The 72,089-nt window shown below is 42.0% G+C and overlaps 2 protein-coding genes across 2 annotated transcripts in view; one reads left to right on the top strand and one right to left on the bottom strand.

Annotated features, from left to right (window-relative positions):
- CDHR1 (cadherin related family member 1) overlaps window positions 1-31,188 on the top strand; it is a 267,836-nt gene extending 236,648 nt beyond the window's left edge. Inside the window, exons 15-17 of the mRNA XM_063958865.1 lie at window positions 21,430-21,658; window positions 22,728-22,982; window positions 28,458-31,188. Coding sequence (XP_063814935.1) covers window positions 21,430-21,658; window positions 22,728-22,982; window positions 28,458-29,012 — 1,039 coding nt within the window. The 3' untranslated portion in view covers window positions 29,013-31,188. The remainder of the gene's footprint in view (window positions 1-21,429; window positions 21,659-22,727; window positions 22,983-28,457) is intronic.
- Window positions 31,189-39,173: 7,985 nt separating this feature from the next.
- On the bottom strand, window positions 39,174-44,067 carry LRIT2 (leucine rich repeat, Ig-like and transmembrane domains 2). Its single transcript, XM_063963458.1, has 2 exons — window positions 43,286-44,067; window positions 39,174-40,092 (listed from the first exon to the last, which is right to left on the bottom strand). Exons 1-2 carry the CDS (start codon window positions 44,052-44,054, stop codon window positions 39,272-39,274), a joined length of 1,590 nt encoding a protein of 529 aa, XP_063819528.1. The 5' UTR covers window positions 44,055-44,067; the 3' UTR covers window positions 39,174-39,271.
- Window positions 44,068-72,089: the final 28,022 nt, after the last annotated feature.

Genomic DNA, 72,089 nt, shown 5'->3' with positions numbered 1-72,089 from the left:
GTGGGTGCTACTTCCAGCACTTGCAGGGGGCGTGCAAATGGTGGAAGGCGCCACCTCTTCCCGGCCAGTGTTGGGAAGGTCAGGCATTGCAACCGACACAATTGGACTCTCCTTGGGGATTTGTGATTTAGAAGAACGCACAGTTCTTTGCTGTGCTTTTGCCAGCTTAAGTCTTTTAATTTTTCTAGCGGGAGGATGAGTGCTTCCATACTCATGTGAAGGTGAACCACTAGCCATGAACATAGGCCAGGGCCTCAGCAGTTCCTTGCCACTCCGTGTCGTAAATGGCATATTGGCAAGTTTACGCTTCTCCTCAAATGCTTTTAATTTAGATTTTTGGGTCATTTTACTGAACATTTGTTTTTTGGATTTTACATGCTCTCTACTATGACATTGTGCATTGGCCTTGGCAGACGATGTTGATGGCATTTCATCGTCTCGGCCATGACTTGTGGCAGCAGCTTCAGCATGAGGTGGAAGTGGATCTTGACCTTTCCCTATTTTACCCTCCACATTTTTGTTCTCTATTTTTTAATGTGTGGAATTATATGCCAGTAATATATCAATAGCAATGGCCTACTGTACTGTACTATATATGTATACTGCTGGTCACCAAAATGCTGCACTGTCCTACTATATACTGCTCACAATAATGCAGCACAGAGATAGTATACTTGACACAGCTGCAAGATACAACAATGGCCTACTGTACTGTACTGTACTATATATGTGTACTGCTGGTCACCAAAATGCTGCACTGTCCTTCTATATACTGCTCACAATAATGCAGCACAGATATAGTATACTTTACACAGAGCTGCAAGATACAGCAATGGCCTACTGTACTGTACTATATATGTGTACTGCTGGTCACCAAAATGCTGCACTGTCCGACTATATACTGCTCACAATAATGCAGGACAGAGATAGTATACTTGACACAGAGATGCAAGATACAGCAATGGCCTACTGTACTGTACTATATATGTATACTGCTGGTCACCAAAATGCTGCACTGTCCTACTATATACTGCTCACAATAATGCAGCACAGAGATAGTATACTTGACACAGAGCTGCAAGATACAGCAATGTCCTACTGTACTGTACTATATATGTGTACTGCTGGTCACCAAAATGCTGCACTGTCCTACTATATACTGCTCACAATAATGCAGCACAGAGATAGTATACTTGACACAGAGCTGCAAGATACAACTATGGCCTACTGGACTGTACTACATATGTATATTGCTGGTCACCGAAATGCTGCACTGTCCTACTATATACTGCTCACAATAATGCAGCACAGAGATAGTATACTTGACACAGAGCTGCAAATACAGCAATCGCCTACTGTACTGTACTATATATGTGTACTGCTGGTCACTAAAATGCTGCACTGTCCTACTATATACTGCTCATAATAATGCAGCACAGAGATAGTATACTTGACACAGAGCTGCAAGATACAGCAATGGCCTACTGTACTATATATGTGTACTGCTGGTCACCAAAATGCTGCACTGTCCTACTATATACTGCTCATAATAATGCAGCACAGAGATAGTATACTTGACACAGAGATGCAAGATACAGCAATGGCCTACTGTACTGTACTATATATGTGTACTGCTGGTCACCAAAATGCTGCACTGTCCTACTATATACTGCTCACAATAATGCAGCACAGAGATAGTATACTTGACACAGAGCTGCAAGATACAGCAATAGCCTACTGTACTGTACTATATATGTATACTGCTGGTCACTAAAATGCTGCACTGTCCTACTATATACTGCTCACAATAATGCAGCACAGAGATAGTATACTTGACACAGAGCACAAAGCAGCACACTGAGCACAGATATTTGTAGCACACTGAGCACAGATATGGAGCGATTTCAGGCAGAGAACGTAGATATTTTCAGCACACTGAGCACAGATATTTGCAGCACGCTGAGCACAGATTACTGAGCTTATCAGGGAGAGAACGCAGCCACGTCCTTTCCGTTCAATCTTCAATGCACAAGTGAAAATGGCTGCGACTTGCGGCTCTATATATAGAATACAAATCTCGTGAGAATCCGACAGCGGGATAATGACGTTCGGGCGCGTTCGGGTTAACCGAGCAAGGCGGGAAGATCCAAGGCTGCCTCGGAACCGTGTAAAATAGGTGAAGTTCGGAGGGGTTCGGATCTCGGAGAACCGAACCCGCTCATCTCTACTCATAATAGGACGGACATACTGTATGCAAACATGCGTAAAATCACATTTGCACATGTGCTGTATGCTAAAAACATGACATTTGCATCTGTGGACAGAGAACAGTCCAACTCAGAATCGGGCGCTAAATGTTTATCTTAGTATTTATACTAAGTATTCACTTCTATGTTATAATAATCATCTCTTTTATGTTTTTAGATTTTTTGCAAAACCATGTATAGTATGTCAATGAAATACTGTACATAAATTTTTTCTATAACCGAATGGAAAAGTAAAACTGAAGATTTGTACATGTACATATCATTTTTGACCTAATGTTATGTTTATTTTGTTGGAAATGTGTTGGTTTAGCAGAGTTGTGTATGCACCAGGGGATATGTAATTAATCCAGGCAACTAGTCCAGTGACGCTTTACCAGGTTGTGTGGTTTTATTGAATGGGAGATATGTACAGCCATACTCACTGTTACACTAGATGTCACGAGCATGAAGTGGAGCAAGGTTATGCAGCTCACCAGTCGGTGATTGTCTCAGGTACTGTGTTAACAGTGCAAGTGCTAAAAAAACAAAGCAACACCATCGTCCGGCTGCATGACCCATGAGGTCGTGCAAGTCGACTGCCACAGATCCAACAAAGAGGCCAGGAAATCTCCATCTTCTGACGGAGATATTAGCTTTGTCCCTCTCCCATAACAGAGGCAACACGCTTACATTATGGGAAGCAGCAGCCCCTTACCAGGGGCATACACAAGATTTCTAGAGGGGGGTTTCCATATGCAATTCAAAATCTCATGTTCTGCGGACCATTGGAGCAATTGCGGGAGTCTGGTGGGAGTGGTAGAAGAACCTATACAGACCCTGAACATATACATTATATACACATTATAGTATTAATAATTAACACTATAGATAGTCTGTAGTATAGGCTGTATAAAACATATTTAACTAACAGAAATAACATAAGTGGTCAGGAAAAGGTTAAACATCCTATGATAGATAAATAAATAAATAAATAAATAAATACACAACTATAATAGAACCAATAGGAGACAGAACTGCACTTTCTAAACACACGTTCTCCCACCTCATGGTAAGGTGTCTGTCTTTTCTTTCTGGCAGCTGCTCTCTGGTCCAGTGCACTGCCTGAGCACTCATATCCATACACACAGCAAACTTTGTAGAAAAAGCTGCAACCACAGCAGCCCTACTCTGTCCCTTAAACTGCATGTTGTGGTAGCAGCTCTAGCAATCATATTATACACCAGTGCTATTACGGTCATAATTTGAGCCATCGGCCGAGCAAAGGGAGTTTCCGGGTAACTGGAAACCCCCACTGCGTTTGCCTATGTTTCCCGCCCCCAAAAGGTAGCAGACTGTCAACAGTCTGCAGCCGATCTGTTGCCGACGTCGCAGTAGATGCGCAATGTACTGATCATCAGTACCTTACGCTATGTGCCACATCTCTGTCCATAACGGAATTAGGCCCATAATGCCGTTTTCAGTTCATTAAAAAAAATATTTAACAGTCGTGTGGGTTTTTTTCATTTAATATTTTTTATTAATTAGTATAATTGAAAGAGATCCACCATGGCCCTAACTGTGTGGAGTTTGTATATTCTCCCTGTGCTTTTGTGGGTTCCTCCGAGTACTCTGGTTTCCTCCTGCAGTTCAAAAATATACTGGTAACTTAATTGGATCCCAACAAAAAATTAAGCGTAGTGTGTGTGTGCGCCCGCATTTGATAGTGAATACAGGCCCTCATTCAGGTTTGATTGCATATATCTGAAATTCGCCAATTTGCATTTGCGCAGAGTTCGCAACGTGTGTGCGTGGACCTTCGCAGTGCGATCACATCCTTGAAGGATGTTATCGCTCTGTGATTAAGAGCTGCGGCCATCGGCATGCTCAGGACAATGGGGGTCAGGACCATTTTCGGGGTGGCAGTGTGATGTCACGCGCAGCAGCTCAGAGGAAAAAGATGGCAGTGGTGCGCCTGCCCACACAGCCATGCTGTGTATGCAAGAGGCATCTTTAAATTCCAGTTCAGTGATGTGATCACAATTAGATTGAGATCGCAATGCTGGGCGGATTTTTGCATGCTGGAGGACGCCCAGCGTTGCGATCTATTTTGCAGAATCTGCTACTGATACTGAATCACTGTTGCACTACTAAACAGGACTTGATTCATCACCTGAGACAGATATAGGTGTGCATTTACATTTTATTAATTGATTGTCTTTTATGATATTAAATATTTAAATCTTTCATACACGTTGTGCTCTCTGTTATTACAAAACTTCTGACACACAGCGCGGCCACTTTTGTTCTTGATACTGAATCAGGTCCATAGATTGTAAGCCGTACTGGGGCAGGGACTAATGTGAAGTGCCCAATATTCTCTGTAAAGTGCTGCAATATAAATATCTGGTAACAAATAATATTGGTGGAGCTGGATGACAAATTTATAGAGTATCCGGTTAATTTATTTATTTTCAGAATTTCCATTCTTTTCAAATTACCATTAATTTCAAGGTTGTAGCTATATTTACTGAAGCTCTGGACACTATAGAAATGAATGGGAAATTCTCTGTGCTATTCTCTGTGATTTTTATGCAATTGTGTCCAGTGCATATAACCTCAGGTGTACCACATGTCACTGACATGGCAAATGCAGGCACAAGAATATGGAAACACACACACACACACACACACACACACACACACACACACACACACACGGGAATGCAATACATTTACAGATGCACAAAAAGTATTACATTTACAAACAATGTGAACATTACACTTTTTGAAAGTATTCACCAGAGGAATCTATGCTACTGTAAGATTTCTTCTACACGCTGGATGAAGGTGACTCAAAGCGAATCCCATGTATCTTGCGCTTGATTTGTGGTAAGTTCTAGAGATGAGCGGATTCGGTTTTACTCGGATTTACTCGGTTCTCAAAACGGCATTTTATTGGCTCACGGATGTCACGTGTTTTGAATAGCCAATAAGATGCCGTTTTGAGAACCGAGTAAATCCGAGTAAAACCGAATTCGCTCCTCTCTAGCACTGGTAACACAAATAAGTCACAGGGAGCGAGGTCTGGATGATATAATGGATGACCAAGCTCCTGCATGCTTTTTCTTGGACGGCGGAAGTTCTTTGCTGGTACCTAGAAATGGCTTCTTTGGTGTGCAGTGCTGCTTATATACAATTCTGTGCCTTGACATTTCACAAGAACTTTAGTCAGAGATCACAGTTCACAATCAGAAACATATTGCACGCCCCTTGTACACACACACACACACACACACACACACACACACACACACACATATATATATATAAACACACATATATATGTGTATATATATATATATATATATATATGCAATAAAAAATAAAAAATAGCGCCACTTGTGGTAAGTTAGCCTTCACAAATATGTACAATGTATGTCCAAAAATACACTCCCTTGGTACAAAGGGTGTCAGCAGGCCCCTAAATAAGAACAGCAGTGGTAAGCTGCTGTAAAAAGTGTTATAGAAACCAAGAATATGGGCACAAGCGACCAATGGTGTCTATAGCAAAGGAACGTAAAAAGATTTTTCATATATAAAAAAAATGCATATTTATTTTACATGATTAAAAAACAATAATACACTATAGTTTAAGAAAAAATGCTCAAGCATAAGAATTCATATAAAATGGACAAAATTATGATTAAAAAGAAAAATAAATATAAAAGTACAAGGTACACATCGATTTGTAGTATATGTGTATAAAGTGCTTATCTTAGGTACAGGAGGTTGGTCTGGGAAAGATCATGGAATGTCCAACGCGTTTCGTCCTTCAGGACTTCATCCTGAAGGACGAAACGCGTTGTACATTCCATGATCTTTCCCAGACCAACCTCCTGTACCTAAGATAAGCACTTTATACACATATACTACAAATCGATGTGTACCTTGTACTTTTATATTTATTTTTCTTTTTAATCATAATTTTGTCCATTTTATATGAATTCTTATGCTTGAGCATTTTTTCTTAAACTATAGTGTATTATTGTTTTTTAATCATGTAAAATAAATATGCATTTTTTTTATATATGAAAAATCTTTTTACGTTCCTTTACTATAGACACCATTGGTCGCTTGTGCCCATATTCTTGGTTTCTATATATATATATATATATATATATATATGTGTGTATATTTACATATATATATATATGTACAAGGAGTGTGCAATAAGTTTCTGGAAGTTAAGGGCATAGGTACAGTATAAACCCCTTGGCAACGTATTCTTCCAATGTGCCTCTTCTACATTAGTGAAATAATTTTGACCACCAATAAATACATTGTGGTGTAAGGGCGTGATTCAGAGATGGATGCTGCTACAGTTGCATATGGGATTTTGTTGGCTTGCTGATATCAGCAAGTGAAGCTGCTATCCAGAAATTAAAAGTGACGCCCACCGGAGCTATCACAACTCATTCACAATTGCGTACACATTCGCGGTCTATAGGCACGAACAAGGAACATTGGACTTAAGGGTAGCCCTATAGATACACAGACTGGACATGGCCATGAAGGCAGATACACGCCCTGCAAATGGTCACTTTCTGTCAACCACTTTGCAATGAAATCCTCATTGCAAGTAGGATCGCAGCGGCACCTTGACACATGCAGATTTCAATCACAGCTCATGCACAATCTGCTGATAATCGCTCTGTTGCGAGGAATATAAACATTGCATTGATCTCTGAATCATGCCCTTAATCTCCAATATGGGGGTTATTCAGGGATGAAAGCAGATGGCTTTATACACAGCCAGATTTGCTTCATCTCCGCACATGCTGGTGGCCACCCAGCACAGGGCAAGCACACCCAGAACGTGTGTAGCCGCCCTCCGATGTGTCGGCAGTTAGATTGTGGATACATCGATATAAGGTTGACCCCTGGCGGAACAGCCTGGCTGGGCTGTCAAGCAGTCAGCGGCCATTTGTGACTTCACGCAGCCACTCCAAAAATGTTCCTGACATGCCCCTGTTCAGTTCGCGCCCGTCCCCCAATGCCACGAAGGCCCCCTTCTCTGACAGCCATCGCTGTAAATCACACTGCGGCCGCATCCTTCCTAGATGCGGCCGCAATGTGTAAGGTTGCGCTCAAACATTGGTCAGCGCACGTGCGCAGACCAAATGGACCCGGCGGCTTTGTCCATCTCTCAATTAGGCCCCATATCCAGTAACATAGCCAAAAAATCAGCTCATGCCTATGATATGCTGCCCACTATATAGAGATAGAGCAAAGTAATTTTGCAGTCAATAGTATGCCACACATCAGAGGAAAATGCACTTACTGTAGTTCAAATATAGCAAGCTAAATAAAACTAAGCTGCTTACAGATCTGTAACAAGATAACATGGATTCTCTGCAATCCTTAGCTATGGCAAAGTCTCCATCTGTAGCCTTAGTATAGCTTATGAGTAGCGCCATACAGAATCATAATGCCTGAGTAAAATTGACAAATGTTTTTATTGTTTTTCTTTTATCAGATAACAGAGTTAAAAAACAAAAGTTTTTGATCATTATATTTTTAATGTAATCTAGAAAGTGTTAATGGACAACTCAGGGAAAGGGGATAATAAAGTGGAATCTTCACCTGCCCCATCCACTCACCACATCTCAACACCCAGCACGTGAATAAGCAACCAAATAAATAAATAAATACAAATAAAATCTGTGATTCACCATTAATGGTTTTTCTAATAAATTACAAAAATGTGACACTCTTCACCATCTCTTTGCCTGGTAAGGTGTACATTATCAGTCATCAGTACCTTATCAGGCATCAGTAGCTTATCAGTCATCAGTACCTTATCAGTTATCAGTACATTATCAGGCATCAGTACCTTATCAGTCATCAGTACCTTATCAGGCATCAGTAGCTTATCAGTCATCTGTACATTATCAGGCATCAGTACCTTATCAATACATTATCAGTCATCAGTACCTTATCAGTCAACAGTACATTATCAGTCATCAGTACCTTATCAGAATTCAGTACCTTATCAGTCATCAGTACCTTATCAGTCATCAGTACATTATCAGGCATCAGCACCTTATCAGTCATCAGTACCTTATCAGTAATTAGTATATTATCAGGCATCAGTACCTTATCAGTCATCAGTACCTTATCAGTCATTAGTACCTTATCAGTAATTAGTATATTATCAGGCATCAGTACCTTATCAGTCATCAGTACCTTATCAGTCATTAGTACCTTATCAGTCATTAGTATATTATCAGGCATCAGTACCTTATCAGTCATTAGTACAATATCAGTCATGAAGGATGTAAAGTACAATAGTATCATATTCTGATTAGTTTCATTCATTAATCGTGACTAATTGGAAATGTAACGCCCTACAGTACATTTGCTTTAGAGGACATTGTAAGTACTATGTGTATAGGTATAATAAAGTTCCTAGATGTGCCTGAAGATTTCCTGGTCATTTTTAGCCAGTTCTCTCTTATGTTATTATGCAATTTACTTTAACAGTTATCTTAGATGTAAAAATGTTATTATACTATCTTTTTAGCTTATGAAACATGCAGCATGCCAGATAATGTATAATTTATAAATTGTATCCCCTTTTATATCCTGCTCTGCTGTTACATGTAGCATCATTTAGTGCAGGGGTGGGGAGACTTTGGCCCTCCAGCTGTTGTTACACTACACATCCCAGCATGCCTTGCAATAGTTTTAGCATGGCCAAATAGCAAAACTGTAGCAGGGCATGCTGGGATGTGTAGTTCAACAACAGCTGGAGGGCCACAGGTTCCCCACCCCTGTTTTAGTGGATGAAATGTAAGTGAACTGGATTCAGTATGATTGAACTGGATTCAGTATGATTTCCCAACTGTTGGGATCCCAGCGTTTAGGTGGCCGACGCCAAAATCCTGACAGTCAAAACTCCGACAGCATCTCCACTGCTGTTGGGATTCCGACGTCAGTATTTTGACCACTGGGATCCGGAAATGTAACTGCATACCAGTGAACTGACCTTTGTTACTTGCTGTAAGCAATGGGTATCTTAGATTTTAGTATTATATATCACATTTTATTTTCAAGACAGTCTATGATACAAATGAAGTGTTACTGTAAGTTAGTATGGTAGTATTTTTGCCTTAGATAATTCTTCTGTACATGCTTAGTTCTGTACTTTATTTTGCAGCCGATGTTTGATAATCCATGGCAAATTAAATGTAGACCACCCTAACTCCACATATCTTTTTTTCGTGGCTGATCATTCATTACAGCTTTCAACATCCTTTAGTGCCCCCTAGAGACTACTTTAGATTTGACATCATTATTAGAACACCTAAAAATTCCATTAATCAATGTTTACTATTCTGTACAGCAGATATCCAACTCCAGTTCATATACATACAGCAAGCATCTTGTTTTTCAAGTTTATTGGTAAATACAGTAGACACATCATCATTATAAGCTTCTGTATTACTTTTGTCAAGGTAGTATTTGCCATATTGAATTCAGTTTGACAAATGTATTGGTTTGGATATAATCATTAAGGGAAATATGAGCTAATTATATTATAATTATTTGATATAGGGAAAAACTGATACAAGTAAACAAGAGCATATTTTCCATGCTTATTTCCTTGTTTAATGCTTTTAGTGCATCCCCATACACTATATTCAGCTAGTTCTTATTAGAACAAAAGCAAATATGTCCCATTATTTTTTGCCACAGAAACACAATATGCATTACAGTACCTCTTAGTTGCATATCACCTGTGTGCCCTAACCCTTTGAATATAAGTTGTGTGTCCTGCACCCTGTTGGGGGTTTCCAGTATGATTGGAATATTTTTAAAAGAGTCTGTCTTTATTTCTAAATATTTATTTGTTTAACTATTTAATTAATTGTTTCATTATTTAAACAAAGGAAAATCCGGGTATGGGGACAGGGGCACCTAGAGGTTTGTGTGTGGGGGGTAATAATTATCTGGCCTGTTGGAGGGCCAGGGTGCTCAGGCCAGCTGCTTAGGAAGGCAAGTGTCCCCATTTGCCTTCCAGAGACTTCCATAGGCCTCGGTATCTGTGGCTATGTCTCAGTGACCTGTGAGCGGCAGAGTATGCTAATAATTGGTATGAGAGCCAAGCAACATCATGTAATCCATAACACAGCAGCTGCATCTGTACATATACATGCATCCTGTTTGATGTATATGTGCAAATATCAAACAGGATGCAAAATTAGCTCTGTTGGCTTTGTCGTGCTCGGAAATAACTGTATAGACTGTCAGACTTCAAAGGTCAAATCGGAGATGTACAGTAACTACACTTTTTGGTGCACTGTGCAAAAAAGAGAATCCCCCCCCCCCTCCTCCCATTTTTCCAAAAGGGAATAAGGTGTATGCCGCATGCCTCGTGGGAAAGAGGCATGAAAAAATTGATCCCAGAGAAAACCCATGCTCCGATGCCCCTTCACACATTTTGTTGTACACATATATTACACATATATTTCATTAGTAATTAATGGCAGCAAAGATAAGCATGGCTACAGATAGAGCCATGCTAATCACCTAGGCGCACCTATCGCAGTGTCTGGGCCACACGCGCATCCATGATGTGCATGCACACCATTCACTGTAATGGGAGTGTTGCCTAGTCACACCGGGAGTGACTATGGATGAGCTGTACATCTGTAGCTCAATGAAAAGAGTGTGACTGCAATGCCGGAAACAATGGGTTTGAATCCTGGGTACAGATGGGTCCTCCGTTATCTTGGCTGTTTCTGTGCCTAGACAGAGGTTTAGTCAAGCATAGGTAATAGCTTAGGTTGCTGAGTTTAATCACAGACAGGCGCATTGAGGCACGATTACATACTCAGCATGCAATACACATCTCCACCACTGGGTGGGTAATGCTATACTAATCCAGTACTTTAGATCGAATAGCGGTGGATTGATCTACAGTACCAGCTCTGGCAAATGGTCAGTGACAACTGTAATGTTAATATACAGTTCTGTACTGCATACTGTACACACAGACGGTGACCAATGGTCAGACAGAGAGAGTAAAAAATTTTTTGTACAGATGCAAACGAATGTGTTAAAACACTTGTCAATTGCAGTGTTACTGCATGTGAGCGTCCAAGTCCCGTAGACAAAGCAATAGAGTAAAAATTAAAATAGTGTATGCAGATGCAACTGTGTGAAAAGAATAATGTAGTTCATTGACTTTAAAGTATGTACAGTGCACTAAATACCGTGTTTTTCAATATGAGCGTCCAAGTCCCCTAACGGCATAAATGAACACCAATGGAAAGGAATCGCTGCTTGCAGTACTTTTACAAATGAACTTGTGTATCTTCCATGCAGCGATTTGTGCAAGCGGTGAAGGCTTCTGCCTCCCACGCTTAGAGTCCCAGGTTCGATACCCAAAGTGCCAATGTGTTGTTTTTTTTCCCCTGACATTCACTGTATTATTTTTTTTCTTTGCAATCCATTGTAATACATTCAATGGAAGGGTGCACACAGGTTTCACATAAATCAGGGTAAATCTGCAGGAGCGTCTGATTCCACTATCTAAAATTAGAGATCAGCGGGTTTGGATTTACTCGGTTCTTAACGCCAGAATTATCGCAAGTTCTTTTTTTCTGGATTTTTCTTATTAGCTAACCAAAACACGTGATATCTGTGAGCCAATAATGAGATTCGGGTAAATCCGAGTAAAACCGAGCTCGCTCATCTCTATCTAAAATACAGAGTGATAATGAACACCCGTAGACATAACAATAAATATAAATTAGTGTATTCTGATGCAACTAACTGTTCGAGCAACACAGTACTGTAGATCATTAGCGTTAGAGAATCTGTGTTGTACTTTATGAGAAGGGATCACTGCCACTGTACCATTTGTACCATCTATCAAAGCAACTGCAGTTCTCTATCTGATTTTCATATACAGTACAGTATTGTGTTGTACATTTATTGTAACCTGACCTCCCTCCCTGTCTACTGTGTGAACTGTGCAGGCTCCCAGGGGGGAAGGGGGAAGTGGGATGGGGGTAGGGGGAGGTGGTGGCTTAATACCGTGTTTGCAATATGAGTGTCCAAGTCCCAGATGAAGCTAAAATGCAAAATGTATGTAGGACCTAGCCTGGGCATCCTACATGTCTACAAATATATTTAGATATTAAAATTTTATATGCTCATATGTCCAGGATTCATTGAGGCAGTAAATGTGTACAGCCGAAATATAATGGTATAACCGCACCCGCAATAAGAAGCTACTATTATTATAAACATCGGAGCAGTGCATTCATACATGTGTCTGCCATTAGAAGGAGCTGCTTTTAACCATAGGTGGGGTGACAATTAGAATCCCACAGTAGTGATTGTTGTTATACTACATTACTCAACACGATTCACCATACTGACTTATAGTATGTACTGCACAATTAAATTACAGTAAAGAGGCAGCACTCATAGCTAATATTGTAACTAGTACATCTGTGTGTTTGTTCATTATTACAAGAAGCAAATTGTCCTACACTGCTTAGTGCACTGACAAGCACTAGACACTATATTACTAAACTGTAATAAGGAGTAGTTTATACAGTCAATATTATGACCATACATCTTTGTGTGTGCCTATTATTACAATAAGCTACCTTTAACCTCTGGCGGGGTGACAATTTGGTAGTGGTTGCGATTATAGCATATTACCCCTAACTGAATATTGTACTGAGCTACATTACGTATTACACTATCAAACTACAGCAGTGTCCACAGCTGTTATTACAGTGACACATCTAGTGGAGTTACAATTATAATCCATCGTTTGCCATTACGGCACTTTGCACTATACTGTGGATCATATTAATCCACAAGATACATTGCATTATTAAACTACAGTAGTTTCCATAGATCATATCATAGTTACACACACACACACACACACACACACAGACACACACACACACATATACAGTATATATATATATGCTATCATAATTAGGCTGCTCTCAGTCTCTGACGGGGTGATAATTGGGACCCATCAGCGGTAACCGCGGTCACAGTATATTGTTCTACTATTTGCACTGTATTAATCCATACCACATACTACAGTGGTAAATCATAATAAAGAGCAGCGCTCATAGTCATTATCATAGCAGTATATTCATTTGGGATCCTATAATTATTATAAGCCGCTCCTCTGGCGGTGGGACAACTGCAACCCAGTGGTTATGATTGCTATCATAACACATTGTCTTACATAATGTACTGCATCTTTTAATTAGGATATATACTAAGAATGATGTATTAAAATTATAGGAGTCCCAAGAAGGATTACTATTTGACAAGTCAACTCAGGGGCGCAGATTGTTTCTCAGCAAGAAGTAGAAATCATCATTGTAGCAGCATATTTATGTGTATAGGGCTTAAACTATAATTACTGTTTTTGGATGGGACTGCTACTAAAGCACATTGTCTCACACTGTGCAATATATTATTAAACCAGCATATATCTTAACTATTATCCCTATATACATGTAATTGGGATACACTGTGGTTTACTACCTTTGAGGAATTTAAACTACTGACAGGATACATCGCTATCAGCGGAGATTGGTAATAACCCGATCATATGATAACATCGTGTGTCTCTGTGGATACCTGCATCTTCTACCACCCAGTAATTGGATTCAACAGATTCTTCTATATCCATAATATCTAAATTTGTAATCTCAATAACATAGTAATAAAGGATTTAACAGGCAACCTGCCAAGATTCCTGTATGAGCAATATAGCAACATTAGTTGCCTTGTAGTATAGTAACAGTAATGAATATTGAAACACGATTATAACAGTTACTATATACACAGACACAAGAAAGTAAACATAATAAAGACGCTCAGTTTAAAAAAAAAAAACTTTATCCATTTTTCCCTCTAGTATTCACATTGTCTTTTTTTCTTTACAACACCTTATTGTGTGTTTTTAACAAATTTCGCGTTAAAGTTTTTTCCTTCATGAGGCAATACAAACCACTTTTAATTGATATATTAAATGTTATATTTTAAATCAGTCAGTGCACATAAAGGTGGCTACACATGGTGAGATTCGGGCTAACCCCGATTCTCATTATGCGACAGGGACTAAGTCGGTATCGCAAGCACATAATGAATGTGCTTGCGATACTGACTATGTGCGATTTTGGCTAAGTGTTCATTTTGACCATCTTTTCTATGAGATAGTCAAAATTGACTTGCTTGCACAGTCTATCTATGCTTGCGATGGCGACCGCGTGGTACCGTGTATCAGCATTGCATCGGGATCGCAAGGTGACTTTCACCTTGCGATCTGCACTAACTTTTCTTACAATTTTGACTATATAGTCAAAATCATAAGAAAATATCTCACCGTGAAAAGATCCTTTTCACAGATCCTTTTCTTTCATCCTTTTTGTCTCTTCCATGATAACATGATCTGTGATAGCACTCCCACATTTTGATATATGATTATATTTATCAGCATTTGGGGTTTCCTTTAAACAAAAAGGAATCCTCTATGAGTTAATACTTTATTTCCTATGCAATGGATTTTCTCTGTCCCCATTTTCCCTCTTTTTGTATAACTTTTTTTGTAATCTATTGTAATATACCTCCACATTCAACAGAAGTGTGCACACAGGTTTTACATAAATCAGGGTAAATCTGCAGGAGTGACTCATTCCGCTATCTAAAATACACAGTGGCAATGAGGTCCCGTAGACATAACAGTTAATATAAATTAGTGTATTCTGATGCAACTAACTGTTCGAGCAACACAGTACTGTAGATTCTCAGTGTTAGCAGTACTGTAGATTGTCAGAGTTAGAGAATCTGTGTTGTACTTTATGAGAAGGGATCACTGCTACTGTACCATTTGCACATCTATGAAAGTGACTGCAGTTCTCTGATTTTCATATACAGTACAGTATTGTGTTGTACATTTATTGTAACCTGACCTACCTCCCTGTCTACTGTATGAACTGTGCAGGCTCCCTGGGGGGGAAGGGAGTAGTGGGATGGGGGTAGGGGGAGGTGGCGATTTAATAACGTGTGTTGCAATATGAGCGTCCAAGTCCCTCAATGGCATAAAGGAGAGGTGAAAGGGTAAGAGGGGAGGTGGGGATTAACCAGCGGAGTTCAGAGATGCTGTCGAAAATATTAATTGTATGTTGGGACCCAATAAAAGAAACCAATAAATCAATAAATAAAAATAGTGTGTACAGACACAAATGAATGTGCTAAAGCAATGGTCCATTGATGTTCAGTTTATGTGAGCTATTAAATAAAAATTCAATTAAAATGGGCTTAAAGCTTAATATCTCTGGTTCTGAGGGTCCAATCTGCTAGCTAATGGAGGATACCAACCGCACGTTTCTGTGACCACTACAAGGCTCATGGCAAGCATCAGAACCCATGGTGGGTCTGAATTAACTGGCCCATTATAGTCTATGGGAAAATGGGTCCACTTTGCATCCTGATATCTCTGGTTCTGGGTGTCCCAGAGACTCGGGACCAGTACCATTCAAAAGAGGAGACTCTTGGCTTTCGGAGCAGACTACTAGTTTATGTGACACTGCAAAGGGAAACGGCAAGCAACCGTGTGTTGGGACCCCTCCACTGAATGCAGGGTTTCTAGCTAGATAGAAAATAGGGGTTCACTACGGCTGGCCGGCGGTCGGGCTCCCGGCGACCAGCATCCCGGCGCCGGAAGCCCGACCGCCGGCTTACCGACAGCGTGGTGAGCGCAAATGAGCCCCTTGCGGGCTCGCTGCGCTCGCCACGCTACGGGCACGGTGGCGCGCTACGCGCGCCACACTATTTTATTCTCCCTCTATGGGGGTCGTGGACCCCCACGAGGGAAAATAAGTGTCGGTATGCCGGCTGTCGGGCTCCCGGCGCCGGTATACTGAGCGCCGGGAGCCCGACCGCCGGCATACAGAAGACCACCCAGAAAATAGTACTGTACAGAAATGCTAAGCATGGTGATTTGGCATCCAGGAACTTAGGGAGGAGCTTTTTTCTCTCTCCATTATACTTATAAAGATAACACTTGCCGCTGTACTTGCTTGCTTCTCCAAGTACCAGCAAGCAGGGAAGGCTTGCTGGGACTTGTAGTTCTAAAACAAAAGACAATATTCTATTTTTTAAACTTGAAAAGGCTATCAGCCCTGCACCCACCGCCCTGGGGTGCGGGGGCCAGGGATGACTAGTTGGGGGGGGTAACGCTGCAGGGAGCAGTATAAAAGTGTCTCCCATCTGTGGCATTATCTCTCTGGCTAGTGGAGCCCGGTGGTGGTTTTCAAAATATGGGGGACCCCTATGTTTTTTGTCCCCCGTATTTTTGGAACCAGGTCCAGGCCAAGAGCCCGGTGCTGGTTGTCTAAATACTGGGGAACCCCAGTCAATTTTACCCCGGTATTTAAACTACCAGGATTGACTCAAAGAGCCCGAGGCTGGTTATGCTTAGTAGGGAGGACCCCACACAATTTTTTATCCATTTTTAACTATTTCTAACCCTTTTACACATAACAGCATGCACGGATCTCACTGATCCGTGCATGACAATCCAAACACGCCTGCAAAAAGCAGTTCTATTTGAAAGCTCCATATTTTTATGAATTGTATGCTTTCCCAGCAGTGTTTGGCTATTGTCTGCAGTGATTGAGAATACAAATTCTTAGTAAATTCCTGAGTTGTATAAAATAACTGATGGTCTTTCCATTCGTACAGTATTTGTGTGGTCAGCAGTGTTTCTCAAGTGTTATCTTTCTAAGTATAATGGGGAGAGATAAAAGCTCCTCCCTTAGTTCCTGAATGCCAAATCATTGTGCTTAGCATCTCTGTATAGTATTTTGCATTTGAGTACTAAATAGCACAAACAGCTTGCAACGTACTCTGCTCTAAAGGCTACAGCAGCAAGTGTTATCTTTATAAGTATAATGTAGAGAGATAAAAGCTCCTCCATAAATTCCTGGATGCCAAATTACTGTACTTAGCGTCTCTGTACAGTATTTTACATTTGAGTACTGAATAACACGAAAAGCTTGTAACGTACAGTGGCAATTGTTATCTTTCTAAGTATAATGTAGAGAGATGAAAGCTCCTCCCTAAATTCCTGTATGCCAAATCACTGTGCTTAGTTTCTCTGTACAGTGTTTTGCATTTGACTTCTAAATAGCACAAACAGCTTGTAACGTACTCTGCTCTAAAGGCTACAGTGGCAAGTGTTATCTTTATAAGTATAATAGGGAGAGATAAAAGCTCCTCCCTAAATTCCTGGATGCCAAATCACCATCATTAGTATCTCTGTACAGTATTTTCTATTTGAGTACTAAATAGCATGAACAGCTTGTAACGTACTCTGCTGTAATGGCTACAGCGGCAAGTGTTATCTTTATAAGTATAATGGGGAGAGATACAAGCTCCTCCCTATGTTCCTGGATGCCAAATTACCATGATTAGCGTCTCTGTACAGAACTATTTGCTATCTAGCCAGAAACCCGGCATCCCATGCAAGCTGGGCGGATAACTGGAGGGGACCCGACACACGGTTGCTTGCCATTTTCCTTTTCGGTGTAACATAAACTAGTTGTTGCTCTGCCCCGAAAGCCAAGAGTCTCCTCTTTTGTATGGTACCAGTCCCGAGTCTCTGGGACACCCAGAACTAGAGATATCAGGACACAAAATGGACCCATTTTCCCATAGACTGTAATGGGACCATTAATTTAGACCAACCATGGGTTCCAACGCATGCCATGAGGCTTGTAGAGGTCACTGAAACTTGGGGTGGGTATCTTCTGGTAGCTAATCGTTTCCCCTTCCATTCCAACCCTATTCTGAGCAGATGGGTCCCTTAGAACCGGATATACTGTTATATACTGTATGACATACTGTAGCATATTGTAGTGTAATGAGACGCACCAGTAAAGTAGTTCTTACGCTGTAGTACAGTATTGCATTTTAATAGGGACCACACACATGCGCATTGGTGATTTTAAAAGGCAACATCTAGTGGATGATCACAGGTATTACAATCAAAGGTAACGCCAAATGCTCTGTGCGCCTCCCTACGACTAGGTGCACCTCATTGCGCCCAGGCACACTGCGTATGCCCAATTGTGACAAACGCCTCAGCCAGCCAAGATAACGGAGGATCCATCTGTCTGTCAGCATCTTGAAATGTAATAAAGGAAAGTGTGACTGAATAACAAAGAGCTCTCAAGTTAAGTTCATAAATGTTGTATAGGTATTATCGATGGAAGGGGTGGGGGGTAGGAGACAGGGGCGGTCAAGAGTTGCTAGGCTTCAAAAAGGGGGGAAGCTGTAAGTGATAGCAATTTAAACAGATAATTGACAAGTGCTGCCAACAGCGCCCCCTACTCTGCAGCACTATGTGCGGTGGCACACTCCGCACACCTGTGGATCAAATAACATAACATATCCTTAATTATGGAGCAATCTCCATCATTCCCTTCATGTTGGCAATCTGTATGAGCTACTTCTGACAAACAATGCATCTATATAGCAATGTGTGCAGTTTGTAACTTCAATAGACTGTCTACCCATAGGAGAAAAGTAAGAGTGAATAAACATGCACTCTGTTTCTCTCACAAGAACATGCACCACACTGCTATTCATTGGTGACTTACATTTGGTTTCTCACTCAAGACTTGAAAAAAGCTGTTAATTGGATTAGAGTGGGTGTGGGCTGTCTACGCAGCTGGAATGCTGATTATCGAAGATGACAGCTGCTCTGCTTTCATACATGGAGGAGAGCAGATAATTGTGGCAATTTATTCTGATTTTCTCACTTTTTAAAAGGTGGCAGGACTTAATATAGTGCTGCTGCTTTTTCTTTCTTTTTTTTTTACTTTAGCATTGAACTTTGTGTTAATGTAATTTAGTGTGTTTAGGAAATTAGCAATGAGCATGAGTCAGTGTATTCGCCATAAGTCACATTTAACATCCCGTAAACTACAAAATCCAGGATGTCCTTTTTGTCTCCCTAAATTAAGTTCCTGTCATCTGGTTTCAGCTCTCCATATGCTTCACTCTTCCTCTTGCCCTCTCCCTGAATGGAAAAGATGTTGCCTAATTGAAAAAGACAGGATCCATAGGAGCGAGAGTGCTGCAAATATTGCTGGACTCTTCATGCGTCTGCTGACCTACAGTCAGGGGCGTAACTATAACTTTGAGGGCCCCATAGCAAAATCTTGAAAGGGCCCCCATGCCATAGTCACTACAATGCCCCTTAGGGGAGCAGGGGATAGAGAGTCAGGAGAGTGAGGGAGAGATCCCGAGGGTGTCAGGGGGAGAGAAAGAGAGAGAGAGGAGCATAAAAGAGTGGGATAGAGGGGTCAGAGAGAGACAGAAAAAAGGGTGAGAGGAGGAGAGAGAATGTATTAGGGAGAGAGAGAGAGAGAGAGAGAGAGAGGGTGTCAGAGAGAGAGAAAGAGAGAGAGAGAGGATAAATAAAGTGCTGGTGCTTGGAGCCTGCCAGGTAGGGCTCCCCCCCATGCAGCAGCAGGGGGTGCTATCGGTGGCAGACATTCTCCTGTGGTCGGGGTTGAACAGGGAGTGGTGGGCCTCAGAGGCAGCCCATGACTGGGTGCAGGGGGAGCAGCAGGCCCTGGAATCAGCTGGGCCCCACAGCAGCTGCACCACCTGCACCAACGGTTGTTATACCATTGCTTACAGTAGCTTTGTTTCAGACAGTCACACATTATCCACCAACAGCAAGCTTCCTGCAGGAAAACCCCCTAGAAGACTAAAGACCACTGTAAAGCCTTAATACAGAATCCCAAGAAATTGAGATTCCATTAAAATTTGACCCAAAACTGAATTTTAAGTTTTGGTGGCCTATTACTTATCAGTCTTATCAGTCCTTTAAATCAGCTTTTTAAGAGCTCAGTCTCATTATGTAACTTAGCTTCATTGTCTCTATAAAAGGATTTCCTTATTCCTTCCTGGCAGTCTACATGCTCCCTCTCAGACAGTTTTCACAAACTGACACTGCGCATTTTATATGCTCAGTGTCAGAGAAGGAAGCTCTATATAATTGTTTGTTTCACCATTAGGTGGTAGCAGCCACCACATTCAGCTGCTACTGAACAGTGTATTGCAGTCAATCTATTCTCTGCACAAAAAGGAAGCCTGTTTCTGACAGATCTCTTGCACCCAGCATAGGGCAGGAGCAATTGCTGACAGTAATGACGACTGTTGCTGGGACTGGCATAATATCAGTGGGCAGTACACAAATGATTGCATTAGCATACGGTAGCAAATCTGGCTTCTGCAACTTCACGCAGAATAAGTCAACTGCGTCTGAATCAGAATAAGCCCCAATATGATTAATCCAAAAGTGCCAATATAGGCTCAGAATACGGTGACTTTGCTCTTTTATGTCTATAATGTACTTTTGTATGCACTATATGTCCTTACGTTTGATTGTCTGTATGTATGCTCTTTGGGGGTCATTTCGTCCCGATTGCTCGCAGCGATCGGGTCAGAACTGCGCATGCGCCGCCACCGCAGTGCACCAGCGCATGCCAGACAGCCGAAGGCTGTCGTTCCCTAGTGATCGCTTCTGCCTGATTGACAGGCAGAGGTGGTCGCTGGGCGGGAGGGAGTGGCACAGCGGCTTTTGGCCGCCGTTTTGGGGGCGCAGTATGGCTAACGCAGGCATCTCCAGACCGTGCAGGGGGCGGCCCGCAGCGGCTGTGTGACGTCATGCGCAGCCGCTGCGACCAGGGGCAGCGATGAGCAACTCCCGGTCAGCCACAGGAGCTGCGCTGGCCGGGAGTTACTCAACAAGTACAAAAGCATTGCCGCTGTGCGATGCTCTTGTACTTGTGTGGGGGGGCCGGACAGACATGTGGGGTGGGCTAGCCCTGTGCTGGGCGTCCCCCCGCATGTCTGGGAACATGATCGTAGCTGTGCTAAATTTAGCACAGCTACGATCAACTCGGAATGACCCCCTTTGTACAGTGTTGTTGAACCCTAGTGGTGACTTTATAAATGAATAATAATAATAGATTCAATACCATGTTGCTGCTTTTCTGATACACATGACATATTGATTTAGCAAATATATTTTGTTTGTTTTGTCCCACAGATTTCTAATTCATCCCTCAACTGGGATAATTTATACACAGCCTTGGGCTACCCTGGATGCTGAGGAGACCTCCAAGTATAATTTCTATGTCAAAGCTGAGGACACTGAAGGGAAGTACAGTTTAGCCGAAGTGTTTGTTACTGTGTTAGACATCAATGACCACTGCCCGGAGTTCAATGAGAACATTCAAGAGCGGACCATGGTGATTGGCACCCCTGTAAAAATAGAGGTATGACTTCCTTTATTCATTTTGTCAAGAAAATGTGCCCTTATTTTATATTTACTACAATCAGTGTTGGGTTGCAATTGTATGACTTATGGACTACATCATATTTTCCCTAAAAAGTTGCCATTTAAGATTAAGAAAGTAATTAAAACAGTTACAGGGTTTTTTACAGCTATATTAAGATGGCCATACACTTTAAGATTATCTGTCCAATCACCCAGCTAGTTATATGGTTGGAACCAAAGTGTTGCAATGTATGGGAGCACATTTTCCAGTGTTTGGTAGTGAATAGTCGATTGTCATTTGCTTCCATACATTACCAAATTTTTGTTCCAACCATGCAACTAGTCTTAATCTGGCCCTACACCAGAACATCTTTCCTCCAACCATCCAACTACTATGTGTCTGACAATGTAGCCCATTTCACCTGTGACACTTCCCATTACACACCCAAGAGACTGACACATTTTGCGTTCACTTCAGGCCACATCCCAGTCACCACCCAGGAATGCCCAACCAACTTTCGTCCAACCATCCAACTAGTTGTGTCTGAGAATGTAGCCCCTTTCACTGACACACCTGTGACACTTCCCATTACACACCCAAGAGACTGACACATTTTGCGTTCACTGCAGGCCACATCCCAGTCACCACCCAGGAATGCCCAACACTCTGCCTCTCAAATTTTGATACCACTAGTTGGATGGTTGGAGGAAAGTTGGTCTGGTGTATGGCCAGCTTTAAGGTATATGGCCACCTTTAGTCCATGTTAGAAAATTAGTGAAGTAGGAGTTTTTCATGCTTGAGATCCCATACTGCAATGCAGTTGAAAGTTGAAAAATCAAATATCAAAAACACATTTTTGTTGTTCAATATAAACATAGATCAAGACTAAGAAACACATATAAAATCACTTTTTGGACTTTGAGTCTGAACTCTTCTTTAAATAAACTTTTTCTAATATTATTCAATAGACTTTCCTTCACCAGTGTTAGAGACTGCCACCATTTTGGACAAGTTATTTTGTTTAATTGAAGGTAAAAAACAACAACAACATATTACAACTTTTTAGGCAACAGACCAAGATGCTGAAGAACCAAACAATATTGTGAACTATTCCATCATGCAAGCTGATCCAGACAATGTATTTGAAATAGACCAAAGCACTGGAGAGATCAAACTTAAGTCATATATCCGATCGCTGGATGTAATTCATAACATTACCCGCAACCAAAACTGCAAGTGGTCTGTGGTTGTACAGGCGAAAGACAGAGGCTCTCCATCATTCAGTACCACTGCTGTGGTCAAGATTGATGTTACAGAAGAGGTAAGATTATCATCTCAGTATGTTTGATATACTGAGTATTAATATTTTCTATTCTTTAATGGATGCTACAATTTGTTTAAGCATTTAATATGGCTGGGTAATTCATAGTTTTAATAGAAAATACATATATTTTTCTGATCTACATTCACATTTATGCACCTTTCTAAGTGTAGCACCATGTGTCTAGTCAATGTTTTTTCAATTGATTTTGGTCTAATTATTTTAATTGATCTATAACAAAATATCCCAATAGCCTTGGAACAGGATCTTTCCTGGAGCTCCTATGAGAGGTGTGTCTTCAATGATGACTGGGAGCTACTCTATTTATTCAGACTCTACAAAAGACTATGGTAGTGGGACAGTGGTACTGTAAAATCCATGAGAAAATATTATCAATATTTTATTTTAGAACCAACTGTATCACACTGCTGTCAATAAAATATATAACCATACCGGCTGCAGCATCATCAAACATCAGCATGTTTCACAAACCTTGAGAGAAACTTTACTTCCCACTATAAACGGCTTAGCCCTGTACAGTGTGGATAGAAATAAGATACCTAAAGATGGGCACAACTTCTGCCAGCAACAAATGTACTCCCCAGCCAGTCACACAATCCAGAATCCCATGCTTTCCCCTAATTGTAACTCTTATACCCCTCAGTTTTACAAAGCTGTTGTCCTCTGCATATTGGTATTATGTTCTTTTTGAAAGTAGTGCCATTGTTCAGGCTTAGATGAAAGTTACTGGTTCCCATCTGGAACAATTTGGAACCAACAAAGCTGAGTTGGTCAGTTTGTATTGCAGGGAGAGGCAATGCTACAGACATATGGAAAACAATGGCCAGATAGTACCAGAGACTAGGGAGGACTCATTTATTTATATAGTTTACCGTTCTGTTTGTGTGTTCAGAGAAGCCGGACTCCACTTTTCCTTTGTGTCATGCAGTAGAGTACGGAGGGTGGCTATAACATTTCAAACCTCTACAACTTAAAAAACAATTTAACACTTTTGTTTACTACTCCTATGAGTATTGAAATATCATGTTGTATGTCCATGAATCATGCAAATTGGGTAATGGACAGGTTTAGCCATCATTAATGGTGCTTGATATCCTCTTTTTGTCACACAAGTCATTTGCTATACTTGGCTACGTTACTTTGTCACTTTAACAATGATGACAGGCAAAATTGTCTTTTTATGACTGTATATTTTTTGGGTGTGTATAGTAGACATGATGTAGATGTATGTAGTAATCTTAGCTGTGGAATCAGTCAGTGCTTCTTTTGAGCCCCTGATTTCAAACTATACAATACTTTATTTTCTACACTGAATTCACATTGCACCATTCATCCACAGTAAGAACAGAGTCAACCAACTCTGAAATACCTCTATTAAAAAATAAAATGCCAAGTTACTTGTTTTTCTATAAAACTTTGTTAAAGCATGTACAAGGCATGGTTTTGCCTTGTATATGGTTTCCGCTTTTAAAAAACATCCAGTTTCAGCTGGGAACCTGCACCTACGGCCAACTCAGACTTCATTACATCTGGCCCCCTGTGTTTCTACAAGAGTCTTGCAAAGCAGCTGGATCTAATAAAATAATACCCCTTTCTCCATATACAGTATGCATCAGCCATAGGTAACGTAAACACTCATTTGCTTGCATGGCTGGTTACTCCCTGGGCCTGATTCAGTGGTGAACGCAAACTGCACTCTATTTCGATGCCCACATAGTTCAGTGATTATTTGCTTTGGATTATGCAAGCAAAATTCTAAAGACTCCTACGGCACCTGTGTTACCATGAGTGTAAGCGCAAAGCCACTACTGCGTATGGGACAAGTGGTATCAAAATTTGAGAAGCAGAGTGTTGGACATTCCTGGGTGGTGACTGGGATGTGGCCTGAAGTGAACGCAAAATGTGTCTCTTGGCTGTATAATGGGAAGTGTCACAGGTGTGTCAGTGAAAGCGGCTACATTCTCAGACACATACAGTAGTCTCTTCCACAAAGACCATAATCAGATGGAAAAACAGTGCCTGCCATAGGGCAGGTGTCAATGGGGCACCAATGGTTGTCTGTCTAGAACCACTGGCAATATTAAAGCGTGCCGGGGCACTAATAGTGGGCATCTCAGCTTGCACACTAGTACACAAGGAGAAAGATTAAACTATAATTTGTATTTTAATCGCATCCAGCAAACAGTACCAAGGATATGTTTCCCCTTCCATCTCTAATTCTGGTCACACATTTTAAATTTACCCCAAATGCAACATGATTCTGGAAAGGTGCAAAATTGCAACTGTTTAGATATACTCCAAATTCTAAATCAGGCTCCATATATAAATGAAAGAATCTTCTTTTGAAAGAGGTTAGTGTGGTCTGTTCCTTGTCATATTTTACATTGGTTGTGGTGGGCCATGGAGAAATCAGAGCAAACCTAGAATTAGAAATCATGTGCAGCTGTCCATTAGCTCTTTATTACACAGGCTAAGGATGATGAGCTACAGTATGTAATTTATAGAAGGCTGATGTCTCACTACATTTAAGGTGACCAGAGGTGAATTTCCTATTAGGCACGTGCCTAGGGGCGGCACTTTTTGGGGGGCGGCACTTAGATGCTTGTGTTGCTACTGTCAGCCCAAAAAGTACCAGAAACTGAAAAATATTCCCACTGTACTGTACGATATGCCATCTTGAATGGAGTGGAGTGTAAATGGGTAGGACTCTGCCCCTGTAAGCTGTCCTACTTAGTAAATATGTATACATAATAATAAAAAAAAAACATATTTTTTTTATTCTATTAAATTGGCTCTCATCAAATGAGGGCTTGGAACCAATCAATTTAAATAATAAAATGAGGCGGGGCGAGGGGGAGCTGTTATTATACTGCCTAGGGGTGCCCTCACCCCTAAATTTGCACCTGAAGGTGAAACTATACCATTAAGCAGTGGGTGGCATATTAAGTGTAGAGTAAAATTAGTAGTAATGTAGCTTTATTTTTATTTACACACAGAATGCACATGCGCTGCGCAATAAATGTTATATATTGATGATCAAGTAGATTTTGTTTTTAAACAGTTACAGTGTTTTAGGTGAATACAGTAGCTGAAGCCATGGAACTAAGGAGAAGTTACTCTAATTAATTTTGCTTCCAGAATGAGATGCAGAGCCGCATTAAAGATTCGGTGGTGAGGGCAGGGGGGGGGGGGGGACCCAGGGCACATACAACAGGGGGCCCTAAAGTCTTCCCCACTAATGTAACCAATTTGCTTGAAAACCATCTATCTATCTATCTATCTATCTACATATAATAAATACACACATCTATTATAAATAGATACTCCATTTGCTTTTAACTGATTAAAAAAAATCACTGCTGTCTTACTTTTTTTCTGTGATGATGATGACAATGATGCTAGCAGCACTGTGCAGTGCACACTCTGAAGTGCCTGCCTGCTGTAGTACGCTCCTCTCCCGACATTGAACATATATGCTCCCGCCGCCAACCCTCCTTCCTTCCCTGCAGCTACACGGCGGCTGCGCTGGGCCGGCAGACAGTCAGTGTGACCACACTGGAGCCTGCGCAGGAGCTTTATATCCATCCTGCAACCGGCGCTTGCACTGTGATGCCATCACAGTATGATGGCTGTTAATGGCTGCAGCACTGCAGATCGGTAATTAAAATCCAATCTGCGGCAAGTGGCGGGGAGCCCTTGCAGAGCGGGGTCTCAGGGTTACTTACCCCCTCTGCTTCCCAGTTAATCCAGCTCTGATGAGCTGGCAAGGCTAAGGGGGATTTTATCTCAAATGCAATGTACAGTATTCACTCCATGGTGCTTTGGTGTCCAGAGTCGGTATCTGCTAATTCTTCACTTTATTTCAGTACATGTTTTCTGGTTGTTTGAGAAAAATGTTTGCACTAAAGTTTCATTAGGTTCATCATGCATAGAATTAATTTCCGAGGGAAAAAATTTGATTACCCAACAATCAAATTTAGCCTAAACAAAATACTATTTTTAAGATCACTATGGCCAGTCACTTCACATAACCAGTTTCCATAAACTACATACTAATTTGGTGTTGGTGGGTAAAGTTCCCAAATGTGATTAATCACTTTTCTGAATGATTTGGTTGGTCAAACTGTTGATCATTTTCAGTTATTTGTCATCTATTCTTAGATTGTTCCATAATTTTAATGTCAATTATTAAATCGATAAGTGTGTTCTCAAATCTACATGAAGTCAAATGCAAGAACAATAATGTACCAGCCATGACATATTTCTGGAACTTCTCAGCAATGTAAGAAACAATCTATATGTCTTTTAGAATTTTTCAGACACCTTATGCAAAATCTAATTTTCATATAATTAAAATACTGTAGCTTCAAATGGGACGTTTTTTAATCTTGCTAGACACACTGAAATACATAGAAGTTTTCATCAGCTAAACAGAAATAGGTCAACAGATCTAAGAGCAGAGTATGAAAGAGGGTTGATTAGAATATGTTTAGATGGCAAGATGGGACTGCTTCTCTTGGTCCCCGTCACTCATGACTGTTCCTGTATTTCCATTACTTTAGCCATGAGATTTGTGTTCGCATGTTTATACCTTGCATGTCTGTTGCCTTCTGTGTTCTTTCCTCATCCAGTTTTTCATCCCCCACATTACCTGTGTTTGCCATTTCCAGATCAGAACAAGGGTAAAATCCTATGTTTTGGGTCTCAGGAAGCGACCATGGACAATATTTGGAATTTGCATGAGTACAGTCCTTTCCAGCATTTCTATAACTATAGTGATTTCCACCATCATGTACTGGAAAAGTGTGAAAAGATCCAAAGTTCATCCTAGAGGCAGGGTCAAAAAAATAATAAGGAGACCACCAAAGCAGGCCTTTCATTAACTGAACCAGTGCTTATACAGGTGCCCCCTCCATGCCAAATGACTCCAGTTTGTGTAAACTTCCATTCAGGCATCAAACACTTTAAGCCCTCTTGTCTGTAAAAGAGTACAAGGAAAACAGATGTAAACTTAGTGAAATAGTAGACAAAATCCATGCATGCATTACCTATACAGTTACATTAACGACCTTAGGTTTCCTATAATACTCTGGAAAGGCAGTGGTGCTTCTATGATTGTAATAATCATGTTTTTAGTTATTATACATGATAGTCTTGACTCTTGAGTAGGATATTTGTGAATCTAAAAACATGACCATATACAGTTCTAGGTCATTGTACTAAAGATAAAAATAAAAAAACACTGAACATTACAATAAAAAATGGAATGTTTGTAGTCAGTGGTATAAAAGATGCAAGGTATTCTAGAACTGCTAAACTACGGTATGTGCTAATTGCAAACATTCAGATGTATTATAGATATTTCAGAAAAGTAGAATTACCTAGTTATAAATATAAGGCAGTTTTATTTTGGGGAGAATCTAAGTCACATGTTATCTTTGTACTCTTTTACAGACTCTTCTTCACAAGGGGCCTGTGGCTGCCTTTTTGATGCAAAGTAAAGATAACCCCATGAAAGCCTTAGGGGTGCTAGCTGGTGTCATGGCAATTATGGTGGTCATAACAATCTTAATATCCACTGCAATGTTCTGGCGTAACAAAAAGTCTAACAAAGTTGTTCCACTGAGGAGAATAATTAGAAGGAGAAGAACGGATCACCCACCCAGAATGATTAGGACAGAGTGGTTGAAGTTCAAGAAGTCCACAGGTTCTGCTGATAAGTTCTCCATGCACGATATGGAAGGTGGTCCTCAAAATGAGAATGGCAATAACAACAGTCAGTGTATCCTTTTTCCACCCAATGCTCCCTGCCCACCTCCACCACCACGCCTAATACCAAGAGCCAGTAAGACAGAATGGAGAGTGCCCACCATCTCTGGGTCCCTGACACCCAGGATTATTGATCAGCAAATGAAAGAGAAAGTTCCAAGTGCAAGCGCTGCCCTTGTATCTGAACTGAAGCAGATGTTGGAGAAGAAAAATGCCAGTAGCTCAATATCTTTTTACTAGTATGTCCACCAAGAGGAAATCTCTTTGCACATCTATTCATTGAGTTTGACCATGGTTCTGTGTGAATCTGAAATCATCGGTGTACATAACATGTAAAGATTTTTTTTTCTTGAAATGCAAAATGGAGATGGATGTGCATTGCTTAAATATGCTATAAGATGCACAATTCTTTATAGGCATCTCTCATACTCAGTGCTTCAGCTTGCTGTGTGTTTCAGTTCTGAACCTATTATAGAAAGTAGAGATGTGTGCGGACCTCATTGTTTTGGTTTTGGTTCTAATTCATCATCATGTTTTGGTTTTAGAAAAACAACCCTCAAGTGTTATAATTCGGATTTAGATCACGGTTCGATTTAAAATCAATAAAAAAAATGAATTGATAAAATTGATGAAAATTTATAAAAACAGCTAAAATCCTGTAATTTTTGCAATCTAAAACCCAAAATTAGAATTTAAAATCCGAATTCTGAACTATGGGAAGATTTGAACCAGCACTCGGTTTGAATTGGATCTCCTCGGGGTATCTGGACCTGTTTTTGGTTCGGTTCTGATCCACAAAATTTGGGAAGATTTGGATTTCTGGATAACTGAACCATACATCTCTAATAGGAAGGGTACTTGTATTTGCTGCTGGCTGCCAAAAGTGCACACAGTTTTTATTGAATAAATTCAGGAATACAAATACTAAAACTTTACAACTTATAATTTATTTAATTTTGTTTTATGTAAAATGCTAAATAAGCGGGGCATTCTGCTAGGTATAAGATTTTGAATCTATGTACATTTATTTATTAAGAGGTAAAACGGTGTGGGCTGAGTTTTTATAGTATATATAAAAATATATATAGTATATTCTGTCTTCTAAACTCCTCACTTATGTACTATGGATAGGTACGATGTTGTTGCTAATAGGTGTTCCAGATAATTAGTAACATATCAATATGATAATTTGTGCCCAGTTTATTTAGATAATAGACTGGAGCAGGGTCATTTTTACACTACTGCATGCACCACGTGATCTCTTTCAGTGACTGTGGGTCTATTTACTAAGCCTTGGATGGAGATAAAGTTGCTGGAGTTAACGTACCAGCCAATCAGCTCCTAACTGCCATGCCACAGGTTGTGTTTAAAGATGACAGTTAGGAGCCAGTTGGTTGTACTTTATCTCCAGTGACTTTATCCCCATCCAAGGCTTAGTAAATAGACCCCTATGTTAGGTGCACAGGGCTAAAGGTACTGGAAATAGAAGGGAAAGCTGGCTGGATGGAAGGAAATTTCTCTGCTGCTCTTAGTACACAGAGGGGAAGTTCTCACCTTGAGCAGGGAAAATTAAACTGCCCAGGTGGTAAAGGCCTTAACGTGGCAAAACAAAAAGTAATAACTGGATATATTTATACCACTCTCTCCCTGTGCAGACGTGCAAGTGTACATTTCAGTGGAATCATGTCACACAATAAAGCTAAGCTGGCTTTCATGGAAGTTGCAAGATATAGTGAGTGCCGCACCTGGTCTACAGTACAGGGCATGTGGGTAAAATTGCAGAGTCTGTCCTCTGTTCTCAACATTCACATGTCATACTGATTTAACAGTAATACCCTACTGTTATGGTCTAGGCCATCTTTCTGGCCATGGGCTGTAGAGAGGAGATGGTAGAATAATGTATACCAGGGATATTCTATGTGCACCCCTACAGCTGTGTTGGAACTACATATACCAGTATACCCTGCCACTATTTTGCTATTATTAGGGAATGCTAAAACTGTGACAGGGATTGCTGGGATTTGTAGTTCTACAACAGCTGGAGTGCCACATCTTTAATACCCCTGGTTTAAAGGGTAAACATAACCATTTTCTACTATGTAAGTATTTCTATTTTTGGCACACTGTGTGATTCATGATGACCCCTCTACTTCACTGTGTTCTCTACAGGAACCTATAGAAACAGATTCTGATTACCTGGATATGAATTTTAATTAGAGACGTGTTACAGATGTGTTAGTGATAACTTTGTCATGTATCATTTTTTTTTTTTTACAAAGAAAACTCAATAAAGATTCTGAAACCAATTAAGATTCTTTTTTTTTTCTCTCAAACGACAAGCTAAAATAGTGATTTGTGAGTGACTATTTGTAAATGTAAATTATTGTGTACCCTACAATGTACAAACTGGAAATAATAAAATATGCTAACTGGAAAACATTCTGTGGCGTCGCTCACCCATACCTAGTAACAGCCCTGACTAAACTCACATATAATATGTAAGATGTCATTTTGTGGCACAGAATTTTGGTTACCCATGGACCAAAAGTCTCTGTGTACCTTATAGTTTCATTTTTATGTTTTGGTGCAAGCAGATTTGTTTTTTTGGAGCAAATTAAAATGAAGTGCAGATTTATAGGCTGGTATGTTTGAGTGCGGATGTAGCAAACATTACATTGCTATTTAACGTATCACAGTACATGACATTCACCTAAATGAAATGTGATGCAATAAATGCCAATTTGAGGTTTGCTGCATATTTATAATTTATATTTAGCACTCATGAAAAATATTAGAATACTAACTGCTTATGACACAGCTTCCATCTTCCATAGTTTTTGTTTCTCACTGCAGTATATAATGTTATTGATGAGAGAATTCATTTAGTGCACAAATGCTATTTATTTATTTGTAATAAAAATATGTATAAATATAGCAAAAACACATTTTGAAATTTATAGAGGGTACATGAAAAGACATTTATGTACAAATGTAAGACTATATTATTCACATAATCACTGGCTTATTTGGCCTAAAGCAGGCCTGGCCAACCTGTGGCTCTCCAGCTCTTATGAAACTACAAGTCCTAGGATGCTTTACCAGCTGATCATTGGGAGAGTATGCTGGGACTTGTAGTTTCACATTAGGTAGAGAGCCACAGACTGGCCAGGTCCGGTCTAAAGGATTGAAATTAATGGCAATTCTAAACCTCTAGACTCCCAGATTACAGACAATCTGCAGGTCAATGTACTGCTAAGCATAGTACATCAGAAACAATTCTGCCCACTCAACTGTTCAAGACAAGGTGCTCCCACACTCATACATAGCCTACAGTATTTACATTTATTATTGAGCATATGCCTTTTCTACAATTCCAACTTATAACTTCTTTGTGCATTTTTTCACCATTTTCCATTATTTTGTGAAGATTTGTTAAATAATAACTTACTGTAGCATAAAAAGCTAAAGATAGAAAGTTTTTTCTATCCAAAGGAAACAAACAAGTCTTTCTAGATCAGAATATAAAAGTATTTTGGTGAAAAGAAAAAAATATCCATGACTACAAAATAAATTATATAAAAGCAGTATGATAGTACTGTTTCTGTAAATCAGTAAAAAAAATTAGGGTTTTGGAATTTTTTATTTCCATTTGTCTAGCTTGAGGCTGTTTGCCTAATTTACAAGTGAAAAAGTTTCACACAAAAATAGTGTTTATCCCCATACGCAGATATAACAGTAACATATGTGTCTGACTTACACATGTGACACACACATGTCCCATGTTTTAAACCATATATTATATGGGCAACAAATACAATTGCTATTATGCTTAAATTAAACTGCAAACATTTATCCAATACAAGAGAGACCCCAGTCACACATATGTGACAACAACAGGAAAGTAGATTTAACTCAATCATGAAAGCATAATATATGACCGAGCAATGAAAAAAGCACCAATGACTGTCAGACGTATAGGCATCTTTCACCCAGTCATGATATTGTGTGAGCACGCCCTTATGGGGCCCATACATCAGTGAAGTATCAGGACAATTCCCTGTTTTCCCAATGCCTGGGTTGGGGTATAGGGGAATTCTTTGATTCGACAATTCTGCCCAATAAATGAATGGGATCGGTAAGTGAAGGATGTTATTTATACATGCAGTTTGGGGCCGATTCCCCAATGACTAGCCCATCATCGATGTCAATCTGTATTTTTCATTGGCAAACATCAGATCTGATCAATGGCATCAGAGCACACAATCGGTCTATAGATGTATGGGCCCCATTACTATACTCGACCTACATCAGAACACCTCCATTCCACCCATACAGGCCGCCATACAGTGACATAATACTCATACAAATCTGTATGCGCACATATGTATGCACTCACTCATCTACACATGCGCAGTGGCAGATCACGCATGATATTCTACGCCGGCTGGTGTACTGCTTACTGTGAATGAGCCCCTGTGTGTTCACCTCTTGCAATGGAGCCACTATAGTGCTTACAATCATTATTTGCATTTTTCTCTATCGTCCTAGTGGATGCTGGGGTTCCTGAAAGGACCATGGGGAATAGCGGCTCCGCAGGAGACAGGGCACAAAAAGTAAAGCTTTAGGATCAGGTGGTGTGCACTGGCTCCTCCCCCTATGACCCTCCTCCAAGCCTCAGTTAGATTTTTGTGCCCGGCCGAGAAGGGTGCAATCTAGGTGGCTCTCCTAAAGAGCTGCTTAGAAAAGTTTAGCTTAGGTTTTTTATTTTACAGTGAGTCCTGCTGGCAACAGGATCACTGCAACGAGGGACTTAGGGGAGAAGAAGTGAACTCACCTGCGTGCAGGATGGATTGGCTTCTTGGCTACTGGACATTAGCTCCAGAGGGACGATCACAGGTACAGCCTGGATGGTCACCGGAGCCTCGCCGCCGGCCCCCTTGCAGATGCTGAAACGAGAAGAGGTCCAGAATCGGCGGCAGAAGACTCCTCAGTCTTCTTAAGGTAGCGCACAGCACTGCAGCTGTGCGCCATTTTCCTCTCAGCACACTTCACACGGCAGTCACTGAGGGTGCAGGGCGCTGGGAGGGGGGCGCCCTGGGAGGCAAATGAAAACCTTTTTTGGCTAAAAATACCTCACATATAGCCTCCGGGGGCTATATGGAGATATTTAACCCCTGCCAGAATCCGTTAAGAGCGGGAGACGAGGCCGCCGAAAAAGGGGCGGGGCCTATCTCCTCAGCACACAGCGCCATTTTCCCTCACAGAAAGGCTGGAGGGAAGGCTCCCAGGCTCTCCCCTGCACTGCACTACAGAAACAGGGTTAAAACAGAGAGGGGGGGCACTAATTTGGCGTTAGAAATATATAAAAAAGATGCTATAAGGGAAAACACTTATATAAGGTTGTCCCTATATAATTATAGCGTTTTTGGTGTGTGCTGGCAAACTCTCCCTCTGTCTCTCCAAAGGGCTAGTGGGTCCTGTCCTCTATCAGAGCATTCCCTGTGTGTGTGCTGTGTGTCGGTACGTGTGTGTCGACATGTATGAGGACGATGTTGGTGAGGAGGCGGAGCAATTGCCTGTAATGGTGATGTCACTCTCTAGGGAGTCGACACCGGAATGGATGGCTTATTTAGGGAATTACGTGATAATGTCAACACGCGCCAAGGTCGGTTGACGTCATGAGACGGCCGACAAGCAATTAGTACCGGTCCAGACGTCTCAAAAACACCGTCAGGGGTTTTAAAACGCCCGTTTACTTTAGTCGGTCGACACAGACACAGACAGGGACACTGAATCCAGTGTCGACGGTGAATAAACAAACGTATTCCTTATTAAGGCCACACGTTAAGGGCAATGAAGGAGGTGTTACATATTTCTGATACTACAAGTACCACAAAAGAGGGTATTATGTGGGATGTGAAAAAACTACCGTAGTTTTTCCTGAATCAGATAAATTAAATGAAGTGTGTGATGATGCGTGGGTTCCCCCCGATAGAAAATATGGGCGGCATACCCTTTCCCGCCAGAAGTTAGGGCGCGTTGGGAAACACCCCTTAGGGTGGATAAGGCGCTCACACGCTTATCAGAACAAGTGGCGGTACCGTCTATAGATAGGGCCGTCCTCAAGGAGCCAGCTGACAGGAGGCTGGAAAAATATCATAAAAAGTATATACACACATACTGGTGTTATACTGCGACCAGCGATCGCCTCAGCCTGGATGTGCAGAGCTGGGGTGGCTTGGTCGGATTCCCTGACTAAAAATATTGATACCCTTGACAGGGACAGTATTTTATTGACTATAGAGCATTTAAAGGATGTATTTCTATATATGCGAGATGCACAGAGGGATATTTGCACTCTGGCATCAAGAGTAAGTGCGATGTCCATATCTGCCAGAAGATGTTTATGGACACGACAGTGGTCAGGTGATGCAGATTCCAAACGGCACAAAGGTGTATTGCCGTATAAAGGAAGAGGAGTTATTTGGGGTCGGTCCATCGGACCTGGTGGCCACGGCAACTGCTGGAAAATCCACCGTTTTTACCCTAAGTCACATCTCTGCAGAAAAAGACACCGTCTTTTCAGCTTCAGTCCTTTCGTCCCTATAAGAGTCATATCTGCCCAGGGATAGAGGAAAGGGAAGAAGACTGCAGCAGGCAGCCCATTCCCAGGAACAGAAGCGTTCCACCGCTTCTGACAAGCTCTCAGCATGACGCTGAGACCGTACAGGACCCCTGGATCCTACAAGTAGTATCCCAGGGGTACAGTTTGGAATGTCGAGACGTTTCCCCTGCGCAGGCTCCTGAAGTCTGCTTTACCAAGGTCTCCCTCCGACAAGGAGGCAGTATGGGAAAAAATTCACGAGCTGTATTCCCAGCAGGTGATAATTAAATTACCCCTCCTACAACAAGAAAAGGGGTATTATTCCACACTATATTGTGGTACTGAAGCCAGAAGGCTAGGTGAGACCTATTCTAAATCTAAAAAAATTTGAACACTTACAAAGGTTCAAATCAAGATGGAGTCACTCAGAGCAGTGATAACGAACCGGGAAGAAGGGGACTATCTGGTGTCCCGAGACATCAGGGATGCTTACCTCCATGTCCCAAATTTGCCCTTATCACTAAGGGTACCTCAGGTTCGTGGTACAGAACTGTCACTATCAGTTTCAGACGCTGCCGTTTGGATTGCCTACGGCACCCCGGGTCTTTACCAAGGTAATGGCCGAAATGATGGTTCTTCTTCGAAGAAAAGGCGTCTTAATTATCCCTTACTTGGACGATCTCCTGATAAGGGCAAAGTCCAGGGAACAGTTGGAGGTCGGAGTAGCACTATCTCGGATACTGTTACAACAGCAGGGGTGGATTCTAAATATTCCAAAATCGCAGCTGATCCCGACAACAAGTCTCCTGTGCTTAGGGATGATTCTGGACACAGTCCAGAAAAAGGTGTTTCTCCCGGAAGAGAAAGCCAGGGAGTTATCCGAGCTAGTCAGGAACCTCCTAAAATCAGTGCATCATTGCACAAGGGCCATGGTAAAAAAATGGTGACTTCCTTCGAAGCAATTCCAGTCGGCAGATTTCATGCAAGAACTTTTCAGTGGGATCTGCTGGACAAATGGTCCGGATCGCATCTTCAGATGCATCAGCGGATAACCCTATATCCAAGGACAAGGGTGTCTCTCCTGTGGTGGTTAGAGAGTGCTCATCTTCTAGAGGGCCGCAGATTCGGCATTCAGTTTTGGATGTTGGTGACCACGGAGGCCAGCCCGAGAGGCTGGGGAGCAGTCACACAAGGAAAAAATTTCCAGGGAGTGTGATCAAGTCTGGAGATTTTTCTCCACATAAATATAGCTAAGGGTAAATTTATAATGCTCTAAGCTTAGCAAGACCTCTGCTTCAAGGTCAGCCGGTATTGATCCAGTGGGATAAAACATCACGGCAGTCGCCCACGTAAATAGACAGGGCGGCACAAGAAGCAGGAGGGCAGTGGCAAAAACTGCAAGGACTTTTCGCTGGGCGGAAAATCATGTGATAGCACTGTCAGCAGTGTTTCATTCCGGGAATGGAAACTGGGAAGCAGACTTCCTCAGTAGGCACGACCTCCACCCGGCAGAGTGGGAACTTCATGGGGAAGTTTTCCACATAATTGTAAACCGTTGGGAATTACCAAAGGTGGACATGATGGCGTCCCGTCTGAACAAAAAACGGGACAGGTATTGCGCCAGGTTAAGAGACCCTCAGGCAATAGCTGTGGACGTTCTGGTAACACCGTGGGTGTACCAGTCGGTGTATGTGTTCCATCCTCTGCTTTTCATACCTAAGGTACTGAGAATTATAAGACGTAGAGGAGTAAGAACTATACTCATGGCTCCGGATTGGCCAAGAAGGACTTGGTACCCGGAACTTCAAGAGATGCTCACAGAGGACTTATGGCCTCTGCCGCTAAGAAGGGACTTGTTTCAGCAAGTACCATGTCTGTTCCAAGACTTACCGCAGCTGCGTTTGACGGCATGGCGGTGGAACGCCGGATCCTAAGGGAAAAGGCATTCAGGAAGAGGTCATTCCTACCCTGGTCAAAGCCAGAAAGGAGGTGACCGCACAACATTATCACCACATGTGGCGAAAATATGTTGCGTGGTGTGAGGCCAGGAAGGCCCCACGAAGAAATTTCAACTCGGTCGATTCCTGCATTTCTTGCAAACAGGAGTGTCTATGGGCCTCAAATTGGGGTCCATTAAGGTTCAAATTTCGGCCCTGTCGATTTTTCTTCCAGAAAGAATTGGCTTCAGTTCCTGAAGTCCAGAAGTTTGTCAAGGGAGTATTGCATATACAACCCCCTTTTGTGCCTCCAGTGGCACTGTGGGATCTCAACGTAGTTCTGGGATTCCTCAAAACACATTGGTTTAAAACCAGTCAAATCTGTGGATTTGAAGCATCTCACATGAAAAGTGAACATGCTCTTGGACCTGGCCTGGACCAGGCGAGTGTCAAATTGGTGTTTTTTTTCTCAAAAAAGCCCATATCTGTTTGTCCATTCGGACAGGGCAGAGCTGCGGACTCGTCCCCAGTTCTCTCCCTAAGGTGGTGTCAGTGTTTCACCTGAACCAGCTTATTGTGGTGTCTTGCGCCTACTAGGGACTTGGAGGACTCCAAGTTGCTAGATGTGGTCAGGGCCCTGAAAATATAGGTTCCAGGACGGCTGGAGTCAGGAAAACTGACTTGCTGTTATCCTGTATGCACCCAACAAACTGGGTGCTCTTGCTTTTAAGCAGACTTTTGCTAGTTGGATGTGTAATACAATTCAGCTTGCACATTCTGTGGCAGGCCTGCCACAGCCAAAATATGTAAATGCCCATTCCACAAGGAAGGTGGGCTCATCTTGGGCGGCTGCCCGAGGGGTCTCGGCTTTACAACTTTGCCGAGCGGCTATTTAGTCAGGGGCAAACACGTTTGTAAAATCCTACAAATTTGATACCCTGGCTAAGGAGGACCTGGAGTTCTCTCATTCGGTGCTGCAGAGTCATCCGCACTCTCCCGCCCGTTTGGGAGCTTTGGTATAATCCCCATGGTCCTTTCAGGAACCCCAGCATCCACTAGGACGATAGAGAAAATAAGAATTTACTTACCGATAATTCTATTTCTCGGAGTCCGTAGTGGATGCTGGGCGCCCATCCCAAGTGCGGATTATCTGCATTACTTGTACATAGTTACAAAAATCGGGTTATTATTGTTGTGAGCAATCCTTTCAGAGGCTCCGCTGTTATCATACTGTTAACTGGGTTCAGATCACAGGTTGTACAGTGTGATTGGTGTGGCTGGTATGAGTCTTACCCGGGATTCATAAATCCTTCCTTATTGTGTACGCTCGTCCGGGCACAGTACCTAACTGAGGCTTGGAGGAGGGTCATAGGGGGAGGAGCCAGTGCACACCACCTGATCCTAAAGCTTTACTTTTTGTGCCCTGTCTACTGCGGAGCCGCTATTCCCCATGGTCCTTTCAGGAACCCCAGCATCCACTACGGACTCCGAGAAATAGAATTATCGGTAAGTAAATTCTTATTATTTCGACACATCTGTCATTTGGTAGTAATTGTGATATATGTTTTGCATGTACTTGCTGTGAATATGGAGTTGTGTATCATATTGCAGAATTTTGGAAAACACGCTGTCATGCAGTGGACAAAAATAAAGATGGAATAAGTTTGTACATTTAATTTAGGCAGAGATAAATGAGAATGTTAAAAGTATGCAACTTTGAAGTTAACCATATCAACCAATCCACTGTTACTTTTAAGCCAACACTTGTTTTTTAGGCAGTGAAAGCAAGTGTTTAACATTTACAAATCGCAACCCCCAATTAGACTTTATTACTTCACACAACACTAGAATCGCACACCTATCAGTTGAACACAGCGCATGACACTGTCTCTTCTGTACGATAAGTAAAAATGTAACTGTCATTGTGAGTTGCATATTGATAGCAAGGAAGCTCTGCTCTAATACAGTTCTGCAGGGTTCTTGTTCTCTGGTTTTGCTTTATTAAGCTTATCCTCTGAACATCTCCTCCGTCTGTTGTCTTCAGTGCATTCTCTCTGGCACAGACCATCCTCACTGGTGGCCTGCAAGCTGTCAAAGGTGCTTTCTTTGGTACTATCCCTCTTCAGGTTTTTCTGTGCCTTATGCTTTCGCCGACAAAGACCTATACATTTTTCAATACAGTTAAACCTGGTCTCTGTGGTGAATGCGTACATTCCAGCAGGCACCGCAAGCACCATTGCACACACAATAACAATGATGTGGATGAGCTTTTCTCTCTGTTCTAATTCACTGATGTCACTCCCGGTCATGAACACAATGCATTGTCCCTTCCGGGGAGGCTGGCTTTTTAATGTGATACATACCTCATATTTGGTTGCTGGTAGCAAGTCATTAACAGAATAGGTATAAATTCCTGGGCCAATATTAATGACCTCCTTCTCTTTGTCATCATATTTGCCAAAATAGATAGTATACCACGTCTCTCCTGGATTTTCTGTCACTGCAAACCATTCCAAGGAGATTCCATAAACAGTCTGCTTGGCGATTCGTATATCTATGTAGACGTTCTCATCGGACGATGATGATGGACTAAGAGAGTATGAAGAATACATGGAAGGATCTCCCATTCTCGGAGACAGAACATTTAAAATAATTGATGAAGTAGAGTTGCCCAAGAAATTTGTCGCCAAACAGTTGTAGATTCCTGCCTCTGAAAGATGTACCACTGGGATCGTTAGTTCCGATCTTATGGTCTCTTCATCAATAACAGTGGTGGTCACTGCGGATACAAGGAAAGGAGTTTGTAATAGACTATATTGTACAGTTCTCACATATCACAGATTTCAACACGTAATAGACTAAAATCACAGTTGAGTGGGAAAGAGTGATATTGTTTGGTGTCATTTCAATTTCTGAAATACATCAAAATCTTACTGTCCCTGCTAGAATCTATGAGACTAATTTCAACATAAATGTAAAAATGTGTAATTTGCATATGTGTCTGCACACTTTCCATGTCTGTATTTTGAGTTGCACGCATCTTCTAGATGCAGTATGTGCAGCCTTAGGGTTAGTATATAGGTGCAATAATCCTCATCAATTGCAAAACTAGCACCAGGTTTATGTAAGTGCGAAATGTACACCTCATCAAGGGACCTATTTAAAAAATAGAAAGATTACTTTTCTCCAGTATTTTAGCAGGAGAAAGGCATATATACTTTTGTTTCCGCTCTATTTAGTTCCATGAAAAGTGAAGAGAAATCAAAGTTTTCTGAGCATTTTCATTCCTCCTCTCTTATCCTGAAGCCCCATAGGATACTTTGAGGGCTGTGCAGGAATGGTATTTATAAAGATAAGAAATCTACTTGCTGGGATAGCATTTCACGACAGGGTCCTTTGTGGAACTTCGAATATATAAATCCAGCAAAAATTACAATGCGAAAAGTGGTAAATTGTTTGTGCTGCTATTTGTATTATTTTTAAATAGACCACATAACTTTAAAAAAATCCCTGTAACTCAAAGTAAGAGGTATTTCACGAAAGCCTTGGAGAGAGATAAAGGGGAGAGAGATAAAGGGACTAATTCAGACCTGATCGTAGATGTGCTAAATTTAGCACATCTACGATCAGTCACACAGACATGTGGGGGGACGCCCAGCACAGGGCTAATCCGCCCCGCATGTCAGGCCCGACCCCCCACCCCTCCCATTCCCTGCACAAGTACAAAAGCATTGCACAGCGGCGATGTTTTTGTACTTTAGGAAAAGCTCCCTGCCAGTGCAGTTCCTGCGCACTGGCAGGAGCTACTCATCGCTGTGAGGGTTGCAGCGGCTGCGTGTTATGTCGTGCAGCTGCCGCGGCCCGCCCCCCCAATGGTCAAGGCATGCCTGCACTGCCCGGACCGCACCCCCTAAATGGCGGCCAAATGCTGCCAGCACTCCCCCTCCCGCACAGCGACCGCCTCTGCCTGTCATCGGCTGTCTAGCATGCGTCAGCGCACTGCAGCGCCGGTGCATGCGCAGTTCAGACGTGATCGGCTGCTGTGCGAAAACTAACAGTACTGATCAGGTCTGAATTAGGTCCAAAGTACTAAAAAGCAGCTCCTAACTGCCCTGTTACAGGCTGTGTTTGAAATATGACAGGAGCTGGTTAGCTGGTACTTTACGGTATCTCTCTCCAAGGCTTAGTAAATAGACCCTTCAGTTACATAATTTACCATTATAAGGCTGTAACTTGTGGGTTAATACTTTTGGTCAGCATTTTCAAGAGCAAGTGCAAGAAACATGCAGGTCTAAGTATTGTTAAACACTGTGCACAAGCCTAGCATATCCATATAATTGTTTCTTAACAGTTATTGATAAATAGGTATAATCATGGAGAGTACTGCATTATAAATGTGCTTTAGTGAATTTAGTACTAAAAGAGGCAATCATTTTCAGGAATTGGCTGTGCTTAATTATGCCTACCACAAGAGGGATGTATATGCAGTATTATAGGCTTTGGCATCACAACGAGGGTGCAGCCCGCACATGAGTGTCACCCGCCGAGGAGTGACACCAAAGTGCCGACTCCTCCTCAGTGACAGGAGCAGGGTGCTGCACTGTGACATTACGTGCAGCACCCATCTCATTGTCACTGTGTAGGAGGCATCACCACACACACACACACAGGTCCCCAGGTGCAGCCCCCATCACTGGGACCCCCAGAGTGACGAAACAGGGTTCAGTACACAAGACCATGCCTACTGCATTAGATGCCATTCCCCATGCCCACAAGGCCACACACCCCTTTTACTGGTGTGCATACTGTGCCCCCTCCCCCATTCTGATTATAGATATGTAGCCATGTCAACAATCACAATGTAAACAATCAAATTGTTGACACCAAAATAGTCAAAATCTTAAAAATTTCAACCCAGTCAAATTATCTACAATGGAAATGTTAGTGTTGTGGTCTAGGGTTACGCATAGGTTTAGGCTTGGGATCAGGGTTAGCCATTACAGTTAGCGGTTAGAGTTAAGATAAAAATTGGTTGTCAACATTATATACCTGTTAATATTTTGGATGTCGAAATTTTGAAGATGTAAACATTTTGTCAGTGACAACATTTTTATTGTTAACATTGTACCGGTCAACATTTTGTACCTGTCAACATTATGGCGTCTAGATCATGAATGTCAACAAACAATGACAAACCTGCATTATACATGGTTTCATGTTGTGTTACGCACCTTTTTGCAGGGTATAAGCAAGCCTAGGAGTTGCCGCACTAGCTCTTTATCAACTTTCTGGATCTAACCATAACCACAGTAACATAATTCCACATATCATACACAGTTCTTGCTACTAGGTCACAACCCAAGTTGCGAGATTATCATGCTTCATTTAGATTTACATGAGTTATTTGGGAGTGTTGGGAAAAGAAAACAAATACTGGAAGAAAATAAGATTTACTAGCTCCATAACAGAAATGTAATAACATCATATAAGAAAATGTTTCTGCTCCTATTTTAGTATGTTTAGTCATTTAATATTGACATTATAAATATACACTACAAAGAAGAAAAAACGAATAAGAGACATCTTAATTCTACAAGTGTCCTCACAGAAATGAGCTTTAAATCTAATTACTTTAAATAGTGAGTTCTGAAGATTGTTTGATTGACACTTGGTGACAGGCTTGTCAAGGAGAGTGATGTGATGATTAATTTATACACTTATAATTATTAAAATTATAATTATAAGTATTAAAATTGTGCAAACATGAGCTCAATACATTAAAATAATTATTACAATTGTGCAAATAGAAGCTCAATACATTATAATTATTAAAACTGTGCAAATAGGAGCTCAATACAGTATATCTAAAAGAGAATACAGTATTCATTTTTGCAATATAAGCAAAATGTTTCAATTGCACACAAAAATATTGACTCATTTGTATTTTTCCAACCCACAGTAATTCAACTTACCATTATAGGCTTTAATTATCTTTATTCCATAGGTCCACAGTATTAAAGGTGTAGGGCTTGCTGTTATTGTACATACCAATGTGACATTCAACCCCACCTGTACAGTAACGTTGGACAACAATGTGCTGGTATTTGGCTTTATGCAATTATTTAACTCCAACTCATGAAAGAACTTGCCGATCCTAGATTCTGGGCTTGCACAAGTTAAATATGAATTCATCAGTATAATGGGTGGGCTGACTGACTTTACAAAATGTACAAAGCCTCTGAGACGACAGTCACACATCCAGGGGTTGTCATGTAAGGCCAGGACTACATTGGAAATCAATTCTGTTTTTCCACCCAATACGTGTCCTCTTTGGTATAGGGGCCAGTTTGAAAAAACCTCTTTAGAGATGATTGTAAGCTGATTAAAGGATAAGTCCAAGTAGGTCAGGTTGGTCAGAAACTTCAATGCATGTTCTGGGAGAACATCTAATCTGTTATGTTTAAGGTCCAATATCCTTAAAGCAGGGGTATCTTGAAAAGCAGTCCATGGTACTGAACGTAGTTTGTTTCCTTGTAGTCTCAATTCTTTTAGGCCCTTTAAGTCTTCCAAGCTTTTCATGTGCATTAGTGTAATATTGTTAAAATTCAGCCATAGATATTCTAAAGAGTTCACTCCGCCAAATGATCCCCGAGACAGCTCAGTCAGGTGGCATTTTTCTATTCTAACTTTGTGAATGTCTGAAGGGATGTCACTGGGTATTCGTGTAAGAGATGAAGACATGCATAGTAGACTCCTTTAAAGAAAAGAACACAAGGATAGCTAAGTTACTGGAAATAATTGTCTTACAATGTATACAAATCAACACAGTGGGACTCATGCAGAGTTATTTTGCACCATGGCAAACCCATGTTGCATTGCAGGTGGGCCAGATTTAAACTGTACAGAGAGCTTTAGAGTCAGGAAGAGGCTTTCACTATAAGCAAAAGCAGAGAGTATTTTTTTCAGGAAAAATTAATAAATTAATGTGTTTGCACTCCTTGTAGTGCAACACAGTTTGTTTCCTGTAGCTACTAATACCCCATTTACACCAACCAGTATATAACACGGGTTATTGCACATGAACGCGCATAACCCATGTTGCTAGCTGGTGTAAAAGGGCCGAGTTGGAATAATCCGGGTTGAGTGACCCCGTATTTCAACTCGGGTAGCTTGCATGGTTGAGCACGGGTTCAACCCGGCAAGATGTGCTGTGTAAACGGAAGCCGGGTCAATGCGACCTGGCTCCCGTTCACAGTGTATGGAAGGGCGGCGCTGGGAGATCATGTGATCTCACAGCGCCGCCCCTGCCGCTTCACTGGCAATGTTACCAACCCCGCCAATATGCCGGTGTTGGTAACTGCAGAAGGGAAGGTGGCTGATGTGGGCCGCAGCTGGGTAGCACCTGTGCAGGATCCCGGCTGCGACCCGCGTATTAGGTGTCAAAGGGATATAACTCTCATATACACCTGTATGTCCTTTTTTGTAATATAAATAGGTTTATACACAGACACACCTTGTAGGATCTAATACATACTGGTTTGTGCTAAATAAATCTTATCAACAGTGAAGATGAAGGCAAACCTTGGGCTTTATGTACACAATGTCTATAGAGTCCTAATCCCCATTCCAGAGCAGCCACCTTGCAGGCTCGTGCTTGCAGTTTCACAATAGAGCTGATGTAATTATTTATATGCCAGGACAGGGTAAGGCTTGCAGTCCCACAATATTTGTCTGTCCTTGCAGCCAGTGGTGCTGAAGGGGGCAGGTACTATTTACCTGGCCCAGGCCTGATGGAGGTGCCCAGAGGAGGCCCAAGTCCCCTTCCCCCTTACCTGGCAGCAGCACTTGCAGCTCTTCTCAGCCCAGCACATGCTGTAGTGTGGCCAGGGAGGAATTTTAAGTACAATATTTTCTGTATTTTTTCTAAGGGTGCATGGTCATGCCTCCCATAAGTAGGCCACAGCCCCTGAAAAGTAACTCGACCCGGCCAGGCTCTCTACTGCCCTGCTTGCAGCTCAGAGATGGCAGAGGCGTACTTGCCCTTCTAGCAACAGCTAAGTTGTCTTTTGCTACAATAGATACCAACAAATTAGTTGTAAATTAAGCTAATAACTTTTGTGCAATTTCATCTACCTGGCCCTAGCAGCTCAGAGGGCTGCACACAGGGAAAACTCTCTCTTGTAGTTCCACAACACCTGTTTTGGAAGTACCAATGTATTGGCTTTTTCTGCACACTCTCTGAGCTGCTGAGACAGGCAGTGACTTGTGGTTCCACAAATGTTAGTAGAAACTTGGGTACTCCATAATAGGGATGGACTGGGGGCCGCAATTGGCCCTGGGGGAGTGACCACAACAGAGAGCTAGAGGCTGCGCTGCATGCGGACTTCCTAGCTCTCTGACAGGACCGGCCCACCAGGCCATCCGGCATTTGCCAGAAGTGCCAGATGGGCAGTCCGGCCCTGCCCCATGAGGTTTACCATTAGTTAGCTTACTTAGGGCTGAATTCAATTAGCCCTGAAAAGCTGTTTTCGCTGTAAAAAAACACAAATTTACAGTGAATTTTGAAAAGTGCCTATTTAATTGTCCATGAAAATGGATTTCTGGCCATTTTATCACAAGTTTCATTTCACCCCCTTTGAATCACCATTTTAAGTTAAAAATGTCAGGCTTTGGTACAGAGCCCCTGTGACCCCCCCCCCCCAATTAGGCACTTTGAAGTTTTTACTTATTAATAATTGGCCAATAATTACATGTAATTTTTGGTGTTAAAAAGTGCAAAATTAGGGAAACAAGATATGGGACAGGTACAGTGCCTTGCTAGAGTATCAGCATCATAATCAGCTTTATTGGCCAGCAGTGAAACATGGTGGTGGTGTCAGCATCATGCTGTGGGGATGTTTTTCAGCAGCAGGGACTGGGAAACTGTTTCGAGTCAAGGGAAAGATGGGTGGTGCTAAATACAGGGATATTCTTGAGCAAAACCTGTTTCAGTCTGCTTGTGATTTGAGACTGGGATGGATGTTCACCTTCCAGCAGGACAATGACGCGAAGCATACTGCTAAAGCAACACTTGAGTGGTTTAAGGGGAAACATTTCAATTTGTTGGATAGGCCTAGTCAAAGCCCAGATCTCAATCCAATTGAGAATCTGTGGTCAGACTTGAAGATTGCTGTTCACAAGCAGAAACCATCCAACATAAAGAAGCTGGAGCAGTTTTGCCTTGAGGAATGGGCAAAAATCCCAGTGACAAGATGTGGAAAGCTCATAGAGACTTATCCAAAGCAACTTGCAGCTGTATGCACGCTGAAGTTTTCTGTTATTTTGTCCTATTTGTTGTTTGCTTCACAATAAAAAAAAACATCTTCAAAGTTGTAGCCATGTCCTGTGAATGAAATGATGCAAACCTTCAAACAATCCATTTTAAATCCAGGTTGTGAGGCAACAAAACATGAAAGTGCTAAGGGGGTGAATACTTTAGCAAGGCACTGTATATTGGGGTGCTTTATGAATGGGACAAGTCTTCTTAGGCTTGTAGGTGGGAGTATCATAAAAAAACTTTTTTCAAAGTAGTGTAAAATTACCCCTATATATACTTATACCCATTTTTATGTAACCTCAATTTAATTTTAGCACTTACAGTGCATCCGGAAGTATTCACAGCGCTTCACTTTTCCCACATTTTGTTATGTTACAGCTTTATTCCAAAATGGAATAAATTTGTTTTCCCCTAAAAATTCTACACACAATACCCCATAATGACAACGTGAAAAGTTTGTTTTTTTTAGATTTTTGCAAATCTATTAAAAACAAAAAAACTAAGAAATCACATGTACATAAGTATTCACAGCCTTTGCTCAATACTTCGTTGATGCACCTTTGGCAGCAATTACATCCTCAAGTCTTTTTTGAATATGATGCCACAAGCTTGGCACACCTATCTTTGGCCAGTTTCACCCATTCCACTTTGCATCAGCTTGGATGGAAAGCATCGGTGAACAGACATTTTCAGATCTCTCTAGAGATGTTCAATCAGATTCAAGTCTGGGCTCTGGTTTGGCCATTCAAGGACATTCACAGAGTTGTTCTGAAGCCACTCCTTTGATACCTTGGCTGTGTGCTTAGGGTTGTTGTCCTGCTGAAAGATGAACTGTCGCCCCAGTCTTAGGTCAAGAGCGCTCTGGAGCAGGTTTTCATCTAGGATGTCTCTGTACATTGTTGCATTCATCTTTCCCTCTATCCTTACTAGTCTCCCAGTTCCTGCCACTGAAAAACATCCCCACAGCATGATGCTGCCACCACCATGCTTCACTGTAGGAATGGTATTGGCTGGGTGATCTGTGCCTGGTTTCCTCCAAACATGATGCCTGGCATTCACATCAAAGAGTTCAATCGTTGTCTCATCAGACCAGAGAATTTTGTTTCTCATGGTCTGAGAGTCCCTAAAGGCCTGATTGGTGGATTGCTGCAGAGATGGTTGTCCTTCTGGAAGGTTTTATTCTCTCCACAGAGGAATGCTGTAGCTCTGACCGAGTGACCATCGGGTTCTTGGTCACCTCCCTCACTATTGCCCTTCTCCCCTGATCGCCTAGTTTAGATGGCCAGCCAGCTCTCGGAAGAGTACTGGTGGTTCCGAACTTCTTCCATTTACAGATGATAGAGGGAACTGTGCTCATTGGGACCTTCTAAGTAGCAGATATTTTTCTGTACCCTTCCCCAGATTTGTGCTTCAAGACAATCATGTCTCGGAGCTCTACAGACAATTCCTTTGACTTCATGCTAGGTTTGTGCTCAGACATGCACTGTCAAGTGTGGGACCTTATATAGACAGGTGTGTGCCTTTCCAAATCATGTCCAATCAACTCATTTTACCACAGGTGAACTCCAATTGAGCTGTAGGAACATCTCAAGGATGATAAGTGGAAACAGGATGCACCTAAGCTCAATTTTGAGCTTCATGGCAAAGGCTGTGAATACTTATGTACATGTGATTTCTTAGTTTTTTATTTTTCATAAATTTGCAAAAATCTCAAAATAACTTTTTTCACATTGTCATTATGAGGTATTGTGTGTAGACTTTTGAGGGGAAAAATGTATTCCAGTTTGGAATAAGGCTGTAACATAACAAAATGTGGAAAAAGTGAAGCGCTGTGAATACTTTCTGGATTCACTGTATTTTAATGAAAAACAATTGCTTTCTATATTTTTTTCACATAAAAAAATGTATATAACAGCCATTTGACCCAATTTAAGTTCCTGAACATACTTTTATAACAACCAATAATAACCTTCTATACTGTTATCTGATGTTAGTTTAGCTTTTTTTGGGGGGTACAGGCAAATTTACCCATTTTTCACTTTCACTGCCGGCAACAATTTTTGCAGAAATCCCATTTTTGCAGATTTGTAATTGAATATGCAAATCACGGGAGTACACATACCCGCGAAAAGCCCATTTTCGCAGATAAAAGATGCCAAAGCTGCAAAAATGGCAATCACGATTTCGCATCTAATTGAATTCGGCCCTTAATAAGCAACATGAATATTGTGAACGTCCAATCTCAGTAACAGGGAGCAGAGCCTGAATAACAAGAGGGCAGCTGGGGCAGTTGCCTAGGGCCTCCCCCATGCTGTGCCCCCGCACACGTTGCACTGTGCCATATGTAAACTGAGGTTACCATTGGGCATACTGAACTTGGGGTATTACAGTTTGTTTAACACCTTTCTGATGTTGGTAGTATTACACATTATACTTTCTAATAATATTGCCAGCATATCTTATTGTCAATATAATTGGTATGGCCCCCCGCACAAGTTACTTGCCCTAGAGCCCCCACAAACCTTAATCCAGCCATACTAGGGAGAGACTGTAGGACGCAACTTGTATTTCCACAAAATTAGGAGAGCTCCCCAGGTCTCCTGCTAGCTAAACTGTTTTCAGACCCTATCAAGTCAGTACTATTCACTCAATGTCTCTCTTTCTGTGTAGTGTTGGAGTAGTCACCCTTAGTGCAGCAGCTTCATCAAACAACACTATGTAGCTTGGACAACCAATAGAAAGACATAAGATCCTTGCTATTGGGGCTAACACATGTAACTGTGACAGGGAAGGTGGGCCCCTCTCAGCTCTAGGCCTCATAGCAGCTGCACTGCTTGCACCTATGGTAGCTATGCCCTTGTATTGGGCAGTGCGGCAACTTTCACCCCTTCTCTTGTTCACCCAATGGTCATATTACTGAGGGGGGCAGGGGTAGGGGGAGTGGCACAGGGCTAGCGCTCCGATTCATTCACCGGCTACAATCCAACCCTATTGATCTGGACACTGGACGGTCACCACATACCCTTTTTAAAATACAATAAGGGTGAAACTCATGTCTGTAGTTATAATGAGTGTTAAGAAACATCATAAAGGGCTTACGCATGGCTACATCTAGCAAGGCATAATTACGTTACTATATTACATCCACTTGAAGCTTGTTATTACCTTTTGTATGTAGATAAATGCATAATCTATTTCACATAAACAGTATGTAGCCTACAGATGAAAGGGTTGTATTGCAGTGTAGAGCAACCACTGTGCTCCCAATCCTATAAATTCTGATTGAGTCGAAGACTTGCCGGAACAATAAAATTAAGACGGACAGCTACGATACTGGATATTTTGCTGTATGATCACCGTGAGTACTCATCAATAAAAATCTAATTTCAACATGAAAGTTTAATCAAAAACTAAAATCATATAAAACAAAATAAATAAAATAAAAAGTAAATAAAAATAAATAAAATAAAAAATATATAAATAACTGACCTGTAAAATACGTACATACTGAACATAAACTTTTTAGGTTACTAATATAAATAATGCTCACATCTTTACTATTCAGAGCCAGCCCTAACCAATATGATGCCCTGGGCAAGATTTTAGCTGGTGCCCCCTAGCACCACAGCTGGTTCTTCCTCTGACCTTGCACCTCTTTCCCAGCACCATCACCCCTCACCCATAGAAGTCCTTATTTTGGTGTTTATACCCTCTATATTTTAAATAGGAACAGCTCACACATTTGGCGCACAGCCCAAAAAGAGGTGTGTTTTTGCTGGCAAGGGGCATGGCCACACAATAGTAACCCCAATTCCAATTATGCCACACATTACTGTAACTTTATTCACATTTGATCATGCGATAGTGTCAATAATTCATATTACTTTCCACAGTAGTATCACTTTACCTTATAAACATTACTCCTCACAGTAGTGCCCCTTATTCACATTGCATCACACTGAATTGCTCGTTATTCACATTACACCACACCCTATTGCTCTTTATTCACATTAGATGACACAGTAGGGCCCTTTATATACGCAGCGCCACAAAGTGGAGCACCTTATACACATAATGCCACACATTAGTAATGCATTTATACACCTAATTCCACACAGTGATACCCCTTACACAGATGAGACACTTTATTAATGTCCGTATAAACATAGCGCCTTACACATTATGACAACCTTTATTAATACCCTTTTACACATAATGTCCCTTACACATATGCTACACATTATTAATGCCCTTATACACATAATGACACACATAGGGCCCCCTACACATTTGCTGCACATTATTAGTGCCCCTTTACCCATAATGACATACATACAGTAGTACCCTGTCACACATATTCTGCACATTATTAATGCCCTTATACACATAATGACACACATAGTGCCCCTTACACATATGTTGCACATTATTAATGCATTTTTACATGACACACATAATGATCCTTACACATATTCTGAACACTACTGCACAACCAACCCACACGCACACACACACACACACACACACACACACACACAGCACTCACACTGCCACTAACACTGTGACCTCTGACTCTGCTTGGATATAGATGTGTCCTCATAAATCTTGCCTCAATGCTAACGTCTGGCACCTTTTTTTAATGAAAATGCATATTATTTGCATTGCTACGTGGCTAGGATGCACAAGCAGCTTCTGCTGATTAAAATGATATGCGGCATGCCTATATACTGCGTGCGACTGTGGCTGTATCTGCATATGAAATGCTACATACAGAATATAGGCATGCCGCATATCATTTTATTCAGCAGAAGCTGCTGATGCCCCTACGCATATCAAATGCCCTAGGCAATTGCCTAGTTTGCCTATGCCTATGGCCGGCTCTGTTACTGTTAGAAATGTAATCACACAAAATCGACTTGAAATTAATAAATTTTTGCTGCATTGCGCTGAAAGCAATATAAAACAATTACTTGCTTAGAAAACTATGCATATTTATATTGCACAAGTATTATGGAAGTATAAACGTAACAAAACCTCATATAACTACTGCCAGATGTGCTGAAATTAAAGCATCATTATAACCAGCTTGAGCTATAACAATATAAAAAAAAATACAAGCAGAGACATTTTAACACTTGGTTAAGTGCCAAAGGCAGGTAAACAAGCAGTGTAGCAGGCTGTAGCGGAGTCATAGATTGTACACTATTACGCACCATATTTTCCATGATGATTACTAGCACTTGCTGTGTTTGTTACAAAAAAAGATGATTTAAGTTTATGTACATGATAAAATATGTTCCTCTTTGGCTATGGAATGAACGTGAAATACATTTCTTTCTAGAGAGCCATGTGTCACTCATTCTTATATGGTGAAGGTCATTGTTATAATTATGTGATTGTTGTTAATACTTTACAGATTTGTATTTCACTTTGTTTTGTTGTTGCAACTACTGTCATTTATTCCTTTATGCCAAAGGACTGTAGTGTATAATAAATCTCATATTTTCCTTTTTAATTATCGTGAAGAATGAATGAATGCTATGATTTTTGTATATTTGATCAACTACATTCCTCTTGCAGTGCATTCCCACCTTCACAATGACAACTAGATCATTGTGAAATTCTTAGAATAAGCAGAAACATTCTCATAGTTTAGAGCTAGGTAACCAATCACCTGCCAAGAGACACTGACTAATAATGGAGATGTTAGTCACTTACCGTCCAAAAGTATCATTTGAACAAGAGCATCCCGTGACGCAAAACGGAGACACCGAGCCAAGTTTAGAGAAGAGGAGCAACAAAGGAATAAGGTGCCAAGCAGCATCCATTTTCTTTCTTTGGTAAATACTCTTCTTTTATTCTGAGAGACATGCAGTCAGGTTCCAAATAGCAAATCCTATTACTAGTAATCCTCCTTCAATTAGTGTTAGCGGCTGTTGAAGACAATAAGACAAATGATTTGTCTCCTGTAAAATTGTGTAAGGAATCATGGAGTATATTTGGCTAGAGGGAGGGTGTAACTATGGAAAAGCAGGAGAAAAGTTTTACTTGCACATTTTTTCAGGTCTGTAGAAGTGTCCATGGTGCTGGTGTGGAAAGCAACTGTAGTTTTATGGCTGGGTAAGTCTGATTCCTTTCCTCTTTTCTATCATAGCTATATATATATTTTTAATCTATCTGGTAAATGAAGAAATTATTTGTACCTCAAAATGAAGCGTTTACCATGACCGTCTGCTACCACAGTAATACACTTACATTGAATATGTACACATCTCAATTTTTTTAATTAATACACTGTGATTTCATTCAGTCATTCAATTTATCTCTAATAAATCACACTTAATATCATAGATACAATTATTATGCATTGGATAGAAGACAGGGCATATTTAGCACAAAAATAATGTGAAAATGGGTGCTTTTCACATTATTTTATTATCACGGGAATGTATAAAAGGGCACTTGGAGGAGAATTAGCAAAATTGTCCTCCAAGCCTTTAATTATGCATTTTTTTAATAAGCAGATCACATTTCAGATACTTGTAATAGGAAATATGAGCTGCCCGAATTTACTAAAATTAAACTATAAAAAAAATAGCAGGGAAGGCCCTGTGATAATAATGCCATATGTGGATGGTGTTATTAGGGCTTCCCTCTAGTTTCCCTTGTCCTACTCTGCTCTGACAGGCAGAACAGGGTTCAGAGCCATCGCCTCTGATCAGCCTGTGAAAAAAATAAAAAAAAAGTAAAAAAACAAATAATAAAACTTACCTGCATGCTGCTACAGCCAAAGAGCGGTGACCTGCTCCTTCTCTCTAACCCTGGCCAGCTGATGCTGTGAAACTCCTTGCTAGCAAGTCAGTAGAATCCTGGCTACAGCACCGTGTAGGTAAGTGTTAGCTTGGCAGGGTGGGGATGTGTGTGGTTGTGTGTGTGTTTGTAGACAGTGGCGCATGTTCAGTAAAACTAACGCTCAGGGTGTTTTTTTGATAAATAGACCCTGAGAAGTGTGGGGGACTGTTCCTGCATGCAATATTTGATACATCCTTATGATGTATGGCTATACTCACTCTAGAGATGGAGACAAAGCTGTCTCCATCTAAAAAAAAAAAAAAAGCCTACATGAGAGAGAAGGAGACAGAAAGAGAGAGAGTGAGAGAGAGAGAGAGAGAGAGAGAGACTGAGGGCAAGAGAGAGATTGAGGAAGTGTAAGAGAGAGAAGGGAGGTAGAAAGCGAGAGACTGAGTGAGGGAGAAAAAGAGAGGGGGGCACTACCTGTTATAGCGGCAGGTTTCTGATTGGGGCAGGCATATCACATCAGTAGGCCCCATCCTTTCATAATACACCCGCAAATTGCTGCATTATGTCACAAGGGGGCAGGGCTAGAGGGCCACTCACTCTAGAGACAGTGCATTGCTGCAGGGAGTCGGTGATCAGGGCAATGTTTGCCACATTATGGGAGCCCCTGGGATGACCATCCCACCGGGGCCTGAGAATATGTTGCTGCAGTGAGCCAGGTGCAGGCCCCTTGTTCTGTCAGGGCACAGGACTCCAATCCCTGCAGTCCCCTCTTGATGGCGGCTCTCGCTGGGGTGTATCAGGATCCTCCACTCTGCGTACTGGGTCTGACTTCTCCTTTGTTTTGGGTTATCAGAGTCACACCAAATTTGTGTCCTCACTTGTTGCTTTTACTCTCTCCTTCATTCTAGCTGGTTTCCACAACTTCACCCATCCAGTCCATAGCATCTCTTCTAAAGAGCACCAACAACTTGACTCCTCCTTTCCCTTTTACACTGGTGTCCTGCTGTTACTTTGCCCTGGTGCATTTTGTGGCATGTAGTTGCACACAGATGCAGCTCGCTGCAGCTGTCAACAGTCACAGTTATAAATGATACCCTGAGAAATGAAATTGCTGGAAATCTAAAAAATCTGGTAACCTTAGCATTGAGTATTTTGTTAGTATGCCTCCTATGAAGAAGCTTGTTGTCTGTTACCGCTAGAAACTCTCAGCCAAGTAGATAACTCAGAGCCTCAATGCTGGCCAAGCACTCTTTTTCCATCGTGGTGTACTTTTGTTCCCTGTGCAACAATTTTTCTACCGAAACAGAGAACAAATTTCTCTTCGCCTTCTTTCAGTTGGGACGGACCCTAAGCCCACTACTTGAGGCATCCATTAGTAAAATTAACTTCTAATTGCAGTGAGGAGGTTGTTGCACCAAAGATTATCATAGTATCAATTGTAAATCAAGCCTTGATCCATGCCAGTAGGTCGGGACAATTCTTCTGTAATATTTGTGTTAACAGAGCTGCCCAAGTGGCAAAATGAATTACAAATCGCCTTTAATATGCAATTAGCCCCAAGAAGGTTGATAGCTGGCTCTTTTTGCATAGTTTTGGGAAGTATTTCACAGCCTCTAATTTATCCAGCTGTTATTTTACATTGACCCACTATATACCCCAAGTATTTGGTTTCCTGCATACCCACCACACTTTTTTCCTGTTTAATGTTTAAGCTTTTAACATGTAAAGATGCTAGTTTTGCCTTGACCTTTGGGAGGTGGCAGTTTTAGCACTGTACTGGGTGTGGATGAGGTTGCCATCCAAATAAGCTGAGGTGAAGGTCTATAGAGCAGGGAAGTAGAGAGCTTGGTTGGGCCCAGGTACTTTCACGGAAGGTGTGGTCATGTACCATTAGAAAAAAAGACAGAAAAAATTGTATTGTAAACGCCACCATGGCCACACTGCTGGACTGAGAAGAAAAGCTGCAGCTGTTGCTGCCTGGTAGGAGGGGACCTCCATCTGGGCACGGGTAATTAGTACCCTCCCCCCTTTCTTTGTGCCACTGCTATGGAGTCACAAAAGCTTGTCTGTTACTCGCTGCAAAGTAATCAGATCCCCATGTAAACCAAACAGCAGGACCTTGTATTAAAATAGGCCATCCAAGGTAGAGAAGTTGGCCTTGGCTCTAGCTGAGGGAGTGAGATTTGTCAATTACCTTTTATAAGGTCAAGGGTTGCTTAGTAATGACTGCTGGCCAGATTCGACTTATTGACCCGACACATGAGATAGCTTTGAACTGTGAGACCTCATTTAATTTGCAGAGGTTATTACAAAAAAAAGGTATGTTTCTGTTGGGTTTGGACACCAATACAATCGGGCTGTTCCATTTGCTGGTGGATTCTTCTGGCACAGCCAACATTTTTTGCACTTCCCTTTTTACTGCCATTATTCTCAACTCAGGCACATGGTAGGGTTTTACTTCAACCCCAGGTGGAGTGATGATGTCATGTTGTATCTGGGTGGAAGGCCCAGGAAGATACTAGAACATATATTGGTTCTGTTTTATTAGTTAATTGGCTTGTTTTCTCCATCTGGCAACAAAGTAGACTCTACTGTCACCTTTGGCTCTCCAACTATGGTGCTGACCAATCCTGCCCCTTCTGACTCATGCCAGGGTTTAAGTAGGTAGACATTGTAGGTGTGTTCTTCCTTCACTGACAAGACCTTTCATATGGGCTTTGCCAGTGAAGAGAAATACCTTGTCCCCAAGGTTTAAAGATCAAATTACAGCAGTTCTATAATAGTTCCTCATTTTGGCTTACCTGTGACTCTTGCACATGTTGTTGTAGTATTGGTGTCATTTTCCCCATTCATATAGCTGAGACCCAAATTAAACAATGTTAGGTTCTTTAGAACAGTCCATGGACTCCTGTAGTGCAGGACCCTGTGACCACAAATGGCTGAGTTCTGCATATTTATAGCAGACCAAAGCCATCAAAACTTTCACTATTCTTTTTACCCAGTGGGATTTCCACCAGTCCAGTTCTCAATCTTCCATAGTTGTAAATGTCTTTTTATAGAAGCAATGTATATATCAATGGACAATGAACATAGTGCAATGGAATTAGAGATGTGCAGCGGGCACTTTTCGTGTTTTGGTTTTGGTTCTAATTCCATTTTCATGTTTTGGTTTTGGCTTGGTTTTGCCAAAACCACCCTTTCGTGTTTTGGTTTTGGTTTTGGATCTGGATGATTTTTGAAGAAAAAAAACATAAAACCAGCTAAAATCACAGAATTTGGGGGTAATTTTGCTCCTACAGTATTATTAACCTCAATAACAATCATTTCTACTCATTTCCAGTCTATTCTGTACACCTCACACCTCACAATATTGTTTTTAGGCCTAAAAGTTGCACCGAGGTGGCTGTATGACTAAGCGACACGAGTGTGCGGCACAAACATCTGGCCGATCTAGGAGTGGCACTGCAGTTACAGACAGGATGGCAGATTTAAAAATAGGCCCCAAACAGCACATGACATACAGAAACAAACAGCAGTGGACATATAGCAGCAGCGTATATCGTCACTGGAATTACCGATGACACAGGACACTACCACTGGTCTAATGCAGCCCAACAGGTTGTTATAACTGTTATACTGCAGCAGTGGATATATAGCAGCAGCGTATATCATCACTGGAATTACTGATGACACATAACACTACCACTGGTCTGATGCAGCACAACAGGTTGTTATAATTGTTATAATGGTATTGTCACAACTGAGGGTTTTAGCTGACAGGAGGAAGCCTCAGTTGTAGGGGCTGAGAGGAACTTAAACCGGGGAGGCTTTATCAGACCCCTGGACATGTAATTGTTAAAAGGAAACCCGAAGGTGTGACCATGACAACCAGGTAAAAGTAAATTAAAAGTTTATTGACAAACTCCGTGTAACAACTGACAGCAAATAATAAAAATGGCAATGATAAATAATATGATTCCTGGAGCACTCTGACCATGAAATGGTTACACAGGACACTGGTAGGTTAAGAACAGTTGTTAAAGTCCTTAGATGGAATAACCTTACCAGGCCTGGCTGTAGTAGTGAAGATATCCAAGGAACATGCCAGTAGATGGAACAGATGAAGCTGATAACTTGAATCAGCTGTTGTAATTGCTGGATAGAACCAGCTGGGTGGTAAGACACGGAGTGGATGCGAAATGGAATCAGCCAGATGATAAAGTCACTGAATGAATGCTGGGTGGAACCAGCCAGGTGATGAAACACGGAGTGAATGTAGTAAGATGCTAGGGAGCGTGGAAACAGAGGAATTGAAGGATGATTACCGGTGGTAGTGGATACTGCTGGAAGCAGATGAAATAGCTGGAAGCTGGAAACTGGATCAGCCACGGAGGACTGCAGAGTCAGGCTGCACCGCAGGATGGTAGGCAGGTGCGGGTCTCTTTAGTGGATGCTGGAGACAGGAGCTGGAACCTGGAAACACAACCACAGAGAGAGACTGGAACAAGGTATGACAAACAAAGCACTGACCATTTCCTGGCCCAGGCACAGGATACTTATACCTGCAGCAATGCAGGTATTGGCTGGGCAATTATGCAGATTTCCAGAGGCAGTGGATTGGAGGAACTAAAACATGTGATTGAATCCAACATGGCTGCGCCCATGTTAGAACTTGGAGGGAAAACTGGTTTAGGAAACCATGTGGAAACATAACTGCAATGGCCGCGCCGGCCGCAGAGGACAGGAGACGCCAGACTGAGAAATGTATGCTGATACTCGTGGATGACAACGGAGGCCGCGGCAGGCATGGAACACCACACTGACAACCTGCACCTATAACACAGGAGCGGCGGCGGAGGCCGCGGAGAATGGGAGACGCCATGCAGGATTCAAACATGGCGCCGCTGTGACAGCATCTCAGCGTGACAGGAGGGATGTGCAGTATGTGGACACAGATGAGATCGGCCTTGGAACGCTGAGTAATACTTAAATCTTCTGTATTATGTGCATTGTTTGAGTTCTAGTTGGCGCCGCGGATGGCTGCCTCGGTGCTGCTCTGCCAAGCAGCCTTTGTGTTTAGTCCTACATGTATAATATGTCTAATATGTTGAGTCTATTGTACAGTTGCAATGTGCAGTATCAACTCATACGTGTAATGTGTGTAATGTATGCTATGTTCTTCCCCCTTCGTATGCTATGTATTCCCCCTTCATGTTGCTGCTTGGCGATGCATTGTACCACAAAGAATTCCTAGTGTACGTGAGTACACCTGGCCAATAAAGCTGATTCTGAGACACCTGAAAGGCAGGTAATGGCGTCCAGATACCCGGATCGTGACAGGTATGGGCCAAATTAAAGTGTGGGAAGGGAGTGTGGGAAGGGAGAATGTCATTAAATAATTCCACTAGAGTAGGGACACTATGGGGCTTTAATATTTTGTAATATTCATTGGACAAGCCATCAGTACCTGGGGTTTTATGTAGCTGGAGCTGGGAGATGACTGCATTAACTCCATCAGTGTGCTATCTTCGCCTAGGGCTTCTGATTGGGATTGAGAAAGAGGAGGGAAGACTGTTTCCCATATTACGTTATCATGCTTAACTTGATCAAGGGGGAGGGCAAAGTGTACAGTAAGTTAGTGTAATAAGACTCAAAGAGTTCTAAGATATTGGTAAACCATATGTATTCCGGGGGAAGTTGTGATAGTAGACCCTGTCTGTGGATGTTTAATTGCTTTAATAAACCAGCAAGGTTTCCCTGATTTGGCCATAGTCTCCAATAAGCACCCAGTTTTGTTATCCCAACGAAAGTACTTGAATTTTTAAAAAAATCATGTCCCTTTTAGCCTGGAATAAAAAAATAAACAATAATTGAAAAGTTGTTTAGCTGCGATGTAGTTACATAACCCACATTACCAGCTCCTACATCCCCTTCTTCCTAATCGCAACAGTCGGCATGTCGACTAGCAGGGACTATTCCCACTTGTGGATGTCCACGACACCCATAGAGTGGGAATAGAACCTGTGGCGAACGCACACCTAGCCCACAAGGGGACTCGTTGCGCTCGCCCCCCTACCTGCATTCTGCACCTGGGATCCCGGCATTGGGATGCTGATCGCCAGGAATCTGGCCGTCGGTAAACCATACCCAACCCATTTAGCTTGTGTGACCACACAAAACTTATACATGTTCTCTTTCTACACTCACACTACCCACTGTCCCAGAGGCAGAATTAGACTTCATGGGGCCCTAAGCAAAGCACCGATTTGGGGCCCCGCTTCCTAAAACAATCCCCCAGTCAGTGTGTGCCAAATCCCCCCTCCTCTCCACCTATGACAGCTTGCACAGACACTTCCACAATGGACCCGGTGACAACAATGTTAATGTTAACATTCTGTAGTCTGTGCTGGTAGAATAAAGCATTTGCTTAGTCTGCAGTGCACGTTTGGAGTGACAGTGCACTTGTATGATGGGAAATTGTCCCTTAAGGTTATGTGCTCCCGGGGGAGCTGTTGCTGGAACTTAAGAAACAGTGAGAGAAAATGTAGATAGCAGCGTCCCGCTAGCCTTCAGTATTTCTGTGCACCCTGGATCCGGCTGACCTCTCTTGCGCCTATGTGGTTTAGGGGACCATTTACAGGAGCTGGGCTATTTCAGATGGTCAGGTACTCTGGACAGGCCGGCACTTCTCTATGCGGCCGGCAACCAGTGGTACGTCTATGTGCAGGCATTCCCTGGAGCCTGCGTCCCCCAGAGAGTTGGTCACAGCCTGGGGAGGTGATGTCACCAGCTTGGGCTCCTGGGAATCAGCTGCCGGATGCCCCCTCCACTACAGTTATGCACTGTTACTGGCGATGGTGTGGAGCTATAGTTTGAGTTTCTGCATTGTGGTGCAGTGCCGGACACCGGCGCCAATAACAGCCCAGATTTAGCCCTGTTGGCAGGCCCCCTGGAACCCGCCTAGCCCTAAGCTGCTGCTTTGGTCGCATAGCTGTAAATCTGCTACTGCACTCACACCATGCCAACATTGCTGCGTATCTGGATCCTACAGCCACCAAGAACCTTTGCAATCAAGCTGGACCAATATGCAGATCATTTCCTCGTGTACAGTATAAATTCATATTTCCCTATAGATTGTAAGCTTGCGAGCAGTACCCTCTATCTTTTTGTCTGGCTTTTAGTGCCCTGTCTTATTACTGTTTTATTCTAAATTTTAAATTGCAGTGGAATATAAAAATAAATGTTATCAAATAAATTCTGCTTGCTGAATCTAGGGATTGTTTTAACACATTTCTTACTTTGGAGTAATACAAAGTACAAAAAAAAAATAAATAAGGAATTCTATGTATCCCCTAACCCCTGACATTAACCTTTCTCCTTGCTTTCTACTGATATCAAAATACTGGCTAATGCGGGCCATACATCTGCGTTGCATTTCCTCGTTCTGCCAATCAGCAATCTGATCTGCCGATTGGTGAACATCAATGATCGGTGAACCATCTGGGATTCAGGAAAATTCAACCTGTTAAAAATCCCCAACTCCAACCGTTTTAGGGTCGGAATCGGGGAATCAGGATTTATCCAATATGTTGGATTTCTCCAATCACAGAATCAACAGAACGGGGAATTGCCCTGGTACAGGGAAGATGTTTTAGCACCTTAAGGCTTTAGCTTTTTGCTTTAACAAGGTTACAACAGTCACGCCAGAGGCTACAATGTTACTCCAAACATCAGTTGAAACAACTGCCAAAGAAGCTCTTACCTCTGTAACACTTTTATTCCTTTTAAAGATTTTTGTTTGTTTTAATTTCTTTTTATTCCTCTTTCAGTTACTCTCTTCTTTTTTCTTCATCTTTTCTCTTCTTTTCTTTTATTTCTCATTTTTTTTCTTCTACTTTGTATTTCTCTTTCATTTATCTTTTTGATCTGTCTCTTACTTTGCCCAATGTGTGCTTCATTTTCTGAGGAATAGAAACATTTTTACACAAAATAATGATCTTTGTCCCCCTCTTGTGTTTGTTTAAGAGAATACATGTTGCAATGTAATATACACCACTTCTAGAGGTTATTTTTGCCAATTTTATAAAGCCACATGAAAATAGAACACTGAGAACAATGATTTCAAGGGTTAGATCATTAACATGTATTTTACTGAATTTTAATTAATGTAAAAGGGATACTTTAAATACCAGTGGGCATGTATTAAAATGTGATTCTGTAGTATTCTAGAATATGTTATCTAGTTATACAATAGAGAACAATTGTTGAAATGTTGAAAACATCAAAGTAATGAGAAAATATAAATACATTTATAGCCTAATGAGGTCGCATATGGTTTATAAAAGGTGTGTTTCTTACTAGGATACTCCAATATTTGTGTCCATGTTAGCTCTTTATTTAGCAGTGCAAACATGAAACCATAACACACTACGGGGCCTATTTATCATTAAATATTTGTGGCTTATCTGTAAATAGTATCACCCTAATGTATGAATGAGGGACCGTAGCAAATATCGGAGATACCTACTGTGATCCCCCCATTTCCAACAGTAGCCGCAGTCCCATAGATTTCTACTGGGGTTTCGATGCTACCAGATTTACCAATGCGTAATGCAAAGTTGGTGTTAGCTGTTGTAGTCTCTGGGCTACACTTTGCAGAATTAAACTCCCCAGCAATGGCTACCACACATTTGTAGGAGTCCAATAGTCACTCCGAGTGGGTGCTCTTTGATACATGCAGGCGGTATGATGGCATACTGCATTTCGATTGTGGGTGCTAGTATTGCACCCAAATAGCAATGCAAATGTGGTTATTGATTAATAGGCCCCTAACTCTTTGCCAAAACAGCCTGTTTCTCGGATACACAAGCAGCCAACAAGCATTGCTAGATTGGAGGAAAACAATGCAAAATGTTAAGCAGCAAATAAGTTCCCTAGTGTGTTGCGAGGCATCTGACTTAGATAAAGAGAAAGTGACCAGCTGTTCTGATCACAAAGTCTCAGCATTTGTAGTCCTCTCTCTTGTGTCACTGCAGACTCTTTTTTTTAACTATTTTTATTATTAGTAAAACGAATCCTGTACAGATCACTGTGTTTCACATAAACTCGCCTGTCTGAGGCATCTCTATTATTTGGGTAGGTTACTGTTGGCTATGCTGCAGGGTCCAAACTCTGTGAATAGTAAATCCGGGGTTTCTTATCTTATAAAATTCCCCTAAAAAAAACAACTCAACTTTAGTAATTATTCCTCCCATTATTAGTACAAATTGGAAACAAAACAACTTGCTCTCTTTTTGCCCACTAATCTGCTCTGGTTTATTTATTCTTTTATACTTTTTTTGTTTGTTTGTTTGTTTGTTTGTTTGTTTTTTAATCCTAACAACTTTTCCTTCCCTAATATGTTTTTCAGCTTCCATCTATGGCAGTGATTAAGATTGAATATATTTCCAAATACATCTGCAAAAATAAAAGAAGAAAAATGTGCACACTTGCACAGTAGGAAAAACTAAATCTGTCTGACCCCCGGCCAACCCCATAAAAAACCACACATTAGTGCAGCTACAGCCACAATTAATTTTTAGTATATGTATACAGTATGTTACATTATGTCCAGGCAAGCAAGGATTATATGACTGTGACTAAGTAACAGATGGCTCAATACATTTAATTTTCATTGCTCCACTGGAACTTGCACCCTGTAGAATCTCTAGTAGTACTGCCTGTGGAGTAGATATACTGTAGTACTCAATTTCACACTTGCCATTTGAATGGGGTTCTCCAGCCTCTTTGTTGATAAAAGTCACTACATTTATAAATCAATGCATATGTTAGTGAGAGAAACCAGTTCTTTTAGTTTCCAAAGAGAATGTTTATTCTAAATACAGGTGTCAATGCTGTTCTTTTAGAGTGTAGGGTTGCAGCTATTGTATGCAGTCAAGATGCCAGCATGAAGAACTGCATCAAGATCTGCATCATTGTTTCTTATTGGCCAAGCTTCCTTCTTACAACATTCTAAAATTATTAACATGGTATTGATATGTGTCTTATGTTTACACTGAAAAACAAAGTAAACTTCTTCCTGAACAGTTGTAAAATATTTTAAAAAAATGTCTTTCAATATAGAATGCTGGAGGGTTCACCTTAGAAAGCATTAAATCTACTAATTGATTTAGTTTTGTACACCTCTGTAAGAAATAAGACAATTAAATCAATTACCATTTCATAAGATTTGGTATTATCATTTGAAAGAAGTTTATAAATATTTAGAATACATATTTTTAGACATATTTATGGATAAGCTTTTAACATGAAAGCCTTGAAAAGGTCTTAATGTCAGAAGACAGAAGAGTCGGTATGTTGGCTGGTTTATAATTTAAAGTGTGTTGGTGGACACTATTCATTTGCTGCAAATCATTCTTAATCAATAGTTTGTCTATAAACCTGTCAGGTGCAAGGTTGAAGCTGTACCACTGGCAGGTTACCCTACAGCTAGGCTGGTAGTCTCTGTGAATTGGTCCATAGCTATAGGAATAAGTAAGTTATTTACATACCTCCCAATATTTCATGTCATGATGAGTGCACACACAGCCTTGACATCAGTTATACTGGGGGTGTGACCAAGCACTAATAGGTGCTATCTGAAGAAACTATGCTCCCCAGAGAATGTGATGTATACAGGAGACATGGACATGCCATCTTTGTGGTAACACCTCGATGGCACATCCGGGTCCCCATAGAGATCTGGATCTGAGTACTGTGTATCTGCTTCACCGAGTGGCACAGAGGGGGGGGACTGGGTACTAATTACCCATGCCCAAGATTGTTGGAGGTGCCCTGGACCACACACCTTGCTCACACCCCCTTCCCCTCACCTATCAAGCCAGTCGACAGCCTCCCTTCTCTAGCCCAGCACATGTTGCTACGTGCTGGGCTGTGGTGGGTGAGTACAGCAGTCTCCTCTGCCTGCAATGGAGGCTAGCAATTGCACTGCTCAAGTCGAATCCCCCCTCCCCCCCACAGGTCAGGGTGTGGCTTAATCTCAGTGATTAGGTCATGCCTCCGACTTTACAAGTGTCCGGTCCTGGCTCCACCCCCCTCTAGGCTCTCCTGCTTGTCATTATGTAACTGTGCTCACACCCCATGAGTCTGACCTATAGTTTTCCTCCAAATATCATTCAGAAGTAGAACAGTGGTGAGTAGGACAGTTATGTTCGTGGACAGGACAGCACCCTCAAATAAGGACTGTTCTGCATAAGGGATAGATTTACTAAAGCTTCTAAAACAGAGACATGCTGGTGTTGCCCATAGCAACCAATCCATTTCTACAATTTTATAGTAAGCAACACAGAAATTATAGACAGATTCTGCTTGGATGCTGTGGACAACAACACCACTTGTCTGTTTTAGAAACTCTTGTAAATCTACCCCTTTGTCAGGGCAGTTGACAGGGTTTTTTTGTTTAAGTCACGTGAGTGAATTTTATCATCACCTAATTAATTAGAGTTTTGAAATCTACAACGGCAGTTGTCAAGAAATGGAATTCACTAACTTATAAAAACTCAGCAAGGGCAATTTACTGACATTGCTCCAAGGTTCAATTTGCACTCACCACCCACTCTAGCAGCAATATCCGCAACTAAGCTTTTGATGGGATTATAACAGTGAGTAGCAGGAAGTGCAAGACTTTGTCACAGTTCTACGCTTTTTTTAAAGTAGCAGTCATTTACATGGCAAAAACAATAGGTACATTATTCATGATTATTCATGATTCCAGCCCGTCATAATGACTGAACAACATAACAGTGCTGGTGGCTGTGCACACCCGCATGGAGCAACACTTAAATTGCTCCGTCGGGGGCCATCTAGTGGCCACCGACACATAAAACACTTCAAACCCCCCCACAGAGGTGAGGAACAGGGTTAGCCTTTTATTATACAGCGCATCCGGAAAGAATTCACAGCGCTTCCCTTTTCCACATTTTATTGTTACAGCCTTATTCCAAAATGGAATAAATTCATTTTTTCCCTCAAAATTCTACACACAATACACCATAATGAAACCGTGAAAAAAGTTTTTTTTTTGAGATTTTTACAAATTTATTGAAAAAAAAACCCAACAACTAAGAAATCACATGCACATAAGTATTCACAGCCTTTGCCATAAAGCTCAAAATTGAGCTCAGGTGCATCCTGTTTCCACTGATCATCCTTGAGATGCTCCTACAGCTTAATCCACCTGTGGTAAATTCAGTTGATTGGACATGATTTGGAGAGGCACACACCTGTCTATATAAGGTCCCACACTTGACAGTGCATGTCTGAGCTCAAACCAAGCATGAAGTCAAAGGAATTGTCTGTAGACCTCTGAGACAGGATTGTCTTGAGGCACAAATCTCGGGAATGGTACAGAAAAATATCTGCTGCTTTGAAGGTCCCAATGAACACAGTGGCTTACATCATCCGTAAATGGAAGAAGTTCAGAACCACCAAGACACTTCCTAGAGCTGGCCAGCCGTCTAAACTGAGAAATCGAGGGAGAAGGGCCCTAGTCAGGGAGTTGACCAAGAACCCGTTGGTCATTCTGTCAGAGCTACAGCATTCCTCTGTGGAGAGAGAGGAACCTTCCAGAAGGTCAACCATCTCTGCAACAATCCACCAATCAGACCTGTATGGTAGAGTTCAGATGGAAGCCACTTCTTAGTAAAAAGCACAGGGCAGCCCATCTGGAGTTTGTCAAAATGCACCTGAAGGACTCTCAGACCATGAAAAATAAAATTCTCTGGTCTGATGAGACAAAGATTGAACTATTTGGCGTGAATGTCATGCGTCATGTTTGGAGGAAACCAGGCACCGGTCATCAACAGGCCAATACCATCCCTACAGTGAAGCATGGTGGTGGCAGCATCTTGCTGTGGATATGTTTTTCAGCAGCAGGAACTGGGAGACTAGTCCGGATAGATGGAAAGATGAATGCAGCAATGTACAGAGACATCCTGGATGAAAACCTGCTCCAGAGTGCTCTTGACATCAGACAGGGGCGACAGTTCATCTTTCAGCAGGACAACAACCCTAAGCACACAGCCAAGGTATCAAAGGAGTGGCTTCAGGACAACTCTGTTAATGTCCTTGAGTGGCCCAGCCAGAGCCCAGACTTGAATCCGATTGAACATCTCTGGAGAGATCTGAAAATGGCTGTGCACCGATGCTTCCCATCCAACCTGATGGAGCTTGAGAGATGCTGCAAAGAGGAATGGGTGAAACTGCCCAAAGATAGGTGTGCCAAGCTTGTGGCATCATATTCAAAAAGATATGAGGCTGTAATTGCTGCCAAAAGTGCATCAACAAAGTATTGAGAAAAGGCTGTGAATACTTATGTACATGTGATTTCATAGTTTTTTATTTTTTATAAATTTGCAAAAATCTCAAAAAAAAACTTTTTTCACATTGTTATTATGGTTTATTGTGTGTAGAATTTTGAGGGAAAAAAATGTATTTATTCCATTTTGGAATAAAGCTGTAACATAACAAAATGTGGAAAAAATGAAGCGCAGTGAATACTTTCTGGATACACTGTATACTGTAGGGCTAGAGGAGTTTTGTTGATCAATATATGTTAGAAATGAAGGTTCATATGTTTTCATCAAACAACACTTACCACTATTCCACGTAAGAGAGAGCAGTCTATGGGCCTGATTCAGGGGTGGCCGCAGCTGCTTCTTTTGGAAGCCGTTTGTCTACAACTCTATGCAAATGCCACATAGTCCTTCCCTGGCATACATCCATGCATTTCAATGTGCAAGGACTGAGACGCCCACTCAGAGCTTCTGTAGATGCTGTAATATTGCTTGTTCTATCCTGAGACACCACCATTAAAACATGCAGCAGTCCTATGGCAGGAGTAGAGTCTCTGTCTGAGTACGACATCCACTGTGAGCAATTCAGTGACTGTATATGCAAACACTATCAGCGACACGCCTGAAACACTCCCATTATATGCTATTAGATAGACCATCTCTGTACATCTGTTTAACCATCTCCAAGTCACCGCCCAGGAACCATGGGCGCAGGGCCATAATGATGCCTGTGCATCAGTGGTGCCTGGCACACAGCGCAGTTGCCCTGAGGGCGCAACTGCCCGCATCCTCGGTCTAAAGTCAGTGGCATTGTAATGGGTAAAACTGACTCATTACAAGCTGCCTGTGTGTGTTGTTGCCGAAGAGGAGCAGCTCCGGGGGGATGGGAGGAGGAGGAGTGAGGGTGGCTTGAGAGCCACAGCAGCGCACTGTAATTGGTGGCGGCGCCACTGCAGCTGTCCCTCTCCTTCCACATTGGCTGGCCATGATCGCTCCCTCCCCATTCCCTGGCAGAAGTTCAGTGATTGCTCCCTCACGCTCCCTGCCCAGCAGCTGGATGCTGGCCAGATCATGATGCAACCATCACCAGCAGCAAGAGCTGACCCCATGCATACGTGCCTTCTCTGATGCCAGATACTGACCCTCTCAGTTTCAGTGGCGGCGGTGGTAGTAAGTAACACTGCTGGGGCTGGGGGCATATGTGTACCTGGCACTGGGGGCATATGTGTAACTGGCACTGGGGGGTCTATGTGTACCTGGCACTGGGGGCATATGTGTATTTAGCACTGGGGGCATATGTGTATCTGGCACTGGGGGCATATGTGTACCTGCATTTGGGGCATTTGTGTACCTGGCACTGGGGGCATATGGACATATGTGTATCTGGCACTGGGGGTATATGTATAAATGGCACTGAGGGAATATGTGTATCTGGCACTGGGGGTATATGTGTATCTGGCATTGGGAGCATATGTGAACCTGTCACTGGGGGCATATGTGTATCTGGCGCTGGGGGAATACACTGCACACAATACATATGCCTTAATGTATAAAAGGGGACTCTACCTGCCGTAATGTGTAAAAGGGGACTCTGCCTGCCATAGTGTGTAAAAGGGGACTCTACCAGCCATAATGTGTAAAAGGGGCTCTACCCTCGTGCACTGGCCCTATTTTACATAAGGGGGGGGCGGCAATGTCTTTACTTGTACACAGCGCTAAAATGTCTAGTTAAGGCACTGCATGGGTGCATATACCAAGTGCCAGGAGCATCCTTAGGGCACTCAGAGTCCAATCAGTGCTGCACTTCCTTATGCTGCCAGCCCTGCCTCCTCTGTGTGATGTCCAGGATAATGATCCAGGACAAGGCACTCTGCCATGCACAATGAATGTGTGATCCTGCTGAGGGAGCTGACAGCCCACTGTCAAACCTCTGCTTTCACAGCTGGATCATTGGTGAGAGGACGGGACCCAGAAGAAAATCCAACTGCTCTTTATGCCTGCAGAGGGAGAGAAGTCGAGGCTTTGTCTATGGGCAGCGGCCTGTACTCTATGGAAGACCAGCTGTAACTCACAAGCCATAGGCCGTCGGAGTGGAGTACTCGCAACAGCAGCGCTGTAGCTGTAATCATATTGAAAATATATGTATATGGAGGGGGCAGTCCCTTCCATTGCTAGGGGTGCTCAGACCCCTAGATACAACACTGCCAGGAACACCCAGCACTTTCTCAAAACATCTCTGATACTTGTTGTGGCTAAAATGCCAGCATTCGGGATACCGGCAGTCAGAATACTAACCGCAGCATCCCGATGGTTAGAATCCCGGGTAAGTATGTGTAACGCTCTCTTAACGCAATCTATACCTATCCCCCCCCCCCCAACTCTTGCAGCCTAACCCTAACCCTCCCTGTGGGTGCCTAAACCTCCCTCCCTGCAGCCTAAACCTAACTGTCCCTTCCCATAGCTTAACACTAACCTCCCCCCACGCGAGACTTACCTCTCTGGTAGCTCTGACGTTACTCATTCGGGATCCCAGCCCCGGGATTATGATCTCATTCGGATTCCGGCGCCTGTAATCTGAGCAGTGACAGGATTTTGGCGTTGGTATTTCAACTGCCAGGGACCCGACCAGATCCATCTGATACAGTGCATCTCAGTGTCAGCAGCACCTATGTGTGTATACTGTAACACAGTGGCGTAAGTTTGTCCCAGTTGCCCAGAGGCAAGATATATATTGGTGCCCCCCTATTTCCTATATTAAAATAAATATATGTATGTATGTGTGAGGGGTGTGTGTGTGTGTGTGTGTGTGTGTGTGTGTGTGTGTGTGTGTGTGTATATATGTGTGTGCATGTGTGTGCGTGTATGTATGTAGTGTTCTGAAAAAAATGTATATACTGTATTTAATACATTTAATTGTCTTTTATTTTAAATCACACGTTTCTTAGCAGTCATACCCAGGATTAGAACCCATGACCTTTTACACTAGCAGCAGACACTTTACTGATGGAGTTATTTGCTCCTGTAGAGGAAGCATGAGAATTCTAACTGTATGTGTAATTGTCAGAGAAGTATCTTCATATAGTTAAAATTCTCATATTTCCTATACAGGAGCAAACAGCTTCATCAGTAAGGTGTCAGCTTCCAGTGTAATAGGTTGTGGTTTCTAATCCTGGGTGTTACACTTGTAAAATGTATATATTCAGTATAATAAAGAGGGTGTGATTTTTAAGGTGCAGGGACCAGTGAGGAAGTCGGCCACTGAAAAGACAGCGGCAGCTATCAATTAACTTAATTTAATAGTGTCACAGAATGGGAGGAGAGGTGCCCCCCTTCAGAGCAGGAGCCCGGCGGCAGATGACTTCGTTGCCTCCCAGAGTTCTGCCTCTGCTGTAACACGTATAACAGGAGTTTTTAGGGATTTTTGCGCATGTGCAAAAGCAAAGAATTGGTCTGCTCCATGAACATCAGCATGGCATGTTTCAGAATCAGGCCCTACTGTATTTCTTTGTTGTCTTGTCAGTGGGTTCTGCACAACCCTTTTTGGCAGCTGCCCCTCATCTAATAGCCAATAGTCAAACATCCAAATTGTCATTGATTCCATTAACTTTTATATGTCTACATAAGGCGCTTGACATAAACATTTCTTTAACTTAGCTTACCACTAAAATAAACGACACACTAAAATAAAGACACGGACACGGTAGCTGGAGTTAAAGGTCAGACGATATTTATTGATCGCTGACCAACTCTTTAAACTATAATTGTAGTTGAAATTAATTTTAGATTGTGAATTCATTTTAGATTGAGGATGGCGAAGGAAAAGCCGCTACGCCAGCTCCAGTCACTTCGATGAAATACAAAAACCAAGGAGGGGACTAACCAACAACACCGCCTCCTACCTGCATAACCCACATTGTGCTGGCCTCACCACTCTTATCTCTGGCAAACGTTCTGTTCCCGCAGGGGAACATCTAAATGTCCACCTGCAAGGTAAGGACACACCTGCCGTCCTTCTAAAGAGGGTGCCCCACAATGACCACTTATGCCTATCTGACTGCTGGTTGGTAGCGACTTCCCGCCACAAAGGTTTAACAAACCGCCACTGCCATCCAAACAATAAAACAAAGAAAAACCAAAAGACCCCTAATGAAAAGGACCAAAAACATCATCTAGGAAAACCTGAACTCCGGCCGGAGAAAGGTGAACCCCATCCTCCTTGTAGAACTGCCGATTACGCAGCACAAGCAAAGGATGCCTAACAGCCACTCCACCTATGGCCCTAACAAACAGCGACACCACCGAATTAACCTTCTTGTGGGCCTTCTCAAGAGCCGAGAAATGCACCGCTCCCCTCCAATGAAAGCGCGGGACTATTTCCGACCACACAATCCGGACTCCCGGCCAGTGACAACGAATCGCCACCAAATCAGCCTTAATAGACAAAATAAGGTTGATGCCTTTAACTCGACCCAAATCGTTACTGCCCAAATGCAGGACAATACAGCTGGGGCGACCCCAGCGGCGCTCACAGTGAAAAAGGAGCTGCAACAAATCACCCCAAAGCAGACCACGAACACATAACCAACAAAACTCCCTGGTCCCAAAAACGTCAGCCGACCTAAGTGCCATAGGATGCCTTGCCGCCAAAAAAATGTAAGAGTGGCCAACCAGCCACACTTGCTCCCCAAAATCGACGACGGATGAAAATGAAGAACATCCTAACATCAGAAACATTGAAATAAAATACATAGAAAACAAATGACAAGAAACAGAAATAACCCAAGTGAAGGAGAAAACTCAAAAAACCTCCCGTGGACCTTAGAGTATAGCCAATTGAAATTAGGCGCCCTTGGAGGAAAATTTTTAAATTCACTTCACACCCTCGATTCCTGAACGCTACTCATTCAAAAACCGATGGGTAAACAAGTTTTTGGGTTAGCGCAACAGGTGCACTTAAATCTTATCCAAACGAACATAAGACCTATAAGAGGCAGACTTCCAACGGCCCAGTTCCCGAGGAGCAGATGGGGAGGAGCCCATAGCTGCAGCATGGGTAACCGCCCCAATCCGAAAGGAATGAGTACCGAAATCCGCACAGCGCAAACCGAAGGCCTCCAAACATTTCTTAAACACTGACGCAAATTGGAACTTAGTAAGAGGACCACATGCACTAGCAACTGGTTGCCCCCCGGAGGCCTCAACCGGAAATACTCCTGCGCCAGGTGCAGCGGGAAGACACCCGCATCCTCCCGGGCCTCCAAGGACACCCATCGACTCCGACCTGTTTGATCTGTCTTGGACCGCACA

Source organism: Pseudophryne corroboree, chromosome 3 (genome assembly GCF_028390025.1).
Source record: "Pseudophryne corroboree isolate aPseCor3 chromosome 3, aPseCor3.hap2, whole genome shotgun sequence".
NCBI lineage: Eukaryota > Metazoa > Chordata > Amphibia > Anura > Myobatrachidae > Pseudophryne > Pseudophryne corroboree.
Note: the sequence above shows the minus strand (reverse complement) of the source record. Positions and strands in the feature narration are given on the sequence as shown.

Bases quoted from the DNA above. Each gene is read 5' to 3' on its own strand.
- LRIT2 (XM_063963458.1), bottom strand. From the start codon at position 44,054: ATGTCTTCATCTCTTACACGAATACCCAGTGACATCCCTTCAGACATT. The intron at 40,093-43,285 runs GTAAGTTGAATT...TTGTATCCGCAG, and splicing joins GATAATTAAAGCCTATAATG to TGACCACCACTGTTATTGAT.